The sequence below is a fragment of the Cryptomeria japonica genome, chromosome 4 (genome assembly GCF_030272615.1).
Source record: "Cryptomeria japonica chromosome 4, Sugi_1.0, whole genome shotgun sequence".
Classification (NCBI taxonomy): domain Eukaryota; kingdom Viridiplantae; phylum Streptophyta; class Pinopsida; order Cupressales; family Cupressaceae; genus Cryptomeria; species Cryptomeria japonica.
In genome coordinates, this window is record NC_081408.1 from 765866846 (window position 1) to 765938934 (window position 72089).

The following is a 72089-nucleotide window of genomic DNA, read 5'->3' on the forward strand; positions in this document are numbered from 1 at the left end:
TTGGAAATATGAAAATTCTGGCTTTTAATGGTTGTTGAACTCATTTTCTTGGGACACTCCGTACTGGACACTTTCCTTCCATACTATACTTGCTGGAGATTGATTTAAATGTACATTTAAAGCATTTGATGTAATTGTTTCATTGGTTTTGCATTTGGAAGTTGGTTGTACTAAATAGTTCATCTTTGCTCCTTGACTGCCCTGTCAAGGGTTTTGGCCTCCAAAATGCATCAACTTGTCTAAATCCAGGTTTGGGCTCCCATGGGTGGACTTAGACAAGTTTTATTGCACATGTACAATGTAAATATTCAATATTTTGGCCAGGGTTGTGCAAAGGAAGTGCTCTTGAGCATATGCTAGGCAAGTTGGAGATGGATTTGGCTAGCAATGTGAATAAGACAAAACTTGTTTGTGCTCAATGACCAATTTGAGTGAGAAAAATTGAGGTAGAGGTTTGCACTAGTCTTCGTAGAGTTTTAGTTGCATTTGGAGCTCCAAACAGTGTGTATTTCACCTTGCAAATGTGTTGAGTTGTGGCTGGCAGCAAGTACCCAGTTTTGGGAATTTAATGTCTTTTTGAATCCAAGTTTGCTTTATGAACATATTCATGCTTTGGAATCTTGTGAAAAGTGATAAAAATATTTCTTGGAGGTTAATACATGCATTGGTGAAGTTTTCATGAAGTACTAACCTTGCAAAGTGCAGAAAAATAGTGAATTAGCAGTGATAGTGAATAAAACAGTCATCTTTTTGTTTGCATAGAAAATGTTTGACATAATGTCATGTAGAGAAGAGTTGAAGAATGGTTCCAAATGATGTGAAAGAGGTTATATAATAATTTTGAGGCTTGGTTTATGGTTTATAAGTGACATCCTTTGTTAAATGAGCAAAACCCTCTAAAAACCCTACTTTCTTGCCAAAAAATGTGGGCAGTCATCATACTATCTTCTTAGGGGCTAAAAGCATGAAAATCCTTGAGTTTAGACCTTTTTGACACCTACCAAGTCAGGTTATTTGATTTTAATGGCCATCGTTTCCCTATGCAAGAAAAATCCACCCAATTAGGCCTCCATGGGCTAGTAGCCTTTTTAGCCCTGTTTTACTAAAAAGTGAACCCGGTTGCCTAAATGATGTTAGGACCTTCCAAAATCTTGAAGGGAAATTGGGATACACCTAATGGGCCTAATTAAATAAATAATGATAGTCAAGACACCATTTTGGGGTATGGAACTATGATGGAGGATTTGAGCAACAGTGAGGAATATAAGCTTGAGCAAGGGAGCATAACACACAATGGGGTTATTGTTTGAGAAGAGGTGTGGGTGTTGAAGGTTGTTGTTACAAACACAAATTTAAAACAAAATAAAAATAATATCCTTTGGGTCCACTTGATGGATTAAACCAATTTAGACCTATTGAGCAACTTCTCACTCAATCTCCCTATCACCTAGAGATGAGACTACCAACTGGTAGTCACACTTAGTGAAACCCCGACACCGGTTCACTAAATCTCTTCATACCTCTTCATACTAGTTCACCAACTTCTTTTATACTGGTATACTTGTACTTATTGACATCAATGACAACATACACTATCATCATATCAACATGCCTGTTCATCATATGCCAACAATATCCAACAATATCCCCGTTTGGCATTGATGGCAATACTTAGTGTATCATTGCAACTATAAACATCATAGACCAATGTATCTTCATCATCAGATATCTTCTCCCCCATACATCAGATATCTTCTCCCCCATACATCAAATATCTTCATCCCCTTTGACAATAATGCCAAAGTGGAGGCACAAGCTTCTATACTCCACTATGCTGCTCCCCCTATGGAGTAGCATCCTTCAACACATCAATCCTGAAAGATTTGACATTGTAGTTCTTGATTGATGCGGAGCACACAACTTTTAGTTGACTTCATGAAGGGGCAAAACCCCTAATTCACCTCTCAAATAGGTAAATGTAGTCTTTGGTAAGGGCTTAGTGAATATATCTACTAGTTGCTCCTTACTGGAAACATGTTGTAGTACAACCTCCTTATTCTGAACTTTCTCTCTTAAGAGGTGATATTTAAGCTCAATGTGCTTAGTTCTAGCATGCAATACCAGATTCTTGGAAATATTTATTGCACTTGTGTTGTCACAAAATATATTCACCGGTTCAGATACAGGTACTTTGAAATCTTCCAATACATGTTTCATCCAGATTGCTTGAGTGCAGTTCATAAATGCTGCCACATATTCTGCTTTAGCTGTAGATTGAGAAGTACAACTCTACTTCTTACTGATCCATGATACTAGTCTTCCACTGAGAAAGAACGCTCCACCGGTTATGCTCTTCTGGTCATCCATATTAGCTGCCCAATCAGCATTGGTATATACTTTGAGGTTATAGTCACCATTATATGGATACCACAATCCATATTCAATTGTTCCTTTTAGATATCTAAGAATGCTTTTGACTGCTACTAAGTGGGATTCTCTAGGACATTTCTGAAAATGAGCTACTATGCCCACTATATGAGCAATATCTGGTCTGTTGTGCACCACATAGTGCAGCTTACCAATCATTGACTAGTACTCCTTCTCATTCACCAACACTAAATCATCTTCCTTAGTTAGTTTATAGTCGGTCACCATCGATGTACCAACCAGTTTTCTTTCCTCCACACCAAAAGTCTTCAATACCTCTTTGACATACTTGGACTGGGTAATAAAGATACCTTCTTTCATTTGCTGAATCTGTAAACCAATGAAGAACTTTATCTCTCCAATCAAAGACATCTCAAACTCTTTCTTCATTTCATCTGCAAACACATGACTCATTTTATCATCTCCTCCAAAAATTATGTCATCTACAAACACTTCACAGATCAAAATCTGATCACCTTCTGATTTCAAGTAGATGTTGCGATCTTCACTTGTTCTATGAAATCCAATCTTCACAAGATGAGAGTGTAATCTTTCATACCATGCCCTAGGTGCTTGTTTCAGTCCATACAGGGCTTTGTGTAATCTACACACCATGTCACTGCCTTCTGATAAGGCAAATGCTTCTGGTTGCTCTATATACACTTCCTCTTCTAGGATTCCATTCAAAAATGCAGACTTGACATCCATCTGATAAACCTTAAATCACTTAAATGCTGCAAATGCAAGTAGCATTCGAACACCTTCTAGTCTAGCCATAGGAGCAAAGGTTTCTCCATAGTCTTCTCCCTCGCCCTGAGCATATCCCTTGCATACAAGCCTAGCCTTGTTTCTTACAACTGTGCTTTCTTCATTCAGCTTATTCCTGAAGACCCATTTGGTACCTATGACATTTTTATGTTCTGGTCTAGGCACCAAAGACCAAGTTGCATTCTTTTCTATCTGGTCTAGCTCCTCTTCCATTGCTTTAATCCAGTCTCCATCTGGAAGAGCTTCTCTAGAAGTCTTGGGTTCAAATTCAGAAATCATGCAAGAGTTCTCCTTCACTTTTCTTCTTGTGAGTATCCCTGCATCTTTATCTCCTATTATTTGCTTCGGATCATGATGCAGCTTCACATATCTAGGAATGACTCTAGCCTGATCTACTAGCTTTTCTTCTTCTCCTTCACTTACCTCTTCTTCTTCTCTTACTGCAGCTTCTATAGGTATAGGAACACTGAGATCTTTATAAGTTCTTTCTTAACCGGTTCCCAGAAGGCTATACCCGGTTCATCTTCCACTTCTTCACTGCATGTTTCCTTAGGTTCCTTAGGGGATTCATCAACCTTGACATTGATACTTTCAACAATTTTTTGAGTTCTATTGTTGTAGCACTTGAGAGCTTTTCTCTTGGTGGAATATCCCAGAAATATTCCTTCATCACATTTAGCATCAAACTTGCTCAAATGCTCACCTCTCTTGATATAACACTTACTACCAAACACTTTAAAGTAACTCATAGTGGGAGTCTTTCCGGTCCAGTAATCATAAGGGGTTTTATCTTTGCCTTTCTTGATAAGTACCCGGTTCATTGTATAGACTGTAGCGCTCATCGCTTCTCTCCAAAAAGTGTGAGAAACCCTTCCTTGGATCAACATAGTTCTGGTCGCTTCGACTACAGTCCTATTATTTCTTTCTGCTATGCCATTGTATTGTGGTTTTCTTGGGGCAGACAACTGCCTCTTGATACCGTTATCTTCACAGTACTTGTTGAATTCATCATAAGTGAATTCTCCTCCCTGATTAGTTCTTAGGCACTTTATCCTTTGGCCACTTTCCTTTTCTACTAATGCTCTGAAGGCTTTGAATTTTCCAAATGCTTCAGACTTGTCTTTCAAGAATGTGACCCACATCATTCTTGAGCAGTCATCAGTAAGAATCATAAAATACCTATCTCCCTGAATACTTCTAGTTTTCATAGGACCACACAAATCAGTATGCATAAGATCAAGCAAATTTTCTACTGAGAAGGACTTACCTTTAAAAGTTGAGGAAGACATCTTCCCGAGTTGACATTATCTCCACAAAGGATTCTCAGGTTTGTTCAACAAAGGTAATCCTTTTACCGCCTTGATCTTACCCACTTTAACAATATTGTCAAAGTTCATATGACAGAGTCTCCTATGCCATATCCAACTATCATCAAACTTATCCATTAGACACCAACTTATCTTGGCATTCAACTGAAATAGGTTACCTTTGGTCTGCTTACTGGTGGCAATAAGTTCACCACTCTTTCCAATTATACTGTAGATTCCACCTTTGAATTTTAGAGTGAGTCCTTTGTCATTCAGTTGAGCAACACTTAAAAGGTTATGATTTAGACCTTCTACACAGTAGACATCATCTGCACTTCTCTTTCCATTCAGTGAGATGGATCCTTTACCTTTTACCAAGCACAGTGCATCGTTGCCAAATCTGACAACACCTCCATCATATTCTTCTAGAGACAGAAACTTTCCCCGGTCACCAATCATGTGGTGAGAACAACCACTATCAATAATCCACTCATTGGAGTTGTCAATGCGAGAGACAAGTTCTTTCTTATCAGACACTTCTTCCTTTATAGCTATAAACACTATATCTTCACTCTCTTCATCCTCCGATTCTTCATCAGTAACACCTTCATCTACAGCAACAAGACAATTTCTCCTATTTCCTCCTTTATACTTTCTAAACCTCTCTGGTTTGTCCTTATTATCAATGTTAGGACAATTAATAGCTATATGTCCTATCTTGTTGGAGGAGAAACATTTTAAAGGAAGTTTACCTATATATTTACCAATTCCTTTTGGAAGTCTTTTAGCAAGAAGAGCTTCAAATTCCATCAGAATCTCTTCATCATCCATATCTCTGCATTGTCTGGATTCATAACTGGTACTAGTTTCTTTTCCTTTTCTGGATGGTGCAACAGATACTCTAAAGGCTGACTCAATCTTCTGAACATTGCCATCATAGCTATTCAACTCATATGTAGTCAACTTTGCAATGATAGAGTCTAAGGATACCTTGGTTTTATCAATAGACCTTATTTCATGGATAGCAGCAACTCTAATTGCATAGATCGGTAATAATGATCTCAAGACTTTACTAACAACGATGGCATCCTCAATCATTCCACCAGCACTTTTGATATCTCCAACCACAGTTTTAATCCTAATGCCATATTGCTGAATGGTATCTCCTTCAACCATCCTCATGTCTTCAAATTTTCCTCTAAGGCTCTCTTCCTTAGCTTGCTTTACATGCTCATCTCCACCATAAATGGTTTCCAGTGCATCCCATACATCCTTAGGAGTGTCCTTGTCTTGTGCATCAATAAACTCAATATCTGACAAGCTGTTAATAAGGGCCTCCATGACTTGCCCATTTTCCTGAATCCCTCTCTTCTGATCATCAGTCAGAGTGCCGGTGGGAATCACATAGGCATTCTCAACATAGCTCCAGTGTTGAGCACCCATACTTTTTATGTAAATCTTCATTCTGTCCTTCCATATCTTGAAGTTATCTCTATTGAACTTAGGACCTTCCCTCTTCATCATTATAGCAGGATCTTTTACCTCAAGCGGTTAAGCTTATATCACTGAGGACCTCGAGTTGCTCTGATACCAATTGATGAATAATGATGAACAGTAAATACCCTAACTAGTACTAAGAGGGGGGGGGGTGAATTAGTACAAAAAAAAAATTTCCCAACAACTTATCAAGTTAAAGAAATATCAACTGTTTGTCATCATTACTGAACTTAACCAAGGCAATACCAGTTAAACACAATAAGACTTCAGACAACATATACTGATAAGTCTGAACACTTCAAATACATTCAATAATTGATAATAACTGCATCCTTAAACATATGCATGTGGTATACCAGTAATACCATAATCTATTAACTCTGCATGCATAATCTTTCAAACAAAGAATGCATAATCATCACATGAAAAATGCATAACTCATGACACACAGATTTTTCACGTGGAAACCCAAATGGGAAAAACCACGGTGGAGATGAATACCCACAAGCTTGTTTTGAACTCTTTTGAAGCTCACTCTGTTAGGAGCCTAGTCCGGTTAAAGACTTTACAATAAGGTTCTGCTAGGAACCGATCCTTTTAAAGATCACCCGGTTAAGGGATGGCTATATACCCTGTTAAAGGTTGAAACCCTGTTAGAGGTTACCTCGCTAGAGGATTTGAAGAACTCAATGATCTTGAGTCACCCGTTTAAAGGATTTACAATAAGTCTGTTAACGCTACTCGGTAAAGGGATTCTCCAACTGTTGAAATGATTATAAGACAACAAGTAAAACTCTGATCTGATAAAAAACTACATGCTAAGGCAGATCCTTTTCAGTTCCTCTACTCTGTAATCACACTCCACAATTTTCCTCTTACTAGTCTGGAAAGTATCTCATCACTCAGATACACACACATAACATTTGCCAATAAATTACAACAACAAACATCATCGACCTTATAGACAATAGTTAGGTCAGTAGCATAAACCCTAAACCCTAAGCATCTTAGGTTTACAATACAAGCAGTCAAATCCTGACCGTCCAAACACTTTGCATAAAGAAATACAATCTTAAACAAATCACAAGACAATCTGCATCATTCATTCATCACCGCACATGGGAATTAGTAACTCATCACTCTTTCTTCTCATACCACCAAGAAGAATGTTCATTCCCGAGGTAGACATTTAATGTAGTTGATCTTCTCATGCAAGATCCTCAAAGAAATCCTTCACATGCACAAGGCTGACGTGGCACCTCGATCTCATTCACATCTCTTAGCTAACTCATCATAGAGTTTCATCGGTTGCATCGCATAGGCTGGATTGCCAAACCTTAAACCCTATAGCTGAGACTACCAACCGGTAGTCACACTTAGTGAAACCTCAACATCGGTTCACTGCATCTCTTCATACCTCTTCATACTGGTTCACCAACTTCTTTTATACCGGTATACTTGTACTTATTAACATCAATGACAACATACATTATCATCATATCAACATGCTAGTTCATCATATGCCAACAATATCCAACATGATCAACCACCCATTTTTCACCCACCTCACTTCCACAAATACAAACTTCAACATGGCTAGGACTAGGTCTCAAAGTCAGAGATGACCACAAAATGAAATATGGGAAGAGGAAGATTATGTTAACCCCTTTTCAAGAAGAGGAGACCCACACATTCCTACAAAAGCACAAATAGAAGAAGACACTAGTAATCCCATATTTAATAGACTCTTTGAGGAAATTCTTTGGGGGAATGTTGATGCTCATTTCCTAAGACTTGCTCAAGAAGGAGCCAAACTCCCACTAGATTTTGACGTGTCACAACTTAGGGATGCACCAGAACAAGCCCAACATAGCCATCAACAAGAAAGAAATTGAGACAACAGGAGGACAAGAAATACCCACAACTATGACAATAACTATCAACAAGGGAATGACCTGCCTCCTCCCACAAAAATGTATATGTTGAGACAACAAATACAAGACCTCGCACAACAAGTCAATTCAGGAAGGCAACAAAAATAATACGCTCTCGAAGATATCTATCCCTATCCATTTGATAGGAACATGATCATGCCTCCTTTCCCACACAATTTTGAAATACCAAAATTTGACAAATACAAGGGGAAAGGAGATCCAAGGGACCATGTGAGAGAAATTACTCTGCATTCTTAGAGGTGGCATATGACAAAACATATTTAATGCACCTTTTTCCTCAAAGTTTGGGCGGGTTGGCCATGAAATGGTTTTAATGTTTGCCCGACGAAATACAAATATTTGAGGGCCTAGTACAAAAATTTATCACTCATCATTCACATAACATAGAACGTGATGTCTCCATGGTTGCTCTATGTGATACCAAACAAAATAATGGAGAGTTATTCTCAACATTCTTACAAAGATGGAGACACCTTTCTAGTAGATGTTCCTTTCCCATTCCGGAGGAACAATTAGTGGAAATTTCCATTTCAAACTTAAATGAAGAGATCTAATTCTACTTAGACATCAAATGTTCAGACACTTTCAAAGACATGATAGCCCAAGGGCTTAAGATCGAGAAAACCCTTATCAAAAAGGGACTTGTCAAAATATACAAAGACAATAAGGATGGTCCATGACCAACCTACAATAGTGACAAGCCCAAATTTTGGGCCAAGAACAAAAACATTGTTAACGATGGTGTTGTAGACACAAGAACTATCAAAATCACCTAACCCATAGTCAAAATTGTAGGGCAAGTAGATAATTGTAACAACCCCAATACCAACCAAGGTGATCCCCAAAATAATCAAGGCAATCAAACTCCCAACATGCAACAAGAGGCACCTAAAAATAGGTACCCTACCTACAAACCCAGTCTAACGTACACACTCTTGGGAGAACCTCTTGAAAATATGTTACGACAACTCATATCTTCCGATCTCATCACATTGCTTAAAACATAAAACTACGAACCACATGTTAAACCTTCATGGTGGAGAGATAATAAGTATTTTGAATTTCACAAGGGAAAATGACACAACAAATAGCTGTCATCGGTTAAAAGATCATTCAAGACCTCATTGATTGAGGTGATATAGAAGTGGATGGACATAATGCAAAGACTTCTAATATAGATCATACCATGTTCAAGAATCCACTCCCATCATATGAGAAAGGAGGTCCCTCCCATCAAGGTAAGAACCAAGATAACACAACGAACTGTACACGTGCACCATATACCTATACCATCAATAACCTTTATGATGTGAATGAACAAATTTCAACCATTACAATCAAAGGAAAGGATCCAACATGCAATGTTGTTACACGTCGTAGCAAAATCACCATACAAGGAGCTCCATTGAGAGTGACATACTTGCCCAAACATTATAACCTTGTGGATCAATTGGATAAGATGCCAACACTCATCTCCATACTAGAGATTTTGTGCCTATCACCCTCACATAAAACCATCTTCGACCAATCTCTCCAAGAAGCATCAGTTCCATCCAACCTCAATACAAATCAATTTCAAGCCATGGTTGGAAGTCTCAAATCATCACCATGTCTCACTTTTGCTGAGAATGACGATTTATCCTTTCAACAAACACATAACACCCCTCTCTACATTGAGGGATTCATACATAAACATAGAATCAATTGAGTCTTGATTGACAATGGATCTGACCTTAACATATACACATTATAGTTAATAATAACCTTGGGGTATGCAACATAAGCAACCGATGCCAGAAAGAGGATCACCATCAAATCCTATGATTCAATGCAGAACACTCTTCTAAAGGGTATGTTACTCTACCAGTCAGGGTAGGACATGTGGTGAAGGCTGTGGTTTGTCAAGTCTTAGACCTCCCTCTTCCATATAATCTCCTATTAGGTAGACCATGGATTCATGCCATGCAAGTGGTACCATCCACCTACCATCAATGTATCAAGTTTCCACATAACCGAGTAGATAATACTATCCTTAGTGATGCCAACCCATTTGCCTTTTGCAACAATATAAGGCATCAACAAAATATCATAGTACCCAACAACAAAGAAGCAACTGCCTCATCATCCTACATCCACCCAACAAATCTCACCAATACACTGATCCCTACACCCAAACAAGAGAAGTTGAAAATGAAAGTAAAGGATGAAGGGCCAAGAGAATATAACATTAGCCAACTTTTTTGTGTTGGCCAACTACCCCTTCCACCTAGGACTCATGCAAGCCACAAATGTTACTCAAGCCACCTGTTGCAACCAATACTGATACACTTGATGGATTCATCCCAGGGAGATCACAAGAACAAGAAAATATTGATGAAGACTTGACATGATGGATCTACACAGACCCTTTTGATAAAGGTAAACAACAAATCAAGATCCCTACAGAGAAGTATGGTAAAGGTTTTACCATAATGCAAAAGATGGGCTATGATGGCCATACCACATTAGGATCCCATAGACAAGGCATACAAGAGCCATTACAACCCTTGTTATAACCATGAGATAAAATGGGACTCAGATTCAATCCTAGTTCAAGAGGCTCTTCTGATCTCAAGCTTACAAGCAAACACAAGTAGACAACTTCTAAATTCACCCCTTCCGGAAGCAGGATAATGTCCATTGCGGACAAACCTACAACATCAGAAAATCCAAGTTACACAAGCACTTCTCACTCAAAGTATTGACATGCAACACACCAACAAAAGAGTTATAATGCACAAAGGTCAATTACTTCACATTTGCCACTCTTGTCCATATCAGATACTCAAACAATACCAACAATCCCATCAAATACGACACCTATAGTAGATGCTGACAAACCTTTTTCACCTGTAGACATCCAGATAATATATAGTGACAGAGTTATACAAAGTGATTCAGAAATGGATTCACATGAATATGAATGGGGTTCTTTAGCTTCACATGAATATGAAGAGGAGACTATTGAAACTTGTGAAGACAATGCTGCTGACGAAGATCCATGGATCAAAACTTTTTTGATTCCAGATACTAAAGATACTTTAAGGATAGATAGGTCACCTCCCAAGACTAATTACGAGGAGGACAATATTGATGATGACCTTGATAACTCCATCCTCACCATAACTGACGCATCCTATGAGATTACCCTTATTGAAAAGGTAATGTCAATAATCCACCCCCACCTCATTGACTGGAATCAATAAACTTTCTCGTGCCTTGACACCTCTCAAAATGATGAGGCGATCATAAACTTTCTTTAATTACGATATAACATACCAAGCAGGGCTCACAAAGTTGGGTATGATATTGAACTTAACAACATGACTTACTTTGGAGAGAATGCTAAACCTTCCAACCACAAAAATATTACAATCAAAACAAGATCTTCAAGTGAAAACCACACGATGGCACTTTTTGATCCCAAAATAGTATAAACAAAGGACGTATCTAAGGGCGAAAACCTCTCTAAGTTGCTTGAGGATGGAAGGTTTTACATTCTTCTCTTTATCACAAATCAAGAGAGATCATCCATTCTTATAGAAGAGATAAAGGAAGTCAATCTAGGGGCACTAGAAAATCCACACATAATACATCTAGCCAAATCATTAACTCTAGCAAAAGATCCTAATTTTACTAAATTTTTCCAGAAGTGAAAGATCAATTTTGCATGGTCCTATGTGGACATGCCAGGGCTCGATATAGAGCTAGTAATGCATCATTTGACAGTAGTAGAAGGGGAAAAACCAATAAAACAAAATCTCAGAAAGATGCATCCTCAAATTGCACTATAAGTAAAAGAAAAACTCAAAAAGCTATTAGATGGTTTCATAAGACCCATTGATTATGCATAATGGATCTCCAACATTGTCCCAATGGCCAAACCAAATGGGGGCATCCGTATATGCACAGATTTCAGAGATCTAAAAAAGGCATATCCAAAAGATGATTTCCCTCTACCCAACATTGATATGATCATGGACCTAATAGCAGGACATGCAATGCTATCACTCATGGATGGCTTTTCCGGATACAACCAGATCAAGATCACCCTAGAGGATCAAAACAAAGCAACTTTTACATGCCCATGGGGTACATACTATTGGAATGTGATGCCATTAGGTCTCAAGAATGCAAGAGCTACATATCAAAGGGAAATGACTACCATCTTCCATAACATGATGCATACACTAATGGAAGACTATGTGGATGATTTACTAGCTAAATCATTAACAAGAGAAGATCACCTTGCAGTGCTGGAATTTTTTTTCACTCGACTAGAACAATATAATGTATGTCTCAATCCAAAGAAGTGTGTCTTTGGAGTGACCTTTGGGAAGCTCCTAGGATACATTGTCTCAAATAAAGGAATTGAGGTTGATCTTGCAAAATTAAAAGCAATCATGGAGATTCCACCTCCTTAGAACATCAATCAGTTGAGGACATTACAAGGAAGGTTGTAGTCTATATGATAGTTCATTGCACAATTGGCTGATAAATGTCATCCCTTCACACATCTGCTACATAAGAATTTTGGTTTCAAATGGGAAGAGTGTTAGGACCGAAAGGAAACTAAGAGGGGGGGGTGAATCAGTTGTCTATGAATTTCATCCCAAATATAACTTAATCAAACTTGATACTTAATACTAGTAAGACAATCTTAATGTCAGTTAATAGATTAATAGTTAATATCAATACTGGTGAAACGTAATGCATGAAACAAAAATAGAAACAACATCCACAACACATAACACAAAGATTTTGACGTGGAAACCCTGTAAGGGGAAAAACCATGGTGGGGAACCTTACCCACAATCAGATGATACTACTGCAGATAGTATGTGTACATAAATGGGGTCTGCACATGCAAAAAGGCCAACCGCCTAGAGCACACTGCTCAAATGGGAGTCGCAATGACTACAGTAGGATGGTTAAATCCTATAATAATGCACTGCTCAAATTAGCATCTCCAATGTTGGATTCAGTACCGGTTAAGCTCTAATAATCACCTTCAAACCTTCCTTGAACCTTCGAATGATGTCTGCTTGAATAGATTGGCTTATATTCACATACACCAAATACCACACTCTGTTACAATATCATTCTTTGTTACATTCATCTCAGAAATGATATCTTACATATATACCAAGCCTAAGACCAAATGTGTAGGTTGACTTACTAAGAATATTCAAACCAATTACAAATAAGACAAGATGTGATGCATCATGTCAGCTCAATACATTTACAATAATATTCGATCAATAAGTCATCTCCATAATGTGTTGTGCTGATCTAGAATAGATAATGTGTGCCGGTGCATAACCTAGACCAATTTGCCAGTAACAACAAATATGTCAACCCGATTAGACCAATAACCAAAACACCAAAACCAAATATCCAAACCATGTCTTCGACATAATAAAGTGATCTCCAGATGATAACAAGTCTTTAATAGCATCAGTGAACCATATAACCTATCGGTGAACATATACCAGTGACTGTGCATAAGTCACTGAACTTGCCGGTGAACACAATGTGCCGGTAACAAAACCATAGCTCTCCAGAAGGATAAGTTTTGACATCAATGACAAAACTAATGCAACACATCCATAATACAAACAAAGAGAACTATCAACAAGCATTCTAGTAGCTTAAGGACTACCTGTTGACCCCACCATTTCTATCACCACCATCTCCAGACAGGCCATTATTACTGTGCATAAGTCACTGAACTTGCCGGTGAACACAATGTGCCGGTAACAAAACCATAGCTCTCCAGAAGGATAAGTTTTGACATCAATGACAAAACTAATGCAACACATCCATAATACAAACAAAGAGAACTATCAACAAGCATTCTAGTAGCTTAAGGACTACCTGTTGACCCCACCATTTCTATCACCACCATCTCCAGACAGGCCATTATTACTGTGCATAAGTCACTGAACTTGCCGATGAACACAATGTGTCGGTAACAAAACCATAGCTCTCCAGAAGGATAAGTTTTGACATCAATGACAAAACTAATGCAACACATCCATAATACAAACAAAGAGAACTATCAACAAGCATTCTAGTAGCTTAAGGACTACCTGTTGACCCCACCATTTCTATCACCACCATCTCCAGACAGGCCATTTCTATCACAACCATCTCCAGCTACAACTATGTTCTTAGGCATATTACTAGCAAAACATAATACAAAAGGAAAATAATGTATTGTATACTGCATCTCCAGGACACTAGTAGGGTAAGAACTCAGTTATACCACTATTGAATGATCTTGTCTTGTAGTAAGTTTAGCCACAACCAAAATTAGGCACTACATGCTGACACACAAGATACAACTCATGGGGAAAACTTTAAGAACCCCCCCCTTGGACAAGGTGTAAAAACCTAGCAAAAGCTGTATAATTCCCGAGGAAAATTTTAATATTACTGGCGAATTTTTCCGGTTTACGGAGAAAAAATAATAATCTCCATTGGCGGATTAGCTATGATCGCTCAAAGTTTGTGAAAAATCCTGGCGAATTGTAATGTTTTTAAAACCAAAAAAATATTTGCATGGGCAAATTGTAATGTTTTTAAAGCCAAAAAAATATTTGCATGGGTGAATTGTAATTTTTTTAAAACCAGAAAAATATTTGCATTGGCGATTTCAACCTATTTTCAAACCATTAAAAAACAATATTGGCGATTTCAACCTATTTTCAAACCATAAAAATAAAATATTGGCGATTTCAAGCTATTTTCAAACCATAAAAAAAAAATATTGGCGATTTCAAGATATTAAGTCATTAAAAGACGTGGCACACAGTCGTCAACTCTCTACCTGAAAGACTGCCCATTAGAAAATCTCGTGACCTAGCGACAAGCCCTTACGACTCTATCTCCAACTCACAAGCTCAAGATACTAAGCCTTTATAACCTCGAGATCTAGCGACTGAGGGAAACTGAACTGCCACTCGTCAATTCTTGACCACAAAATGTTAAGTCCTCGTCACCGCAGTGACTTGGAGATAGTGGTAGCTTTAACCCTTGTCACGTACTTGCCAACATAAAACTGTTTATCTCTTAACCGCTAGCACTTCATACATTTAACTTCGCAAGTTGGCGATAACCATAAAACTTAACCACAAATTGTCTAGTCGCTAGCTCGCGACCTAAAAATGGTAACATTATACACACATGAGAGCTAGTGATAACTGTATGAAATGAGTTACTCGCTAACTCTCGCGGCTATAATGTATGACATAAGACCAAATCGAGACCTCGCAACCAAAGCAATTTCATTAACAATCTCCAGCTCGGTAACACAAAACACTAACACCCAAAAAGCTAGAGACCTCATAATGTAAACCCAAACCACCTTGCCTCCAGCTCATGGCTTGATCACGTCTCCAAACATTTTACCTCGTGAGCTGGCAATAACCATAAAACTTAACCACAAACTATCTGGTTGCTAGCTTGCAACCTAAAAATGCTAACATTAAACAAACATGAGAGCTAGCGACAATTGTGGTGGCAAGCTAATATGTACAAGGAATTTTTAAGGCTTGGATGTCGACTCATTCCTGGGGACTAGTTTGAAGGTTTCTCCTGAGTCGAGGTTGATTAGACAAGCGAAGATGATGGTTTCAGAGGCATAAAAGGATTGGATAGCTTCTGAGTTAGAGATGGGAGATCACAAATTTCTCTAAGAAATCAAAGCTCAGGTTGCTTGTTGTCAGGGATTCTGAAGCAAAATTTGTCTAATCAAGGAGGAATAAAATCAGAACAAAATCCTTCACAATAGATGAGCCTTAGCAGGATGCAGTGGATTTGATAGGCATGACTTCTAGAGTCTACAGTCATGTTGAAAAACACCAAAATGATGATTTTTCATGTGAATGAACATCACCAAATGAAGTGTTAAAAGGTTATAAATACAATGGAGTGGTGACTTAATTGGTACAAGAGAAAAGAAACCTTTTTCATTTTCTGAGAGTGGTTTTTTTCCTCAGAAAGGAAGATGATGTTTGAGCAGGATCGTGCATGGAGTTGTTGTGTGCTCTGTGATATTGGATGGGTGTTTTTTTGTTTTCTCCTATGTGAGTGTTTTATTGTCAGAGGGGTTGTGAAAGTGAGAAGGATTGCCAAAGGGGGTGTGAAAGCCTTTTCTTATCAAGAAAGGCCAAGCATGGCACATCCTCTACTTGTACTCCGCCACAAGATGGCAGGGTGTTTGAAGAAGGAGCCCGTAGAGGAATGAAAGAAGGATTTGTTTGGGTGGGGAGTGGCAACTAGTCATCTTTGTGATGAGATGGAAGCTACAACCCCTCCCAAACATATTACATTTACCCTAAAGCTCCTCTTTCCACTTTCCCTAATCGTGGGCATGAAGGCTCGAAATTCTCTTTCCATTTTCTCTGTTCCTGGGCATGAAGGCTTCCTCCTCTATTTGGAAATGATCTATTGGACAGAACGTAACATCTCACATTCCATCCAAAGGCATCAGGGTGATAATGGCATGGCTCAAGCAGTTTTGCAAGTTGTATAGTCATTGGGGTTCCTTTTCTGGTTCCAGTAGTGAGTCTAGATTCTAGGTGAAGGGAGCAAGTTGTATAGTCATTTACAGAGTAAATGAAAAGCATTTAGTATCAAGCTTTGTGAAGGTTCTTGAAGGAGTTATATATAAATTTATTTTGTGACGGTTGACAGAAGTAGTAATTTTATTCAATAGAAGTTAAATTCTGATCTATCTCTCTCCGGTGTATAATTCTATCTCTTTCAAATGATCAGAATCATGAGTTTAAACTTTTTTCATTTGTTGCATTGTTATGGTGTATGTAATTCTTCATTTAATGCTTCCTATTGATGTCATGGAAATGGGGACAAGGCAACAACAAAGTTCAATGTTAATAAGTTAGTTTCAACCATAAAAACAAAACAAAGAACTAAAAACCATTCCAAACATATCAAAAGAGATTTCAAAAAGCATGAAAGAAGTTTAACAAAATCAAAGAAAGGAGAAGAGCCTCCCTAAGATGCTTCCATGATGCCTTTCGATGCTTCTCCCTTGTTTCTCCACTCTCCAAGTCCCAAATGAGTGTAGCTCTCAGCTTTTAGCACTATCCATGGATGCCATATGGAGATTCAAGATGGTTGAATATGATAAGAAAATGCTATGCAAGTGTAGATAGTGATGCTATAAAAAAGCTCTATGCTAATACCAGTATAACAACAATACTCTAATGCTTCTTTTTTGCTTGAGGAGAAGGGTTCTATTTATAGAAGAAATGGGGAAATGAAAGGTTAAGATTGAGTAATCTTAACAAGGGTTAGGATTGAAAGATGTTCAATCCATGTGAGACTTTCAACCCAATCCCATGTTGACAAGTGTCACCATGAGGAGGCTTGAGAGGAGAGATAAGGAGCATTAAATGCTTGAGGGGACATGATGGTTACCCTAGTCAAAGAAATAAATGCTTTGAAGAGACACATGGGTTACATGAGGGTTAAGTTAGGGGTCAAAGTCCTTAACCATGGGTGCAAGTGGAATTAACCATTAATGGTCATGTAAGAGCCATAAGTGGTTTGGAAGACTTTAGAGGTTAATTTGTTAAACACACAAAGCATTAATTGCTTTTCAAAGACTTTGGAGTCTTTGAGAAGTGACTCCAATTTGCTTAGGAATGTGACAATATTTAGGGGATGGATTAGGTTAATTAGGAAGGGTTTAGAAGAATCTAGAAGGGGTTTAGGCATGCAAGTGGATTTTGTAGGAAAATGCAAGTGGGAAGAATTTTGGTATTTTCAATTAAAATAAAATCATTTATTTCAATTAAATGGTGTAATTTGCATTTGGGTAAATATTCAAATAAATATTTATTTATTTAAATGAGAAAAAGGAAGATAAAGCATTAAAATGCTTGAAGACTTTGAGGGAAACCATTAAAGGCTTGAAGACTTTAAGGGAAGCAATTAAAGTCTTCAGAAGACTATAGAAGGAAGCCATCAAGTTTGAAGACTTTAACGGAAACCATTAAAGGTTTGAGAAGACTCTAGAAGGAAGCCATTAAATTTGAAGACTTTAAGGGAAACCATTTGTGTATGGTGAAAATGGATAACAATAATAACAAGATTGAAAGGCTAAATGAATTCAACCACAAAACCCTAGCCTAACAACAACAAAGATCCACCATAACATATGAAGATTACCTAAAACAATGCAAATCACATGAAATCACAAAGATTATACCATCACATGTCCAATAGGGTTTTGATCTCCATTCTTCCTATCTCCATTGATCTTGCTTGATATATTTGCTCTCAGATTTTATATGCACAAGAGCTCAACAAAGAACGAAATATGGTTGCAAGTAGGATCGTAGTGTAGTCAAGTCCTTCAAATTGTCGATTAGGGTATTCAGTCATTAGAATGCTTGATTAGGGTTGATAATGAAGGAAGCATCTCCTTATATAGAAGACACTATATGAAATGGAGGGATAAGATTGAGAGGTGTAAAAAGAGGTCGGCTATGATTAGAGGGTAGGTAAAAGAAATAATAAAATAATGAAAGGGGTAGGTAGTGTATGAATTAAGAGATGAATGACATGTGTCATGTGTAGAAAAGGTTAATGAATTAATTAAATAAATAAAGATTTATTTAATTAATAGTAGAAGTGGGATAATTAAATAAATAAAATATTTATTTAATTTAGGAAAAGGATAATTTAAATAAATAAATGTATTTATTTAAATGAGAAATAAGGCTAGAAGAGGATAAATGAATTAATTAAATAAATAAAGATTTATTTAATTAATAGAAGAATTAGGCTTAGATAATTAAATAAATAAGATTTATTTAATTAGACATGACAATTTTAGGTGTCTACATTTTGCCCCTCTTTGAGACAATGCGGCTTGTCGCGTTGTTTCAAAGAAGATAAGATGAACTGATACAGGGTTGCCCCAGGATGGGAATGATATGCCCCCTCGAGAGATTGGATGAAAAAGTCTGGAAAGATTGCAGACAATCTCTCGATAAGAAAGAAAGGCTAGAATGGAATGGTTGGATAAAGTGACAAAGTCACGGGATAACGAAGACTGACTCGGGAAATGAAGGCGAGGGCTAGGGTAGGCTATAAGATAGACCACGGGGGAAAATACATCCTCATTGTCATCTACACATCCGCGAGAGATTAGAGTGCAGAGAGAGAAAAGAGCAACAGCAGTCAGCAATGATTGCTTTTGTTCATAGATTCGACCGTGTTCGCCGATTCTAGAGGCCAGCGGAGGCAGGAGAGCCGGTGAGTACCACAAAACCTCCTCGTACTTTCATGCATTTATTGTTGTCATTAATGCATACTAGATAATGTAATAAATGCGCATTTATGTCAGGAAAGCACGTTTGCATTTGAAAAGTATGAATTTGCATCTTCTAGGTCAAATCGGCAGTTCTGTGATGAACATACGCTGTTGATTGGATAAGCTGCTGAGAGGATACACTCAAGCAGGTCCTCTAGGAAGACTAGGATAGATCAAGGCACTTTGTGATGAACAGTGAGTACCAAGATAAAGTACTTTGTGATGAACAGGGAGTACTGAAATATGAGCAGCACTTTGTGATGAACAGGGAGTGCAAATGTGAGTAACACTTTGTGATGAACAGGGAGTGTCACACACGTAGTACTTTGTGATGAACAGTGAGTACCACTAGGATAGAAGCAACACTTTGTGATGAACAGTGAGTGTCACTAGGACTGAGATGATTGATTTGTTTGACTGCAGGAGTACTTGCCGATGTTGGAGTCATGGGAGAGATTCCTGTCGACGCAGAGATTGCGACCTGAGCTGACCTTCGAGGACCGAGCGGCTATTGAGGCTATGGGTCTGAGACATGTGCTGTATGTACCTGAGTTTCGGGCAAACATGGGTTTACTAACTGCACTGGCTGAGAGATGGCACTCTGAGATGTGCACATTCCATTTGCCTATGGGTGAGATGACAGTCACCCTGGAGGATGTATACAGGATTATGCGGATACCAATTGATGGGGAGCTAATTTTGTACGATCGAGACGGAGACAGGGATGCCCTTAGACGAGTGTTCTAGGATCCAAGACTGGAGATGAGGGTGGGACACGTGGCATGGGATACCATGACATGGATAGGATTAGCACTACCAATAGTGTTGGCAGGAGTGATCAGTGAGTTCCTCTGTATCAGTTTTGTACCATTTTGTATAATGATGTAGACACCTGCGGGTGATTGTAGCCATATGATTTTGACATCATTGTATCATGACACTTTATATATATATATGAGATGATTCATCTTTGCGGCAGCTGTATGCATGTGTACCTATGTGATGAGATGTTCTTATGTGATGCTTATGATATGGATGCAAATATGTATATGATACCATGCAATATATTTTTGTTCTTTTATGTTTTATATGTGTATGCATGATGCAAATGTGAATGTATGTAATGCAGATGAATATGATAATGCAAATGTAAATTGTGCTAACAGGTGTTGTGTGCAGGATGTGATGCAGTTGTGATATCTATATGTATGTATGAAATGCTTATATGTGGTAATGCAGGTGCAACTACATGAAATGCAAATGTTTTTGGTGTGTCATTATACTCAGTCATGTGATAGTAGGCTACGCAGACTCGAGAAGGATGATGGAAGTCAATCAAGAAAGGGGGATGGAAGACAGAAGATATGAAAGTGAAAGAGCTTCTTGTGCGTTATCATCATTGAGCTTTATTATGGCAAGTAGGTTATGACAATCGAGGCATTTGTTCGACCCAGAAAGTCATTGTACCCGTTTGCATGGAGATAAGACAGTCACAAACAAGGAATGCCCCAGTTCATACTAGACTCACAATGTCCTCATATCTTTGGACAAGTCATAGCATTACTAAAAGACAATCCACAGACAGCAAAGAAAATTCCATCCTCGCCTTTCTAGTCAAAGACATCCTGGAGATATAATCTCTAGTCAAAGACATCCCGGAAAAGCTAAAAGACATGTCACCAAAAAAGATGAAATCAAAAGAAAACCAAGAATCGACACCAACATCCACTGTAGTCCTCAAGTTTAGTGTCTCTTGTCACTTGTATAAGTCTTATTTGATTGTGGTCACAATGTTTACTTTCACAAAAAGGATAGATAGCACTAAACCATACTGCTGTCTGAGTCTGTTGAAAGATTTGATTTGTTGAAGCCCATTGTTGCTGCTATGTCTCATCTGAAACTGACTGAATCCATGAAACTGATACTTTATTGCGGAGAAGATGAAACTTTATTGCGGATCTGTGATGCAAATGCTGCTTTATTGCGGATTGTGCGCGAATAGACTAGAGAAAGCTGGAAGAAACTTTACTCCTCGAAACATGTGATGTTCTCAGTTCCACACCCATTACTAGACGTAGGATTTGCCTTAGCCACAGATAGGATCTGATTTATTATGGATGGAAAGGGAGTGAAAAAGGGGGGTTTATTGTGAATGGCTAACCAATCTTAGGTAGATCAATAACAAGCCATGATGGGAATGGGTAAGTTTATTGTGAGTGAATAGGTTGTGAGTGTGTGCAAAGTGAAATGATGAAAGAGAATCCTGAAGGAGGGAGGAGCAAAGTCTCTACACATGGCGCTGGTGACCCAGTTTTCACCATGGTACTTGCCCAGGGCGCCACTGAAGTGGTTTTCACCGTTGGACGAAATTATTTCTCTTTACTTTTTGATTTTTCAATGTTTTTTTGTGTCACAAGGCGCCTGTTTGTCAGGTTTTCACCAAGTAACGATTTTTTTTGTTTTATAATTTTTTTGTATTTTTGAATTTTTTTTTATTTTATTTTTTATTTTTGAATTAGGATATTCCGACGAGCTATGTGTAGAACCTGCGAAGGTGCATGCTATTGATAGGATCCTCCAAAGGTTCACCTTCTGTAGTTGAGAGCTGATATGCCCCAGAGCCATATACTGCTGTGATGATGTAAGGACCAAGCCAGTTTGGTTCGAACTTGCCCTTCTTCTCTCTGTCTTGCTGATTCTTGGGGTTTTCTCTAAGAACCAAGTCACCTACCTCAAATGTGTGAGGCTTGACTTTGTGATTGTAGCTGCATTGTTCCTTGACTGAATGGTGTGTAGCTTGAGTGTCTATCTTCCTTGATGAAGGAACTGTGATAGAATTATTAGTGTGTGGACTACATAGTCCCGTATGCGTGTCCCCTAAAGAAGTTTGGGCATCCCTGATAACAAATTTCTTCGAGGAAGCTCCATTAAAGGTCCATGATGTATCACCAGAAGGGAAAGCATGTGTGGAACAAGTGGATGAGTTATGAAGGCTTATGCTTGCGAAAAGAAGTGAAAGTAGGATAGCATGATGGAGACTTAGGATCAACAAGTATGCTTTTTGATTTAGAATTGTAGAGCTTTTGCCCCCAGTTATTTTGATATTAGGGGAGATCAACTCTTTCTCTTCTTGCTTCATAGGATTTTTATCCTTGACTTTGATCTTTGCAGAGTCCAATAACTTTTGATTTTGATATGGACTAAAGGACTTTTCTTTATTTTTGACTTTTAGATTTTTCTTTTCAAAGCTTGATTTTTTATCCCCAATTAGTAAGGGCTTTTGTAATTCTTGTTGATCCAAGTCTAGAAGTGGAGTGGAGATGGAATGAGTGGATGATATGGTAAGGCTATGTGAGTTATCAAGAGGGCTGGCGATATGCTTAATAGATTCTTTGTTGGAACCACTCTTAGGACTATTGATATCAAGAGTTGCTTGCACCGCTAGAGGAGATTTGCATTCAGACTTAGTAGCCACAACACTAGGTGGTTCACACCCAATTCCTTGGTCTTGCATATTGCTTGTAGATTGTTCTTGTCGATTGAATGGCTTAGGAGACAACAGGAGTTGATCAACATGAAAGATATACTCACAACATCCCATGTCTTTAATCTTGAATTTTTCTTTTATCTCTGCTTGTTTTGATGTAGAAGCTTTCAAGGATTCTGGATCCACATATGCTGAAGATGGAACAACTTCTTGATTTACTGGGATTGTTATTTCTGATCTAGGTCGCAGATTATTGCAATAAATAAATGGATTTGGATCCGCTTTGACGGTCACTTCAACTCCATTGTGTGGAAACTTGATACATTGATGATATGTAGAAGGGACTGCGCTCATCTCATGAATCCATGGACGTCCCAAGAGTATGTTGTATGTGAGATCCAGGTCTAGGACTTGACAAACCACATCCTTTGTAATTGGCCGAACTCTGAGAGGTAAGGTGACTGTACCCTTGGATGAACGTTCTTCATCATCATATGCTTTGATAGTAATTTTGTTTGTAGAATTCACAGCTTTGTCAGAATATCCCAATTGCTTAATAGTGTTCAATGTACAAATGTTTAGACCTGCTCCTCCATCTATCAGGACTCGTTTGATTCTATGTTTGTGTATGAAGGCTTCGATGTGTAAAGGTGCATTATGTGGCTGACTTACGGAGGCATCATCGGCTTCTGTGAATGTAAGTGAATGTGGAACGGAAAGGTATCCCACCATGGCTTGAAACTGGTCCACGTTCAGATCAGTAGGAACAACAGTATCTCTCAAGATTTTGTCAAGAATGGCTTTATGTGCGGGAGATATGCGTAATAGCTCAAGGATTGAAATGAGCGCGGGTGTCTTCCCTAACTGTTCTACAAGGTCATACTCAGGTTTGGTTGATGAAGAAGCGGTGTTTTTAGTTGGAGCACCTTGCAAAGTTATTTTACCTCGACGGGTTGTAACATGACACTCAGAGGTAGGCTCGGAAGAAGATCCAACACCTTTTAGGACAATCTTGGGTCTTTGAGTAGAATTCTCAGATGCTTTGTCCTTGATGATAATAGTAGAGACGTAATTGTCCATCGAGATGTTATTGATAGTTGAATCATAGTTGTAAGGTGCTCTAGTATAGTTGGCTTGATCATCTGTGACTTGGGCTTTTTCTTTGTCATGCTTTGGGAATGGTTCCTTAAACATCTCATTTTCTTGATTAGACGAATGTCCCTCAATCTCAATGTCACCTCTATCAATGAGATCTTGCACGATATTCTTCAGTCGATGGCAATTTCCTGTCTTATGACCCTTGCTCTTATGAAACTCACAATACTCATCATCATTCCACCAATTTGGTTTGACCTTTGGTTCATATGGAGGAAAATCTGGAACTGTGATCACTTTGTTTGCCACTAGCTTTTTGAAGACTGATTCAAGTGGTTCTCCCAATGGGGTGTACTTCCTTCGTGATCTAGAAGTTGTTTGAGTATTCACTTGATTGTTTGTAGAACTTGATCCTGAAAAGATGAACTTGGGTCTCACTGTATTGGCATCAACAACACCATCATTGACTGTATTCTTGTTTTTATTCCAAAATCTTGGCTTGTCTTTTCCTTTAAAGTCATCTTTGTTTTCCTTGAATATCTTAATGACTCCTTATTCAATTAGGACCTTTTCTGTTGCTAAGCCCTTTTCAATGACATCCTTGAAGGTGGACAAACAAGCTTTTCTTAGATCATAACCAATGTCTTTGTTAACATTTTGTGTGAACATCTCTATCATTTATTTTTGTGGAATTTCACAAGAACATCTGCTGGCTAGATTTCTCCATCTTTGTAAAAATGATGCAAAAGATTCTCCCTCTTTTTGCTTAGTGTTGCACAAAGTAGTGACTGATATGTCTGTCTCTATGTTATAGGAGAAATGTTGAATAAATGCCTCTGCTAAGTCACCCCATGACTTAATTCCAGGTGGAAGTTGGGAGAACCATTCCATAGCTTGATCGCCTAAGCTTTGTGGGAATAATCTCATCAAATATGTCTCTTCTGAAGCTACTTCAATGCAAGCTGTGAAAAATTGTCTTATGTGTGCCTTAGGATCCCCTTTTCCTCTATACTTGTCAAATTTAGGCGTCACAAAGTGTGTAGGAAATGGAGGCATTGGAATGCTCTTGTCAAATGGATAAGGACATATGTCTCTGATTGTGTATGTTGGCTTTGGTGCATTTATGTCCTCCATTTTCTTTTGTAAGTCCCTGATTTGTTGTTCCAAACTGCTCTTAGGTGGAGATCAACTTCTTGTAGCATACCCCATGTTTGGGACACCAATTTGAGGAGGAGCTTGTTGCATGTATGGATGATATTGATCATAGACATGTTCATATGGAGGAGGTTTATATTGATGCGGCATATAGGGAGCACTTGGTATAGCTTCATGTTGAGGAACCCCATATCTATTTTGTGCATATATACCATATTCTATAGGCACGTCATGTTCTATTGTGTTGCCCCCAAATTTGACATGAGGTTTCCTTATGTCCAAATTTTGAGCATGCCTTTGAATGTCCACTTGTTTTGATTGATCCATAGCTTGAGCATGTGATTGAGCATATCTATCTGCATAAGGCTTCCATAATGGTCTTCGAAGGTAAGTATCATATGTTTGACCATGTGTATGTGGGACTTCTGGTTTTTGAAGCAAAGCTGATGGTGATTCAGGTACCATATGCGGTCCTCTATTTCCTCCACTATTGGGTCTCCTTTGATCCATGTTGGAGTGAGTTTGTTGCGAGGGTCGGTTTTCCATAAGTTGAGACATGTCAAAGTCATGAGGTATTTTAGCTCCACTTTGTGCCATCATGTGTAAGAAGTATTGTCTATCCCTCTTCATTATCTCTTCAACCAATCTATTGAAATGAGGATTCATTATGGATTCTTCTATATCTGCTGATTGTATTGAGAAGTTGTCCACATTGTCATTGTGTGTAGCCTTGTTGTTTGTAGTGTCTGTGTTTTCCACATTTGGAATGTGTCTATAAACATTCGTGTCAGGCAATGTAGTGTGCTCAGGATTGAAAAATAAATCATTGTCATACTCATAAGAACTCATGTTGGTGGACTCTTGAGCTTCTTTATCTTTTCTCCTAGATTTTTGAAGGTGGGTTTCAACCATGAACTAGGTGTTTGACCAAGATGTGTAAGACTAGATGAAAAATGGAAAGAGTATGGAAGACCAAGAGTTGTATGGAGTGTAAATGAATCTTGAGGTGTACTTGCAATGTCCAAAGTGTAAGACCAAGTATGTAAGTAGTAGAGTAGGTGTGACTTCCAAAGAGAGGATAGTTTCTCTTGATGAGGTAAGCTGACCTTGACCCTAAGTAAGACCAAATGAGACCCAAAGGTAAGAAACCTTGATGAGGGACCACTTAGCAAAGTGTTGTTGTATGTAGTGTGTTGACAAAGTATGATGAGGACAAGCAAGTGACATTTTGACTCAAGTTTAGACAAGTATGAATGTAAAATGAGATGTGAAGCAATGATGGACTGTATGAGACCCACAGACAGGTTGAATGCTAGATGAAACCTGAAGAAACAACCTAGGAAGCTCAAGTATTCCGAAACTGATTTCTCTTGTTTGCTGGACTGTAAAAATTTTCAATCTTGGACACAGACGCTTCTGTATACTTCACAGACGCGATTTCTAGACACAGACGTGTCTCTGTTCGACACAGACGCTTCTAAACACACAGACGCTATTATGCCCTTCACAGACGCGCTTAGATGACTTAGACACGGTTAAAACAGACACAGACGCATTTCTGTAAACTTCGTGCAATTTTTCCAATCTATGAAGTTGTTTTTGCTGTGACCAAATCCGACTGTGTGACTGTTTTTCGTGACAAGAGGACACAATGTTGATGAGGACTCAATGTTTGCAAATGTTTAGACTCCAAAAGTGTGTTGTTTGATGTAAAATGTTTTTGCATACACTTGAAGACACAAAAGACACAATGTTTTGCTGTTTGGTCTTGAATGTTTTGAATGTTTAACATAAGTCAAGCACAATTCTTATGGCTGGCCAAGACAATAGTTGTTGATCTCACATAGGGTTTTACCCCCGAGGCTACGCTATTCAGAGTGGATACTTAGATGCTTGACCTCACTGGCTCCACCCTCGGCACTCGCTTCTCGGGTCAGCCAAGCATCAGTCCCCATGAAAACTCCCCATGGCGAACTTTGTATCTCTACTAAGAACCGTATGTGTGTGGGCCGCTACCAGAGGTCCGACCTCCTGCCCCAACAACTAGAAGGATTTGGGCCTCTAAAACAAAATGGTGCTAGTAAGGGCATCTGCTCGTGTGGCCATACATGCGGCACTTTTAGCTCTGTAAATACAGAAGGCTCCCAGCCGGTAGGGGTTACGCCCTACAAATGATCAAATAAATTTGATCAAACGGGTTTATGGGGAGACATAGTATCGGTATGAACTAATCAACACACGTTATTCATTGTTTTCACCATGAATACATTTGATTATAGTGGTTCGGATGAGGTGGGTTTTCCTCGCTACCACTTGGGTCGTCCTCTTCTCACTAGTAGTCCTAATGACCACACGGGAAGACAGGCCCTCTAAAGATTAAACAAAAAGAGCCTATTGCTCAAGACACAAAAGACAATGATTCAATTTTAGTGCACCAATGGAAGTGTTTGCTAATCTATGAAAACAAGGCACACCACAAAATTTCAAAACCCTAGCCAAGGACCTGCAACAAAATTTGTTATTAGTTTGGGTTGTTTCAAATGATCACCCCTTCCTGCAAGCACACAAGTTAGGCAAATTTTAGAAACCCAAAAGACTTTGTGAAAGAGGGGCCTTCAACCAAAACGTTTTAGCTTCCAAGGTGAGCTGCACAAACTTAGTTAGCTAGATCTGAAAGGGTTAGTCCAAAAATAAACCAGATCTGAAACCCTAAGTACGAAATCCGAAAACCGAATCAATGAAAATTTGAAAATTCTGAAACATTCAAAACACAGACGCTGTTACCTACAACGCAGACGCGTCTATATGACACAGACGCGGTTCTGTGACTCACAGACGCGGTCAAAAATCACAAACGCCCTTATCGGACACAGACACGATCAAAAACAACACAGACGCGCTTATAAAACACAGACACTCCTGTCTGAGACCTGCAAAATAAAACTTGTAAAAAACACAGACGCGACTCCAGTATCCGCAGACGCTCCTGAAAATCAGAGACGCGATCTGAAAGTTCGCAGACGCGGAAAAACCTAAAATGTCGTCGAAAAATGTCCGATCTGCAACTTCAAAAATGCAAAATCTGCAACAAAAAAGGTTAAATGCAAAGGGACAAGAGTCCCACCGGGCGTGCCAATGGAGTGAATATGAAGAAACAACAAGCCAACGAGTACCCTGAGGTCATGCAAGAGATACATAGCAGATGTAGTGTGGGGTTTGGATTGATGCTATACAATTGATCAACATTGGTTGGACAATCTGGTGCAATCAGTTTAATTGCCCCGGTCAAGTCAAAGCGTGATAGTTGATGTCAATTGGTCACTTGGACAAGATAAAGTTTGAGTAAGTGAATCAAAGTGACCTGATGTGACTTAGACAATTAATGTAATTGCCTGATGAAGTCAAGGTATATGAAGCAAAATACTTGTTGAGACGTAGACAATTGATGTAATTGTCCGTTCGATTGTGTTTGATTGGTTGATCAATTGATAGTGTGTGCGTGTGATGGATGGTTGTGTGGAATCATGGTAGCCCTGTTGAGACTAGGTCATTATGATAAATGCTTGATGTAGTCTAGGATTACCATGATCGATTACCTGTTGAGACCCGAAGATACTTGATCAGAGTATCTGTTGATAGTCTAGGTGTGTGGGAGTCGATGTATCTGTGTAGATAGAGTAATTAGCTTAATTTTGTGGATGAGTGAGGATGGGAAGCGATGAAGGGATTAGGATGATGTTGATGATCAAGATAGGGAGGGTGAGGGGGGATTCGATGTTAGATAGAAGATATGGAGGACTAGGACTGAGTCCTATGGAAGAAGATAAGTAAAATAGAGTATGGATTATTATGACTATGTATGCATGATATGCAGCTATTATGAATGTATGGATGGGTGGAATGCAACGAAATGCAATATATACAGATGAGATGAGATGATGATCCATAGTGCTCTATTTTCATCATTGACTTTTAAAATGTTGTAAGAAAATACAAGCAACTTGACATAAAGATTCAAGATGACCAGAGTATTTCTTACATGGATTTGATATAGCAAGTTAATACAAGCAACTTGATATAATGGATCAAGTTGACCTGAGTATTGCTTGCGGAACAGACAAGGATTATCTCCTTTCATGAATGACTTGGATCGTCCTCCTTGATCTTAGGCTGATCATATCCTAAGACAAGTGCATACCGTAATAAGAGATAAAACCTTTATCCAGTTTGGATGAGGTAGGAGGAATCAAAGAAAGAGCATTGTACCTGCAAACAAACAGTATATACATAAAGAATAAAGAATATGGATCCTTGGTAATGGTTCATGCTCATATGGTCGAGGTATACACTGTAGTCAGCAAGCCGTAGTGATCTATGACTGTATTTTTGCCTATGATCACATAGCTTAGTGAACTTCCCACGTAGACACCATTAGTACATGCCCCAGAACTTCATCGGAAATAATGCGTCGAAGATACACAAACAATGCCGTAGGAACCTGATATAAATTACTAGACCATAAATCAACCAAGTATTTGATAGCGTAAACAGAATTTTCTTGTCAAAGAAAATGTCATCTTGTCTTTGTTTTGGTAAGGAAGGATGCATCCTTGTTGAAGATAGTTTTGAGTGTTGATGTTGATTGTGTGGTCGATTGATAAGTGGTCATTTTGTGGAGTATATCACAATGTTTGTTTGGTATCTGTGCGGATGAGTATGTACAATGTGTTGCCATGTTTTTGTTTGATTTTTGATGGTTTTTCGTTGTTTTTTGGATTTTGTATTGTTTTTGAATTTTTTGGTTTTTGAAGTGTTTTGAATGTTTTTGGTTTTTTGAAGTGTTTTGGATGTTTTTGGATTTTGAATTTGTTTTGAATGGTTTTGGATTTGGTGAGATAGTTTTAAATGAAGAACTTTAATGAATCACAAGACAATGTAGAATCCACTTCCATCAATAGGTTAAAGGCATTGCCCCCAGTTTAGACATGACTATAAAAAAGTGGGATGCAGGATGCATGTAGTACTTTCTTGGATTTGTAGATTTATAACAAGCCATGATTGATGGATGGATGGATGTATGTATGAAGTAGATGTGATCGCAACAAGTTTGAAAGACAATGGAGCCATAGGCTTTTACGAGTGGCGCCTGTTTGCCAGGTTTTCACCATCGCACTTACCCAAGGTGCCACCAGAGTGGTTGTTCACCGTTTGGATGCATGATTTTTTTTTTGATGTTTTTGTATTTTCTTCAGGTCATTTATTTGGATGTTTTTGGTATTTTTGCCAGTATATATGGGAGCCTGATGCTTTGTATAGCTTAGGTATAAAACCGTTTGAGGTGCATCCTGTTGATTGGATCTGTGAGCAGTTCTCCTTCTGATGTAGCCAACTGATATGCCCCGGACCCGAATATAGCAGTGACAACATATGGGCCCAACCAGTTTGATTCAAACTTTCCCTGATGTTCTCTGTTTGGTTGGTTGCGAGGATTCTCTCGAAGAACAAGATCACCTACTTCAAAGGTACGAGGCTTAACTCGATGATTGTAGCTTCGGCTCATGCGCTGTTGATAGGTTTTGAGGTGGTTGTATGCAGCTTGTCGCTTCTCATCAAGTAGCTCTAAGTCCTAAAGGTGTGAGACTCTGTAAGCTTCATCATCTATCAGATTATGCAAGGAAACCCGTAGTGATGGTATCTCGACCTCAATAGGTAGAATAGCTTCGGCACCATAGACCAATGAGTAGGGAGTTGCACCTGTAGGGGTTCGAATGCTAGTTCGATATGCCCATAGTGCTAGATTTAGTTGAACATGCCAATCACGGCCAGCATCATTGACTGTCTTTTTTAGGATCCTCAATATGTTTTTGTTTGATGCTTCAGCTTGACCATTGCCTTGTGGGTAATAGGGAGTGGAAAAGCGGTGTTGGATGTGAAATTTCTCACAGAGTTCACGGACATCCTGATTTTTGAAAGGAAGACCGTTATCTGTGATGATGGACATGGGCACACCATACCGACAGATGATATAGTTGAGGATGAATGAGGCGATCTGCTTGCCGTTGACTTGGGTAAGTGGAACAACTTCAATCCACTTTGTGAAATATTCGGTGGCGGTAATAATGAATTTATGGTCATTGGATGAAGATAGATGGATTTTACCCACAAGGTCAAGACCCCATTGACAAAAAGGCCATGGTGTTGTGATTGGTTGTAGTTCCTGTGCTGGTGCATGTATCAGGTCACCATGAACTTGGCATTTCTTGCACTTCCTGACAAAGTAGTAGGAGTCTTTTTCCATAGATGGCCAATAGTATCCATTGCGCAGGAGTTTCTTGGCTAGTGATGGACCACTTGCATGGGTTCCACAAATTCCTTCACGGACTTCTTCAAAAGCCTTTGTTATCTCACCTTGTTCTAGACATCGAAGGAGAGTACCATCAAGATTGCGTCGATATAGGGTCTCGGAAATAATGGTATATCGAGCAGTTTGGTGAATGAAGGTTTTACGTTGGTTATTTGATTGGTTGGGAGGAAGGGTGTGACCGCAGAGATAGGTGTAGAACTCACCGTACCATGGGGATTCAGAACCGACAAGGCGACATCTCATTTCGGATTCAAGGATATCATAAGCGGGAATCCAAAGCTATTCTACCAAGAACTCGTAGCGTGTTGAATTATGTGGAAGATCTAGGAGAGCTGCAATGGTAGCCATAGCGTCAGCAGCTCGATTATGATCTCTTGGTATTTGCTCAAAAGTGATAGTAGTAAATGATGTCTTTAGATTGTCCACCATTTGCTTATATGGCATGAGTTTATCATCCTTGGTCTGATACTCATCAGTTGCTTGTCGAATGACCAGTTGTGAGTCACCATATACTTGTAGTTCTTGTAATTTCCATTGTACGGCTAGCCTGAGTCCTGTGATCAAGGCCTCATACTCTGCTATGTTGTTAGTGCATGGAAATGTGAGCCTGTAAGACTTCGGGATGCTGTCACCTTGAGGTGTGATAAACAGAATGCCTGCCCCTGAGCCATGCCTAGTGTATGAACCATCAAAGTATAGTTTCCATGGTTGTGCTGTTGTGATCATGAATATCTCTTCATCTGGAAAATTGGAAATGAGAGGATTCTCACCTATGAGTGGTGCATCAGCCAACTGATCTGCAATAACTTGTCCTTTGATAGCTTTATGGTCTACATACTCGATGTCAAATTCACTTAGAATCATCACCCATTTGGCCAAGCAGCCTGTCAATGCTGCTTTGCTAAGTAAATACTTGAGTGGATCGATATTTGCAATGAGTTGTACTTTGTGTGTTAATAGATAGTGCCTCAGTTTAGTGGCTACTAAGATTACTGCTAGGCAAGCTCGCTCAATAGGCGTGTAATTGAGTTCATAGCCCACCAGTGTGCGAGAGATGTAGTAAACAACACACTCTTTTCCTTCTGCATTATGTTGTGCCAGTAGTACACCCAAGGCTGTACTTGTTGCTGAGATATAGAGTAACAACGGTCTACTTGGATCTGGTGGCATCAACAATGGCATATTCATGAGATAGTCTTTAAGCGTCTGAAATGCTTGTTGGCACCGGGCATCCCATTGAAAGCGGATGTTCTTGTGTAGTAGGTGTGTGAATGGGTGACACTTATCAGCCAGTTGTGCGATGAATCTATGGATAGATTGGAGTCGTCCTTGTAGTGTCCTTAGCTGACTGATATTCTTTGGAGGTGGCATGTCCATGATTGCCTTAACCTTTGTTGGATTGACTTCAATGCCTTTGCTTGAGACAATGTATCCTAGAAGTTTCTCGGAGGTTACTTTAAAGACACATTTATTTGGGTTGAGTCGAACATGGTATTGTTCCAATCTATCAAAGATTTTATCTAAGATGTGGAGATGCCCTTCTCTGGTGAGTGATTTTGCTAGTAAGTCATCCACATAATCTTCCATCATAGTATGCATCATGTCATGGAAGATGGTGGTCATTGCTCTTTGATAGGTTGCTCCTACATTCTTGAGACCGAAAGGCATCACATTCCAGCAATATGTGCCCCATGGACAGGTGAAGGCTATCTTATGTTGATCTTCTGGTGCGATCTTTATCTGATTGTATCCTGGAAAGCCATCCATGAGTGAAAGCATGGCATGTCCGGCTGTCAGATCCACTATGATGTCGATATTTGGTAGGGGGAAGTCATCCTTAGGACAGGCCTTATTCAGATCTTTGAAGTTAGTACAAATGCGGATGTCCCCTTTTGGTTTGCCGACAGGCACAATATTGGAGATCCATTCTGCATAATCAATTGGTCTAATGAAACCAACATCTAGGAGTTTCTTGAGTTCTATTTTGACTAGTACTGCAATTTGAGGATGCATCTTATGAAGCTTCTGCTTGACAGGTTTGGCTCCTTCTGTGACGGTGAGGTGATGCATGACTAAATAAGGATCAAGCTTAGGCATGTCTGCATATGACCATGCAAAGTTGATTTGACGCTTCTGGAAGAACTCTATAAACTTAGGCTGTTCCTCTGGAGTGAGAAGAGATGCTAGATGTATGAGATGAGGATTTTCAGGAGTCCCCACATTGTATTCTTTGGTTTCCTCAATGAGAATCGTTGATCATTCCTGTTGTGCATTAGCAGGGAGAATGTCAAACCCTTCATCCTCAGGCGCCTCAGAGAGGTTTTCACCATTGGATACGCTCTTTCTTTTTACTTTTGTTGGATCAAACAGTGCCACAGTGTGGTTTTCACTGGAAAATCCATGTTTTATTGTTATATTTTTGCAGCTGAAAGGTTTGGCATCCGCCCCAAAGTATATTGCGCTATTTAGTTCTATGGCGAATCCAACTTTGTGATCCCTGCTTGGCAGGTTATCCCTTAATTCCAAAAAGTCAATGATGGCCTTATCATTTTGGAAGAGGTCAAGACATGGGGGATTAGGTTGGTTCCATTCGATGAGTTCAGGGTGGATAATGGGCATTACTTCATCGATTAGGTTAAGTGCGCTAGATGTATCAATGAGGGTTAAGACGTTATGGTGAAGGTCGTTGATGGTACTCTCCCTGTCAGAATTAGGTGTAGGATGAGACGTAGGGTAGGTGTAGGATGAGACATAGGTTTTGTGGAAGATGTTTCCAGCTCAGGAACCGAAGAGGTCTTTATCTGTGCTTCTCCGTAAACAAGGACATCTTTGCATGGTGGAGGTAGTGATGTGTCTTCCTCATCTGAAGTGTTAAGCTGTATAGAATCAAATTCCCACTCATGTGAGTCGGTCTCTGAGTCACTTTCTAGCATCCGATTACTATACCATACTAGGATGTCCTTTGAGTTAAATACTGCAGGTGTGATTGGTTGATGTACCTTTGTAGATGAAATGATCGGTGCTATAGGAAGGTCGATGGAGATTAAGGAATCCAATACGGGGAGTATCGGTAGTGTTGACTCAGTTGCTTCTGCTGGAACTGTTGGTGCCATAGATACTGTTGCGGGCTTTGATACAGTTGCTGCTACTAATGGTACTATGGATGTAATGGCTGCTGCGGATGGGATTACTGGTTTGATTGGTGGGATGATTAGTATTGTAGACGGTGGTGTTGGGATTTTGAGCTTCGGTGGGGCAGTTGTGATGGTGCTTGATGCTGCTTTGATAATGAAAGGTGTCCTTTTTGCAGTAGGCTAACATAATGGTTTGCCGGGTTTTCCTTTGAATTTGAGTTTAGGAAAGATCTCTTTTTCAAAGCCTAGGCCTGTATTACCTTTGGGCTTGAATTCCGGCAGTAGAGGTTCATGTCATCCTTGTTTGCAATATCCCAAAGCACTTTGACCATCATACCCCATTCTTTGCATAATGAGGAGACTTTTGCCATATTGATCCCTAGGAAGCTTAACTTGTGGTATATCAGTGGTGATGGGATCTTTATAGATCATTTGACAACATCACACGCTCATCAAATCCTTGAGCAAGGGCTTCGTTTGTTTCTCCCTATTCTTCATTCTACCCTGCTTCTCTGAGATGTGTCCTTATTTGATGAAAGTAGTGTCCTTGTTCTATAACAATTGCTATAGCAGGGTCTCTCCTCACAATTGTACCATCCTCTTTGGTTTTTTGTTTCTTTGCAACTGGCACTCGGGTAGATTGAACTTCATCCCCACTCTCTACATCATTAGCATACACACTAAGTGGCCTCTTGCCATGTGAAGAATGTCCATCTTCGGGGTCTTGCTGCTAAGAAACCACTTCTGGAATTTGAGGCATTTGTTCCATCAGAGTTTCATATAAACTCAACATTTTATTAATCCTCTCCAGGTATAGGTTATCAGGGAAAAAACCTGAGAAACTAGGGTCAACAGCCTTCAATTTTGCTTCAACTCTCATCAAATTTTTCCATTTTCTTCTCCTTTCTTGTACTTCCTCTTTTTCAACAAATTTATAACCACGTCTTCATCATCCAATGGTTTGTGGTCCTTTATTGTGGCCCAAGGTGTCATTTTTGGCAATGCACGTTTTATAAATTATTTAGGATCATAGAATCTAAACACAGCATTAACCAACCTATACTGTTTAAGGAAATTGTTTACTTCATCAAAGGAACTCCTACCAATGGTAAAATCAGATGCAACCCAAAGCCTAGGAAGAAGAGAACCCTTCCTGCGTCTGTCAAGGTATTCTTTTTCAACTAGGGTCAATTGCCAAATAAACTCCATAAAAGAAATTCTAATTGGAACAAATTTCAGTAAAATATGGGGAGGCTGAGGACACCCATAGACTTTGATCATAGTAAAGTTATCAAAAAAGAAAAAGTCCCCCCAGTTATGTGAAATAGACCAGTTTGGAACATACTGGTAAGGTCTCAAAACTCTCCTAACATTAATTGACAATCGTTCCCTATTTATTCCTAGCATTTCCATAATTTGCAAAACAATCTAATTTTCAAAGAAAAGGAAAGAAGAATGGGGAGAACTACTATCCCAAATCTGGGTCCATCTTTGTATTGGCATTAAGACACCCAATTCTTCTCTAAAAAGCTCCAATTCTTTATCCATGAACTCAACATTATCGAACAAGATTAAATGCATCAACAATGAATAATGCTTGAATGTAGGGCTGGGTGCACCACTCTGAATTTCAACTAGAGAATTATGAATGTGTTGAACCACATAGCCCACATAATTGCAATCTTTGTTAACATCTGGGTGTTGAATGTCCATAGCCATCATCAGTAATTCAACTGACACTGTTGAATCTCCATCAAAACCCAACACTCTGCATAATCCATAGATTGTACAATGCATATAATGGTGGAAAGGTGTGATGTCAAATGGTGGTTGGATACTATCTAGAATTATAACCGGTTTCCTATTCACCTTAGGCATGTATCTGGGCATTGCATGGTTCTTGATAACAACTTTGTATTTGTCATAATCCTCTGCAATCCGCTCCAAATCTATATCTGTACATGTAGTACCAGTAATCTGGAAAGCTTCAACAATGCTATCTCTGTTAATTGAAACTAGGGTAGACTAGTTCTTTCTTTTGATTACCCTAGATACTGGGCAATAGCATTTGGCCAACTCTTTGATCAAATCCACATCAACATACACATCTGGCACAATTAACTTTGTCATATTTAAATCCCAAGGGTTTGACATCGGGACACCCTTAACCCTATTATTCCAAAAATAATGAAACAGAGCAGAACCGGTCATATGAAGCGTGGTCGGGTTTCTGCATTGGCTCCATAAATATTTCCATGCCAAATCATTTGTATTCAAAGCAACGAAAGTCCCTGGTAGCAAATCTACAAATTCTTCTTTGTATTTATTAACCGTCTTTTTCTCAGTGGCCTTGGGCTTGGAACCTCCAAGTCCTCCACTTGTCGTGGCCTTGGGCTTGGAGCCTCTAGTTCCACTTGTCGCCTTGCTCATTTTAGCTGCAGGAGAAAAACAACCAATTTTCTGAAATTTTCCCACACCCAACACTTTGAATTCTCCAACGTTGTTGCAGAGCTCAATTCATTGGATTACCTCGAAGATAGAATACATTAATGCAATTATTTTTAAAATCTTGGCTCGATCATGAAATTTATGGTATTTGGGTGCCGTCACTTCTCTCAAGTCTCATTAATTACCACACTTGCAATGTGCATGAACTAGCTACTGTGGCATTAATTCAAATCTAAAGTACTCGAGTGAAATTTGAATTCATTCCCTTCTATTTGATTGGCGATTGCCATTCAAAACTTTTATAGAACCCGGAAAATAAGTCCACATGTCAATCACCATCTTTAATCGCACACTCGCAACCGGTTATAATAATTTGGAAAGTAACCAGTGAGTTAGCGACAATACTACCAAATCCTCTTAATTGCAAGCTCGCAACCCCTTTTACGAATCCTCAAAGAATCTCGCTAGTGAGCGACAACCATTGATCTTCATCAAGCCTTCAGTCGCAACCTCTCAACAACATTTATAATATTCTTTCTTTACCTGCGAGTTGGCGACCACTGTGAATCTAACAAAACAACTTATTTCATCACAAGCTTACAACTCGCAACTTAACTTGGCTTAAACGGTTAAACCCTTGCGATCCCGTGACAACAAGACACTTAACCGTCATCGCATGCTCGCAACACTTTCTGACTTAAGACTTACAAACCCACGAGCATGCGATGACCACAAAATCAGACCAAAACTTACCTATCGCCAGATCACAACATAAAATGCTAAACAACTTCAAAACCTGGGAGCAAGCGACGAAACCAACTAAGCTACAATACCAACCACATCGCATGATTGCAAATTAAAATGGCTTAACCACGAACTCCTCACGACCTTGTGATAACATAAAATCATACCAAGTCGCAACCTCGCAACAAAAAATCATCAAGTGCAAAACATCTTGCGAGGTAGTGACAACTAAAATCTCCCAGTACTCGCAAGCTCGCGACTTAATCTGACTTGATGATAAAGGACCTACGAGCTAGTGATAACCATAAAATCTGAAAAAAATTTATCTCTTGACCGCAGCGACCTAGCGAGTACCAACAAAAATCGATGTTTTATGTTAATTACCATCATAAACAGGTGCGAGCAGTAGCACACAGACCATTAATGACTTACTCACTAACTCTCGCGGCTATAATGCATGGCATCAAACCAATTTGAGACCTTGCGACCAAAGCAATTTTATTAACAATCTCCAGCTCACTAACATAAAATGCTAACACTCAAAAAACTAGAGACCTCGCGATTTAAACCCAAACCAACACTCGCTAACTCGCCACTTAAATTGTTAAACATGAAATTTATCTTCGAGTTAGAGATGAAACATTAAACATGTCTCATTTTCTGACCAACCGTTTGACCACACTTGACGTTGACATGGACAAATAAAGAGAGGACAACTCAAATTTTCAACGCACGACAACTTTAGTTTACTAGCCAACTAAGAGAAAAAACAAACACAAAACCCTAATTGCCATGAACATCATGTTAAGCATTTAATGCAGAACAGTAGAAATGTTCTAACATTTGTGCAATATGATTCATTTTATGGATCTTGTGACACAAATTATTGCATTTCATGTTCAACATAATGTGGAACCAATTTACTAATAATTCAATTGTTTACTAATAATTCAGAAAATAAATTCTAATTGTTTACTAATAATTCAAATTCACATTTAAAAATATGAAATAAGTATCCATTCTGATTGACAAATTCAAGGAATACAATATCAAAAATCATCAATGACAACTATAGTATTGCAAATTGAAATTGTAATATGACTCAAGAACTGTAGTTTGTAGTATAATTATAAATACCTATAAACTGACTGCTAATTCACTTCAGTGACTCAATCCGACTGTCCGAGGCTTCTATATCCCAAATGGACTCAAGATCTGGAAACTGACTAGTACTAACAGGTTCATCTTCATTCTGAGTCGGGTATTCAAAAATTTCTTCGTCTTCATCTTGACTCCGATTCTGCGATCCATCATTTGTCTTAGCACTAGCACTAGCAGGAGCACCACCAGCTTTTAAAGTGTTGCACAACCCTTGTCTTTCACACATGGAATTTCAAATTGTCAGTGACCTATCATATGGAATCTCTAACATTATACTGAGTTACAAACAACCTCAAGCAAGTTTCCAAATTTTTGTCTAATTTGTTTCTGATCTTTGATTTCAAAAGCCCTAATGCACTGAAAACTCTATCATCTTCCACCGACCCCAATATCATTGTTTGACATAAATCAACAAGTTTCAAATATTCTGGTATTGCAGTACGCAATGCTTCCCTTTGATCTATCCTTTTCCAAAGCCTTGTGATTGATCCAGGTTCAAATGGATTCTCCAAGTTAACCAACTGCTATTTCATAAACAATGCAAAGTGTTTATATTGTTTTTGAAGATGATCTGAATTTAAAATTCCTTCTATTGGTTGTCCATTGCAATATGCATCTTTTGCAAATGTCAATATCAATTCCCCTAGGTTTTTATGAAACATCTTTGCGTCATTTGGATTATCTCCAATTGAATGCAAAAATTGAGGATACACACAACCCATGGCTTCAAGTATTTCTTCTCGAGGGAATCTTTCAAGAATCTCAGTTGAAAGTTCATATGCAATAGACTTCAAATTATCATTAATAGATTTAACAATCCTATCAAAATCTTCCTTTTTAATTGGTAGTGCTGTGCCTCGTTTGCCCATCTTAGATTGGTGCATTGGTATCTGAAATCCTTTTACAAAGACACATAACTCATTTTTTGTATTGAAATGTAAAAATTTTCAGCATGATTCAAATCTGTAATTTTCTGCCACCTAAAATAATTTGGGCTTCGTCCTGTTAGATTTGAGTATAGATCATCCAACCTCAAGCATGTCATTTTACGTAGAGTGCTATACTCATTGACATACATAGTTCTGTCTTGGGCTTTCTTAACAAGTTTGTTCATTGAATCCAGCATGGGGAGAAGACTAGCTAAAGTTAACATAGTCTCTATATCACATAACTTATGTAAGAGATCAAGAGCTTTGTCTACTATGAGGCGTTGCTCATACATTAGTCCGATCAAAGATTGATATTCTGTTAGAACTTGTTCTGCTGGTCCATGCAAGGAGATCCATCTGGTCTCAACATACCTAAGAAGATTGTTTCCTGCTGCTACTCCCTCAGCAAAAATCTGAAATTCTGCAAAACGTTTAGGACTTCGGTAGAAGTATGTGTTGGCATTATGTGAACCGGTATGAGGACATAATGACATTGTATGTCGTTGTTGATGTCAATATGTTGCAGAGGTGTGAACTAGCATATGTGAGAACCGGTATAACACTGTGAACCGACATTTGTGTCAAAGTGAAGCGGTGTGCCTGTTCAAAGGTGAACCGGCATATGGTTATGGGAACCAGCACATGGAAGCATTGAATGACTACCGGTTCATAGTCTCAACTTTAGGGTTTCCGGTTGAAGTGCTTCAAGCCTGTGTGGCTCAACCGGTGACTGTGTGCGATGAGTTAGCATGATAACAAAGAACAAGATCATGTTGCCATGTAAGCCTTGTGTGCATGAAGGATCATGCATGGAGAAGATCTTGCCTATCTACCTCGGGAATATGAGAAGACTGCAAAACGAAGATAACATGTGATGGGTTATCAGCTGCCATGAAAATGACGGAAAACGAACGATGGAGATTAATGCAGTATGCTCAATGGTCAGGATTGAACTGTTTGAATTCCTTAACCTATTAGGTTTAGGGTTTAGGATTTATGCTACCGACCTAACTGTTTTCTATAAGGTCGATGTTGTGACTCTTTCTAGGGTTGTTGGCAAAAGTTGTGTGTGAGGATCCAAGAGAAGGGATACGTGATTCTTGCCAGACCAAAAGAAAAGAAGTGATACCTGCAAAGTGTAAGTGTAGAAGGAAAAGAGGAGCTTAAGTGGATCTGCATTGGTATTGAGTGTTGTTACCAGATCATTGTAATACCTATTGATCTCTAACCACCTCAATAGTTGGAAAATCCCTTAACAAGGTAGCTTTAACCGGCTTGCTGAAAATCCTTTAACAGGGTAACTCTAAGCTACTGAGTTCGAAGTCCTTTAGCTATTGAGTTCTTGAAATCCTCTAACAAGGTAACCTTTAACAGGGTTTAACCCTTAATCAGGTATTATAGCCAACCCTTAACTGGGTGATCTCTAACAGGATCGGTTCCTAGCAGAACCTATTGTAATGTCTCTAACCGGACAAGGCTCCTAACAGAGCGGACTTTCAAAGAGTTCAAAAATAGCTTGTGGATATTCATCCCCACTGTGGTTTTTCCCAGTTGGGTTTCCACGTGAAAAATATGTGTGTCATGTGTGATGCATTTATTTTGTGATGCTTTTCTATTGTTTGTTAAGCATATGATGGTTATGTGTTTTATGGCTGTCAATAAAACATGTTGAACTAGCTATTATTATGATATGATGATAGATCACCTGTTTATGTATAAGGATGAAATGGTAGTGTAGTATCAAGTTGGGTGAAAGGCTAAGTGAGTAACCAGTTAATGCTTGTCTTAGACATTCTTAGCTTTGCCGGTTGCACTCTGTTTCAAACCGGTATCTCTATCTGCCAGTCTTTTGAAGTGTTTACTGTCAAACTGGTTTAAGACTGTTATTTTTTGCTTGTAATGATTCACCCCCCCTCTCAGTACCGGTTTGGTACTATCTGCTCATCATTGAGTTATCAACTGGTATCAGAGCGTCCTCCAGGTCGTCTGTTTTATAAGCTTAATCGCTTGAGGTAAAGATCCCAGTCAAATGATGAAGAAGGAAGGTCCAAAGTTTAACAGGGAAAATTTTAGTATTTGGAAAGACAGGATGAAGATATTCATCAGAAGCATGGGTGTTCAGCACTGAAGCTATGTTGAGAATGTCTATGTTTCCCCTACCGGTACTCTCACCGATGACCAAAAGAGAGAGATACAAGAAAATGGGCAAGTCATGGAAGCCCTAATTAGTAGTTTATCTGACATTGAGTTTATTGATGTTCAGGACAAGGTAAATCGCAAAGAGGTATGGGATGCTCTTGAAAATATCTATGGTGGTGATGAACATGTAAAATAGGCTAAGGAAGATAGCTTGAGAGGGAAGTTTGAAGATATGCGGATGGTTGAAGGTGAGACCATTCAGCAGTATGGAATAAGAATCAAAACAATCAGAGATATCAAGAGTGCAGGTGGTAAAATAGAAGATTCCACTGTGGTAAGCGAAGTTCTGAGATCCCTATTGCTGGTCTATGTAATAAGGGTTGCTGCTATTTAGGAGTTGAGATCAATAGACAAGACTAAGGTATCCTTGGACTCCATCATAGCAAAGTTGACAGCCAATGAGCTAAATAGTTTTGATGAATGTGTTCAAAAGACTGAATCAACTTTTAAAGCCTCTGCTATACCATCCAGAAAAGGAAAAGAAGCTAGCACTAGTGGTGAACCAAGACAAAGTAGAGAAATGGATGATGAGGAGATTTTGATGGCATTTGAAGCTCTCCTTGCTAGGAAACTTCCTAAAGGAACCGGCAAATACAAAGGTAAGCTTCCTTTGAAATGCTTTTCTTGCAACTGAATAGGACATATTGTTGTAAACTATCCTAATGGCGATAACAAGGACAAACCGGAAAGGTTCAAGAAATTCAAAGGAGGAAACCGGAGAAACTGTTTTGTGGCAGTTGATGAAGGTGTCACAGACGAAGAGTCAGATGATGAAGAAAATGAAGATATTGTGTTTGTTGTTGTCAAAGAAGATGTGTCAAACAAGAAGGCTCTTGTCTCCTGGTTTAATAATTCCAATGAGTGGATCATTGACAGTGGCTGCTCTCACCATATGACTGGTGACCGGAGCAAGTTTCTATCCTTGGAGGAGTATGATGGTGGTGTGGTTCGCTTCAACAATGATGCACCATGCATGGTCAAAGGCAGAGGGTCCATCTCTCTGAAAGGAAAGAGTAGTGCTGACAATGTGTACTGGGTTGATGGTCTGAGACACAACCTTCTGAGTGTTGCCCAGTTGAATGATAGTGGCCTTACTCTGGAATTCAAGAATGGAGTTTGCAGAATCAAAGGAAAAGATGTGAATTGGTGGCCACCGACATGTAGACCAAATGTAACCTATTTCATCTTAATGCAAATATAAGTACATGTCTTATGGCTAAATTTGATGATAGCTGGATATGGCATAGGAGACTCTGCCATGTAAACTTTGATAACATTGTAAAGGCTAGTAAGATCAAGGTAGTTAGAGGGTTGTCGGTATTAAGCAAACCGGATAATACCTTGTGCAGAGAGTGTCAATTGGGGAAAATGTCTTCCTCAACCTTTAAAGGTAAATCTTTCACTGCTGACAACTTGCTTGATCTTGTGCATACTGATTTGTGTGGTCCTATGAAAACTAGAAGTGTGCAGGGTGATAGGTACTTCATGATTCTCACTGATGACTGCTCAAGAATGATGTGGGTCACATTCTTGAAAGACAAGTCTGAAGCCTTTGTAAAGTTTAAAGCTTTCAGAGCATTAGTGGATAAGGAAAGCGGTAAAAGGATTAAGTGCCTGAGAACTGATCAAGGAGGGGAATTCACTTTCGGTGAATTCAACAAGTACTGTGAAGAACATGGCATCAAGAGGCAATTGTCTACCCCCCGGACTCCACATCAGAATGGCCTAGTAGAGAGGAATAACCGGATTGTGGTTGAAGCAGCAAGAACCATGTTGATTCAAGGAAAGGTAGCTCACACCTTTTGGAGAGAAGCGGTGAGCACTGTAGTCTACACAATGAACCGGATACTCATCAAGAAAGGTAAGGATAAAACTCCTTATGAGTATTGGACTGGTAAGACACTTGTGGTTAGCTACTTTAGAACATTTGGTAGAAAATTTTACATCAAGAGAAGTGAACACCAGAGAAAATTTGATGCGAAATGTGATGAGGGAATATTCCTAGGATATTCCACCAAGCGAAAAGCTCTTAAGTGTTTCAACAACAAGACTCAGAGAATTGTGGAAAGCATCAATGCAAGAATTGATGAAACCTTTGAGAAAACTGAGGAAACTGGTATTAAGCAAGTGGTAAGTGAACCAGTTGCAACCTTCTGGGAATTGATTGTCAGTCAACCGAATACCAGTAACAATGTTCCTACACCGACAGATGTAGATGCTGATACTGATGGAGATGAGGATGAATAAGAAAGGCAAGAGGAATCTATCAAGACCATTCCTCGGTATGTCAAGCTGAATCATGATCCTAAGCAGATCATAGGAGATAAGGATGCAGAAATCCTTACAAGAAGAAAAGTCAGAGAAAACTCATGCGTGATCTCTGAACTCGAGCCTAAAACATTCAAAGAGGCACATAAGGATGAAGACTGGATCAAGGCAATTGAAGAGGAACTTGACCAGATAGAGAAAAATGGTACATGGTCTTTGGTACCCAGACCAGAGCATAAAAATGTCATTGGTACCAAATGGGTCTTTAGAAATAAGCTGAATGAGGATGGATCAGTGATTAGAAACAAAGCCAGACTGGTGTGCAAAGGATATGCTCAAGAAGAAGGAGAAGACTATGGTGAAACCTTTGCTCCTGTAGCCAGACTAGAAGGAGTTTGTATGCTTCTAGCATATGCAGCTTTTAAAGGCTTCAAAGTATATCAAATGGATGTAAAATCTGCATTCCTAAATGGTGTACTTGAAGAGGAAGTGTATATAGAGCAACCAGATGGGTTTTCCCTATCTGAAGATAGTGACATGGTGTGTAGGCTACATAAAGCCTTATATGGTCTAAAACAGGAACCTAGAGCATGGTATGAATGCCTGCATTCCCATCTTGTGAAGATTGGATTTGAGAGAACAAGTGAAGATAACAAGATGAGTCACTCATAGGGGAGATTAAGTTCTTCATTGGACTGCAGATCCAACAGATGAGAGATGGAATCTTTATCACTCAGTCCAAGTATGTCAAAGAGGTGTTGAAGACCTTTGTCATGGAAGAAAACAAACTGGTTGGTACACCGATGGTGACCAGTTGTAAACTATCCAAAGAGGATGACTCAGCATTGGTTGATGAGAAGGAATACTGATCAATGATTGGTAAATTGCATTATGTAGTGCATAGCAGACTGGATATTGCACATGCAGTTGGCATTACTGCAAGGTTCCAGAAAAGTCCAAGAGAATCTCACTTGGTTGCAGTCAAGCAGATTCTTAGGTATCTAAAGGGAATTATTGACTATGGATTGTGGTATCCATATAGCAAGGATTTCAACTTGAAAGTGTTCATAGATGCTGATTGGGCTGGTAATGTAGATGACCAAAAGAGCACAACTGGTGGTGCATTCTTCCTTGGTGGTAGACTGGTCTCCTGAATGAGTAAAAAGCAGAGTTGTATCTCTCAGTCTACAGCGGAAGCAGAATATGTTGCGGCTTTCATGAACTGCACTCAGACAATTTGGATGAAGCATGTATTGAATGGCTTCAAAGTCCCTATATCTGAACCGGTAAGTATATTATGTGACAATACTAGTGCAATTAATTATGTGAACCGGTATAAGGACATAATGACATTGTATGTTGTCATTGATGTCAATATGTTACAGAGGTGTGAACCGGCATATGTGAGAACCAGTATAACACTGTGAATCAACATTTGTGTCAAAGTGAAGCGGTGTACTTGTTCAAAGGTGAACCAGCATATGGTTATGGGAACCGGCACATGGAAGCGTTGAATGACTACCGGTTCGTAGTCTCAACTTTAGGGTTTCCGGTTGAAGTGCTTCAAGCCTGTGTGGCTCAACCGGTGACTGTGTGCGATGAGTTAGCATGATAACAAAGAACAAGATCATGTTGCCACATAAGCCTTGTGTGCATGAAGGATCGTGCATGGAGAAGATCTTGGCTATCTACCTCAGGAATATGAGAAGACTGTAAAACAAAGATAACATGTGATGGGTTATCAGCCACCATGAAAACGATGGAAAACAAACGATAGAGATTAATGCAGTATGCTCAATAGTCAGGATTGAACCGTTTGAATTCCTTAACCTATTAGGTTTAGGGTTTAGGGTTTATGCTACCGACCTAACTATTTTCTATAAGGTCAATGTTGTGACTCTTTCTAGGGTTGTTGACAAAAGTTGTGTGTGAGGATCCAAGAGAAGGGATACGTGATTCTTGCCAGACCAAAAGAAGAGAAGTGATCCCGCAGAGTGTAAGTGCAGAAGGAAAAGAGGAGCTTAAGTGGATCTGCATTGGCATTGAGTGTTGTTACCAGATCATTGTAATACCTATTGATCTCTAACTACCTCAACAGTTGGAAAATCCCTTAACAGGGTAGCTTTAACCGGCTTGCTGAAAATCCTTTAACAGGGTAACTCTAAGCTACTGAGTTCGAAGTCCTTTAGCTATTGAGTTCTTGAAATCCTCTAACAAGGTAACCTTTAACAGAGTTTAACCCTTAATTGGGTATTGTAGCCAACCCTTAACCAGGTGATCTCTAACAGGATCGGTTCCTAGCAGAACCTATTGTAATGTCTCTAACCGGACAAGGCTCCTAACAGAGCGGACTTTCAAAGAGTTGAAAAACAACTTGTGGGTATTCATCCCCACCGTGGTTTTTCCCAGTTGGGTTTCCATGTGAAAAATATGTGTGTCATGTGTGATGCTTTTATTTTGTGACGCTTTGCTATTGTTTGTTAAGCATATGATGGTTTTGTGTTTTATGTCTGTCAATAAAACATGTTGAACTAGCTGTTATTATGATATGATGATAGATCACATGTTTATGCATAAGGATGAAATGGTAGTGTAGTATCAAGTTGGGTGAAAGGCTAAGTGAGTAACTGGTTAATAATTGTCTTAGACATTCTTAGCTTTACCGGTTGAACTTTGTTTCAAACTGGTATCTCTGTCTGCCAGTCTTTTGAAGTGTTTATTGTCAAACCGGTTTAAGACTGTTGTTTTTTGCCTGTACTGATTCACACCCCCCTCTCAGTACCGGTTTGGTACTATCTTCTCATCATTGAGTTATCATTATGAGTGGAGCTTGTGGACTAGATCTTCAACTTTTGACACTGTAGGGAAATTGCTTACAATTCTATATGCTAAATTAATTTGATGGGCCATGTAGTGAATGCCAACCATGTATGGTGCAATACTAGTTTGTAATCTTGCGCAAAGACCAGTCCTTTGACCTTGCATTACTGCAACTCCATTAGCTCCAACACACACCAACTTCTTGGCAATTGTCAAGTCTTCCATACCAGCAATTTCATTCAAAGCTTTCTTAACTTTCAAATATAAATTTTTTGTTGTTGAATTGCCCCTTATTTTACAAACACAGAGTAGATGAGCTGGACGGACGTGTTCTTTTACGGTGTACACATGCATACAAACCCAAGCAGTGTTATCTACCACAGTAACTTCATCTATGGATAATAAAATGAAATTTGACTCTTTTATATTCTCTTAGAAATTTGGCTTTTCCACCTCAGCGAGACAGTTTTCCATTTCCCATCCAGCGTTTATTGACCAATGTGACATAGGATAGTGAGGAACATTCAAAAAAGATAATAAATTACTAAATTCTAGGAAATCTTTCATAGGATGCCCTCTTGACAGAATATGAAAAATAACACTCATCTGAACAATCTTTGCTAGGTTTGCATCTTTTGCTGCATGTTCAAGCCCAACCTTGATTGTATTTCCAAATCCACTATTACCAATCAGTGTCATTTTTTGGTTATTCTCTTCAAATTTTGTTACATACTTAACATGAAGACATTCTTCCTTTGATTTCCTTCTTACTACTGGTGTTTCCTTTCCATCTATGATCTGTTTTTGATAAACCTAACCAATATGCTTTTCTATGGTGTCAAGCTTTAGCTGCATCTTCTTCTCTCTTTTAGTTTTCCAACTTCAAATCTTACACCTGCATTCTGTTGGTTTTTCATCATTATTTGGGACTGGTTCAATGAATGGGTACTTTGCTACCCAATCAATCTTAAAACTCCTTATCATCTCCCACTCTCACCCCAGTTTTACTTTTCTTTTTCTTTTCTTCCTACCAACATCATCTTCAGTACTAGCATTTGCATCCGAGGATATTATCTCATTGTGTGTATCCATTAGAACATCTTCTGTCATGTCGGTATTGTCATCCTCATTTGATGCATTTAACTTAATGACAATCCCACCTTGTGGTGGTGGTGAGCTACTGTGAATGGCTTCTACAATTGCAGATGTTGATGGGCCAGAAACTTTGCCAATCCTGAAGAAAGACTTTATGGTAGTATCTTTAAGTTTAAGTTTTGGGCATTTTGATGGCCTCCCAATCCCTTCAGTTTCACCGCCGTGAGGAGTCTTACCCTTGTCTGACATCCCAATCCCTTCACCACCCTGAGGAGTCTTAGTCTCACCCTTGTCTGACATCTTAATCCCTTCACCACCCTAAGGAGTCTCACCCATGTCTGACTGTGACATCTTGAGGCTTGACCTCTCACTACAAATTAAAAGTTAAAACTAATACTATCAAGTATGAAGAAATGATTACTCACCTTTATGCCTTCTCAATTCTCTCACTCTAAATTAGGAATCAGGAATGCTTGGGCCTATGTTGCAGGATTCTAACTCTAGCCCTCCGTCCTACAATGAACTTCGACGTTCCAACTCAAATTGCGGAATGTGAATCGAGAGCTCCCAAATTTACTAATCAGACATGAACAAAGTGTAAGAAAGTCAAAGAGTCTATTTATATCAATCCATGATTGCATTTTTGGCGAATTGCGTAGGTGTGCAATGAAAATTTAATTTAAGCAGGGCGAAATGGGTCCTCGAATGCTTATAATGTTTTAATTGATATTGGTGAATTTGGCCGATGCGTGCAATGAACATTTAATTTAAGCGGGGCGAAATGGGTCCTCGAATGCTTATAATATTTTAATTGATATTGGCGAATTTGGCCGACGCGTGCAATGAACATGTAATTTAGCGTTGGCAAATTAGGTCCTGGGTACGTGGTCGTTTTACTATTGCTGGCGAATAACAGAGGTGATCTAATACCCATGTCCGAGTGATTCCAGGTGAATGGTATGGGCATACACATCGAACGGTGTGTGGTCAATGGCAAAGCTAGAATATAGTGTACCGTTAACCCCAAAATTCCAGGCAATTTGACCATGATGTTGCCCCAAACTATTCACCATTTCCTAAAACAAAACTACGAAAAAATATGCGAAATTTGCCAATTGGCAAAGATTCGCCACTAAAAAACTCATTAATCCACTCAAGTATTTACTCAGTAAAGAAGCACTAACAGGACACTTGTAAAAGTGGGTTATTCTCCTCAACGAGTTTGAAATAGAGTATGTGGAATGAAAATAAATCAAAGGGAAGGTCATTGCAGATCAGTTGGCTGAAGAGCCACTGATAGGAGACCATCCTCTCATTTAAAAATTTCTAGATGAAGAGATCTTCACAATCATTCCATCACATAAATGGAAGCTATATTTTCATAGGTCCTACGCTAGACATAGTTCAGGAGATGGAATTCTTTTTATCACACCTCAAGGTGATAGCATTCCAAAATCATACAGGCTCACATTCCCATGCATAAACAACATAGCAAAAATGGTGACATATCTCTTCAAGATAAGAAGATTTTGTTTGGCTGATAAGAATTTGGTTAGATTAGTGCTTTTTATATTAGGTTCCTATGATACTTCAGGATATCCACAAGTTATTAGAGTGGCCAGAATGGTTCATGATATCTTTTTCTTTGTTTTCTGTCTGCGGATTGTTCCAATGAATCTTTGGGGAAAATACTAATGGTCTCTACATGGGAAGCTCACTAAGATACAAGATCCTATGCAAAAATACAAAGTCATGGATCACTATGGCTTATTGACTACAACGTATACCTCGACCATGTGTATATGAACCGGAATAGAGGGGAACTTTCCTTGTCTGCACTGTTTGTTTACAAGTACAACAATCAACCTTGGTTTCTAATACCTTGATCAAGATCAGTACTACCATGCTCAATGAGGAAATAAATCATTATGAAGAGACCATGGATCATCATTTCATATCATCTATTTATATTGCATTCCCTTGCATGTCACTCATTCATTTGTTCATACACACATTGTACATATATTTTGTAAAGCATGCATATGAAATTGAATAGGGTTGCTATGATAAAGCTAAGACAAATTCCGATGGAATAGTCTGATACACATCACTCATCTTACATTGTTGTTTAGGCTCATGTTTGTATTCTCATTCATCTATCATTTAGGATGGTTACTTTTATCCTATTTCATCTTATCATTAGATTCATTTATCCTTATTATATGATTTTTGTTGGTTAACGGATTGGATTTCTTAAAATTTATAAATAAATACTCCTGTTGCCCAAATAGAAAACCAATGAGAACCAACAGTTGGGTAAATAATTATTGTTTTTACCCTCTGCTGGTTCTCATTGGTTTTCTATTTGGGCAACAGGAGTATTTATTTATAAATTTTAAGAAATCCAATCCGTTAGCCAACAGATTTTTGGCGACTCTACTGGGGAGTCGAATAATAAAATTAGTTTTACAGCCATAAGTTATTTTGAATTAAGGTGTGAGCACACTGGAGACCAAAAGATATACTAGATCCCAAAGGCGAGAAGGGTTAGTTGATTCAGTTTTTGAAGATTTACAAAATCTAAATTCCTTCCCTTCCCTTACACCTCAAAGAAGGGCAAGAAGTAGGCCCCCAAGATCTCCTTCTATTCCTTCCCAATCTTCTATTTGTCATTCCTTGACTTTACATGGTGTTGTCTTTCCCACTGTGATTAATCCTACCCCTCTAAATATTATCCTTCCTATGGCTGCAAATAATCCCTGGGGTCCAGCAGTAGGACCACTTGCCCTTGGAGAAAATTTGAATTCTTTACCTAAAGGGGCTAGAGAACATTTACCTAAGTTTAATGGTGATGGGAAATTTACAGTTGATGAGCATTTTAATGCTTTTAATGTTGCATGCGGCATGTTGGCAGTTCAACATGAAGATGTAGCAATAAGGTTGTTTATTCAGACATTGACTGGAATAGCAGCCGACTGGTTTTACCATTTGCCAAATGGTGTAATAACAAACTGGCAAGATTTGAAAACTAGGTTCGAGGATAGGTTTAAAGTGGCAGAAGATGACCATTCTCTCTTAGCCCAATTAGCTCAACTGAAGAAGGAAATACTTGAATCCATGAGGGACTTTGTGGCAAGGTTTGACAAGATTGTTCATAAGATTTTGGTTAATCAGAGACCTTCTGATGATAATTTGAAATGCTTTTTCATTAATACAATGCTTGTAGAAATAAGTTTCTTTATTCGTAGGCAAAGGGTCCAGGATTTAGCCACTGCCAAAACCACTGCAGTAGAATTAGAAGATGATTTGATCAATGCAGGAAAATGGAGAAGAGAAGTTCAAGTTGCTAATTCACAGCCATCAACTTCCACAACTCCCTCTGATCTCGTAATCCAAAGGTTGGTTAATGATGTGATCACTCTCAAGAGACAACTCCCCAAGGCTAATACATCATATCCTCAACCTTATCAAGACATTCCAAGATGGCCTAATAATCAGCCTGCTAGAACAGGAAATAAAGTTTTACAATTGCCCCCAACTCAGCAAAGACTGGCCATTGAAGCACCCCCTCCCAGGAGAAATATGTGCATCTTTCATTTAACAGATGATCATGATGGTAACTCTTGTCCAGAAATGGTAAGACATGCACAGATGCTTAGCACAGGAGAAGTTTTAAATGAACCTGGCTCAATAGAGGAAATTCATGGACAACCTGGCGACTCTGGAATACACTTCCTTGAATATGAATTTGAAATAGATAGAGGAGGAGATATATTGGTAACCCTTGAAGATCCCTCTTGTGTCATTTTCACTAGAAACCAGAATCAATTTAAAAATACAAGCACTCCATCACCCTATGAAAATTCAACCAAGGGTAAGGAACCTATGAACCGAAATTCAGAAGTAGGTTCAAAGGTTCAAGAGGTTCAAATATTGAAGCGACCTGAGTCTGATATCCCTTTTAATATTGTTGAGTTTTGTAAAACATAAAAAATTCAAATCTCTCTTGCTGAATACCTCAGGCTGAATCCCAAAGAACTGGAAAAGTTGATTAAATATGTATGGAAGGAAAACTCTCAGTTGCAGCCCTCTGATTTATTGACAAACTTTGAGTCTTTACCATTCAATACTAAAGCCCAGTTAATAGAACAAGCCAATGCTTTTACATCAAAAGTGTCAGTTAACGAACCTGTAGTACCATCACATATGCTTGACCAGAAACCTAAGCCTTTCTATGTCTCCTTATTTATCAATGGTTATAAACTTAATAACTGTATTATTGATTCGGGAGCTTCAGATAATATAATGCCTTCCACGGTGGCCAAAGCATTAGGTCTCACACTCACTAAAACCTTCACCAAATGCTTCTCAATGGATTCTAAACAAATTCCTTTACTCGGTCAGATTAAAGATGCTCAAGTTGCTTTAGCAGTTCATCCCAATAAAAGAGTAAAGCTCACAATATTGGTTGCTGATATTCCAGCAAGTTATGGAATGTTGTTGAGTAGGACTTTTTGTAAGGACCTAGGTGGTGAGATTAAAATGGATTGGTCTGAGGCAACAATTCCTATAGGAAGGCAGAAGATTACTCTCATACCAGAACCAAAATCCAAATTTACAGTGTTTCCTTCAGAGGATCCAAAATCACAAATATTGTACCAGGAATGTGAATTTGGTAACTATTTGCTTTTCTCTGATGACACTAAAAATATGTCAAAAGATGTGGTTGATCACACTGCAGGGTTGAGGACAATGGAATTTGATGGAAGTTGTGCATCTGCTGGATCTGGCGCTGGAGTGGTACTTATTTCTCCACAGGGTGAGAATTTTCCTTTTTCATTTAAGTTGGAGTTCAAGAATACAAATAATACCGCAGAATATGAGGCATTGTTGCTAGGAATTGAACAAGCCAAGAAGAGAGGGATTAAATTGTTGTGTGCTAAAGGTGATGCATAATTGATTGTTAATCAGGTATGCAATCATTATTCTGTGAAAAATGAGAGGCTCAAGCATTATAGAAATAGAATTTGGGATGAAATTGAGTATTTTGATGCATTTTCAATAGAAGCTATTCTCAGAAGTCAAAATTCTGACGCAGATTCCCTAGCGATATCAACATCATTACTACTTCCACATCTAGATTTTGGTATAGATGTTTACAGAATTGAAGTAGTTTATCGCCCAAATGTCCCTGATAATTCAGATTTTTGGCAAGTGTTTGAAGATGATAAGCATATTGATAAGTTCTTACAAAATGCTGCTATGTTTGCTTCTTTGTATTTTGAAGGTTCAGAAAACCAATGTAATGAATTTTTTCCAGATGAGAAGGGAAGCTTCAGAGAAGGAGTAGTTCAGCTTAAGGGAAATCGAATTCCAAAAGGATTAGTGACTTTAGAGAGCCTGTTCAATCGTAATGACAAGTCTGTAAGAAGAACTGATTCCCGCAATGCTTATACATCAGGTGAATATGAGAAGATTAATATTGGTGAGGAAAAGAATCCAAAAATGGTTAATCTGGGTAAATGTTGCACTCCGAAAGAAAGGCATTTGTTTATTGAACTGTTGAGAAGGTTTCTTGATGTTTTTGCCTGGTCCTATGAAGATTTGAAAGATTTCAGAGATGGTCAATTTCAACATCATATTCCCCTGAAACCAGAAGCGACTCCTTTCAGGCAGAAATTAAGGAATTATAACCCAAAAGTTGCAGATGCAATTTTCAGAGAAAAAGATAAAATGCTTCAGGCAAGGATAATTTATCCAATTCATCATTCAACATGGGTGGCTAACATTGTTCCGGTTCGCAAGAAAAATAGAGAGATAAGAATTTGTGTGGATTTCCGAAATCTGAATCAGGCTAGCTTAAAAGATAATTATACTTTACCTACAATGGATCACATTCTCCAAATTGTTGCCGGATCTAAAATGATGTCGATGCTTGATGGTTTCTCTGGATATAATTAGATAAGTGTGGTAAAAGAAGATCAACACAAAACCGCCTTCACAACACCATGGGGAACTTTTGCCTATAATCGCATGCCTTTCAGTCTAATAAATGCTGGAGCTACTTTCCAAAGAGCAATGAACCTTTCATTTGGTCATCTGATTGGTAAGACCATTGTTGTGTATCTAGATGATTTGATAGTTTTCTCCAAGAAAAGGGAGGATCATTTTAAGGATTTAGAAGCTGTGTTGCAAAGGTTCCGAGATCATGGTATTTCTCTTAACCCAAAAAAATTAGTTTTTTGTGTCATTGAAGGAAAGCTTTTAGGTCATATAGTTTCACAAGATGGTATCAAGATTGATCTAGATCGTGTTAAAGCTATTCAATAGTTAAGTTTGCCATCATACAGGAATGGTGTCAAATCATTCTTTGGTCAGGTAAGCTTTCTTAGGAGATTTGTGCCAGATTTTGCCGAGATCACTAAGCATATTGTAGGAATGATGAGTGAGAAACAGATCTTTAAATGGAAAGAGGATGCAAAGAAAGCTTTTGAAGAAGTTAAAAAGGCCATCGCTCATGCTCCAACATTAATTAATCCTGATTTCAAGAAAAGTTTCATTATTTATTGTAATGCTTCAGAACACACAATGTCCGGTATTCTCTTGTAGAAGAATGAACTTGGTGAAGAGGTCCCCATTGCGTTTATGAGCATTCCGCTTAAAAAGCATGAATTAAACTATTCATTGAATGAGAAGCAGGCTTTCGCAGTTGTAAAAGCTGTTAAACATTTTAGGTATTACATATTACATTCTCATTCAATTGTTTTTGTGCCAAATTCCGCTGTTAAAAGTATCTTGACTCAGAAAGAGGTGGGAATGAATAATAGAGCAACTTGGGTTTCAAAGGTTCAATAATTTGACTTGGATATTAGGCCAACGGAATTAGTTCATGGATAGGGATTATGTCACCTAATGGCAGAAAATAAAGAAGAAGAAGAAAGTTTGCCTTTAGCTCTTTTTGTTAGCCTGCAGGATGAATGGTTCACTGATGTAGCCTTTTTCTTGACATATGGAGAATGTCCTACACATTTGTCCCCCAAAGAAAAGAGAAACCTGAAATTAAAAGCAGCTAAATATGTTATTTTTGGTGACATATTATATAAGAATGGTCTGGATGGAACCTTCATGAGGTGTGTGGATAAAGCGCAGCGTGAGTCCTTGCTGAAGTCATTTCATGATGATGCTTGTGGAGGTCATTTCTCTTCTACAGTCACCGCATACAAAATATTAAGAAATTTCTATTATTGGCCCAGTATGTTTAAAGATGCTTATGTCTGGGTTGCAAAGTGTGATAAATGTAAATTCTTTATAGGGAAACCACAACTAGCCGCTTTACCTCTCAGGCCAGTGGTTGTGGAAGAACCTTTCAAGCAATGGGGACTAGATTTCATTGGTCCGCTAACACCCTCTTCCAGGGCTGGACATACACATATTCTCACAGCTACATATTACTTTACTAAGTGGCTAGAAGCAGTGCCTGTTAGGAGAACAACCTCATAAATAATATGTGAGTTCTTAAAGGAAAATATTCTGGTTCGTTTTGGGGTACTATTGAAGATAGTGATTGACAATGCTGCAAGTTTTTCTTCTACAGGAATATCCATGTTTTGTTATGATCACAGTATTTCCTTTGTGCATTCCTCTGACTATTATCCACAAGGTAACGGTTAGGCAGAATCTAGCAACAAAAATCTGATAAATATCATGAAGAAATTGGTCAATGAAAATGCTAGGGATTGGCATAAAAGGTTATATGAGGCCCTGTGGGCAGACAGGACATCGCCAAAATGAGCAATTGGTATGTCACCTTTTGAACTAGTGTATGGTGTTGGGGCTTAGCTCTCACTTCCTCTTGAATTGGCAGCTTCCAAATTACAGATAGTTATTGAAGATTCACATTTTCAAAATGCACTGGAAAGGAGGATTATGCATCTAGCTAGAATAGAAGAGGAAAGGGAAAAATTGGTTGACCACATTATGGAACATCAGCAGTGGATTAAACAGATTTTTGACCGTAAAGCTAGGCCGAGGAAATTTATGCAGGGAGATCAAGTTCTACTCTCGGACAAAAGAAGGGAGCCGAGGGGAGCACATGGAAAATTTGAGTCCTTGTGGAAAGGTCCGTTTCTAATTCATGAGGTGAAGGGACCGAATTATTTCAAGCTCGCGTATATGGATGGTACTGTTCTTCCCCTATCTTATAATGGACAGGATCTCAAGCTCTACAAATTGTAAGCAAGTGTTCCTTGCATTCTTTGTACATAGCTCTGTTTTGTTTTCTCAATTTTGTTGTGTCAAGCTGAACCTATTTTGCATTCTCGTCCTTGTTTTAGTGCGAAACCAGAGATTCTAAGTTCCTTCCTAGTCCTTCACAGTCTTGTTCCCCAGTCAGAGCCAATTGTTGCCCCCTCTTTATTTTTCGCTTATAGCCCATCAAAAAATAGGGGTCATTATTTTCGTATCTTCATCAAATGAGTTTTGTACTCATTCGTTGAACCTTTTATAAAGTTCAAAATTTGAGTTCAAGAGAAATGCGATCCATTAAGTTCTAAGTCTTCATTAGCATAGTCGTTGAACTTGAACTTTGAACCTTTCTGGTTCAAGGTTCAAGGTTCAATCGGTCTTTGGTCTTGTGTTTTGCGGTTGTCTCTTTAGTACTAGTCTTGTGGTCACTTTGAACTTGAGCCATTGAACTTCTTTAAAAAAAATGGTTCAAGGTTCAAGGTTCATTCCTATGTCATTGAATGTTCCTTTTGTCTCTTTTTGCTTGTTCGCAAATGTGACTTGTTGTCATTAAACTTTGAACCAATGAACTTCTTTTAAAATAAGTTCAAGGTTCAAAGCGGTGTTTTCAAATGAGCCCGATGGTGTCTTAGAAGAAAAGGCGGCGCAATCAAAACAGAATTTTCCTTGGTTTTCGTGTTTTCAAATTGCAATTATGGAAACAATCATGAGAAGGCATGTCGACTGTGTGGAGTTGATTTCTAATTAGTAAGCATGTCAGAATTATATCAAATCACAAGTGGTTTTACATGGATGAATGAGCTGGGACGAAGCGTGTGTTGGTTCTTTTCAGTCTTTTCCATCTTTAAATATGGGGCATCTCAAGTAAGACAATTATTGTTGCCATTGGCGAAGAGTGGAGACGCAGAAGGTAATTTAGCTTAGTTCTTCCAAGGGTTTCACAGTTTGATGTTGAAGACAGGTGAGTTCAATTGCTTATTTTCCCCTGCTTTATTTTAGTTCTGAAATTGGAAAAGTGTAATTCTTTGCCTCGGAGTTGAATGCTGTCTGATTCACGCAATTTAAAGCAAAAATGAGACCGACTCTTCCCAAATTGGGTCGAACATCATGCTTGGTTAGTACCCTCCCAGAGTTAGATGATACAACCTTCATTCAGGATGAGTTAGATAATTTTCTAGAGAGGGCCAAGAACCCAACAGCCAATTCCACTATGGAAACGATAGTTCACAGTGGTCTTGTTGAGGCCACTGCATTCCCAATTGCTGCTCCTTGCCCAGAATTAGTATATGCATGCATGAACAGATATGATGCTAGTAATAGGTGTATTAGAGCCAATAATGGAGACATGCTAGTGCGGATTGATAGAGAAACAGTAATGGCTGCAATTGGAATTCCTCACAAAGAGCCGTATGAAGATTGGTCCATAGGAACCTCATACGCATTTTTCTCTGAGAAGATAAGTGTTTATCGGAGTGTCATTGCTAGAAACTGGCTCCTTAAAATATAGAAGGGAGGTTCTAGGTTGCCTAAACCCTTGACAAGAGATCATTTCATCACAGAAGTTAGGGACATCGTGATTCTTTTGAATAGGCTTAAGGGGAATTCACATGCCTTCTATTGGGAAGACTGGATGTATTTTTACATTCAGGTACTATTAGCTGGTGAAAAATACCTTGACTGGGCGCAAGTAATTGCTGAGAGATTGCATGAAGGGTTGAGTAATTTTGTTGGAACAGCTAATTTTCATATGACTTCATACTTGTTCTATATTTTAGCCTGTATCAGAGAATGGCCAGGATTACATCAAGAACCTTGGGTTAATGGAATGAAGGTCTACGAGTGCTAGCCATATTTGCAAATACAGAGGTACACAGAAAACTTCTTGAGATGGAATGATGTCTTTGTGGGAAGATTAACTTTTGAACTACAAGGAAATTTGAATAATAGAATGTCACCTGAGGCATTAAAGTTGGTCAGCATATATGCGAGTTGTTTTATTCAATTTTCTAGATTTACTTATATTAGAATTGGTGGCTTTGAAGATGAACCTTTCAGATTGCCCAGATATGCTCTTGATAGTTATGTACTTTTAGAAGTTTGCAGACAGTTAGCTCATGTGGATAACAGATTAGGGATGAAAAGTGAGTCTGAAGCAATTTTCCCAGTTGAGCTTGGATGTTATAGTTGCCAAACTGTTTCTGATGCATTGAACTTAGAATTGGAGCTCAAGAAGATGAATTTGCCGCCATTTGTTGCTCGGCAGGGGTTTGATAGCAAAGAATATGCAGTGAAGCACCCGAATGTTGATGTGAACTTTTTACATATACCCCAGTTAGAAGACTACTGGGAAGATTACTGTGATGAATTTGAAGTCCGGAGAAGATTATGGTCAAGGTTCACTTTATGGCAAATCATTACCTTGAAATTGCCAATGAACATTGCAGGAATACAAGAAGAGGAAGGTGAAGATGTATTGGACCCAGAGTTCAATGAAAGAGTTCATGAGCAACCTATTCCTGAAATTGATTGGGATAGGAGAGAAGAAGAAAATACTCAATCTAAAACCTTTAATGTAATAAGGAGAATGGAGAAATGGTTAAGAGATCGTAGGTCTGGAAGAAGACTGACCGCTACCTCAGCCAAGAAATCAGTTGAGCAATCTCATGCTGCTGTACCAATTTCTTCTTCTAACATTATTGTTGATATTGCAGGTGTCACTGGTACTCAAGGTGAGAAGGTTCAAACTAGAAGACTTAAAGAACCATTGTTTGGCCCCTCAATGGTTCGAGTCACCCATTCAAGAAGTAAAAAGAAAGGTGCAAACATTACAGGAAAAGAAACTATCATAGTTCTTGATACTGAAGAGGCGCAAGTGATTATGGGTGAACCGGAAGCAAATATCCCTGTAGCTCAAGATGTAGGTAAAGAAAGGAGCAACCTAAGGAAAGCCCCAATCAAGTGACTACTTTGGCTACCATGGATTCATCTGAATATCAAACGCCACCAGCAAAAATATCCTCAAATGTTTCAAGGTGGTTGGGAGCATCAATTAGTAAGAAATGCAATGTAGTCCCTATCAGTGTACACATGGAGGATATGGTGAGTAAATGCCTCAGGAAAACACCTAAGTCTAAAAAGCTAAAAGCAGAAGCTATGGTGGAGGTGGATGAGAATATAGGGCACTGGGTAGCTGAAGTGGCTAGGCCAATTTTAGACAAAGATCCAGAGAATGCAACTAAGCAGGATTTTGTTGTTGAAAAGGTTGATTTAGGAACTACTTCAAGGGTTGCTGATGCAAAACACCTAGAGTCCTCCGCTAAATGAATGTTTTCCAGAACATGGAAGGATGATAAGGACAAACGGGAGTTGAAATAGACCATTAAGCAGATGGCAGAGTACATTAATGCCATACATCATCCCAGTCCACAACCCCTGTCACAGGTTCCTCAGAGTTTTGATCCTAAATCTCCCATGAACCAAAATTTGTTGGATAAGGTTTAGAGAAATCATGTGCTGGCAGAAACCTTCGAGGAGTGGCTTGAATTCATAATTCGGCAAGGAACAAAGTATATTGCTAATCTAGTCAAGGTGTATGAGGATGTTGTAACTGTAACTCAAGAGCTTGAGACAGAGGTGTCGGCGTGGGAAAAGGAAAGGAAAAAATGGGCTGTAGTACTGATTCAAATGAAAGATGTACAGAAGTATGGTGTCATGAACTTCCTTACAGAAAAGGTAGTAAATGATTTGGATGACAAGGTACTACATGTGGCCAAGGAAAACATTGAATGGAGAAATTAAATCATAAAACAAGGTCACGAAGAGTCCATTAAGTTGTTAAAAGAATTGAAAGAACTCATCGCCGTGATGCAGAAAGACTTGAAGTGCATTGATGTACAACTTTTGAAGGAAGATGGACAGACTATTGAGTAGGTAGTAGATATGGTGCAGAGTTTCAAAGGGAAAATAAACTCTGTTAAAGAATCAAAATCTTTCACCCGAGATGACTTCATTAGGGTAGCTCACATTGAATCTATTTTGGTTGTCTGTTCAGATCACTTAGAAGTGCACAAAATTAAAGTCACACAAGTGGGTATGGATAAAGAAGTTTGGAAGCAGCGCATCTTGCACATTGGGCTCCCACATTACCAGGTTGTTCATAACTTCTCCATGGCTCATATGGAGTGGCGAAATATACGTGGCACCACGCACACCCCAGAGACAATTTAGGCCATTTTCTGTGCTTATCGTTATGGCTCTATTAACAGCTTGTAGCCATTTAGTTAATTTCAGTTACGGGCGGTTGTTTCTTGAATTTGATAGTTTCATTTTGTTTTAAAAAAAGACAATTAAGCCTGGCGGCTATATATATTAGGGATGATGTTTTTGCACGATATAAAATTTTTTGGTAAAAATTGGGAGGAACAGACTGATCTCACTTGTAATTTCAGTGAAATACCCATCTTTGAATGGAATGGAATATATGATACAACTTTAGAAACCTGTGTGTTTTGAATGTGTAAAAATTTCTGTTGGAATGATTATGTGTTCATGTATCTGATTCCTTTCTCTGATTTTTCATTTGAAGTCTGCGAATCAATTTGATAAATGAAATTAGCGGAAAGCATTTGAATTTTCTGATTCCCCTTGTCCTGTGAGTCATGAGTGAGTATCAATCAAAATTCAAATATTTTTTTGATCATCCTGTGAGTTAATTTCCATTTGAGATCAAATGTCTTATTATGAATTTCATTATCCATCATTAAGCATTCATGTTGTGTTGACTAGTGAATGTTGAAGCCTTTTGTTTGCTTTCCGGTTAAAAGTGAATCACATAATAAAAAAGATTATTCAAAATTCATTGAATATCATATAGGGAGTTGTACCTTAATGTAAAGCGGAAAATCACGATCGAACCCTAGTTGTTCTCCCCTCTTCCAACTCCGAGGAGAGAGAAGGGAGGTTTGCTAGGATTCGATGGTTTTCACTTAGGGGAGAGACTTTACATTCAAAAGAGGGGTTGAAACTCATAAGATCCAATCCCACACAATGTAAGATTGGATGCTAAATGAATTTCAAGGGTTAGGAAAGCAAGGCTACCCTCTTTTGTAAAGAATGTTGTTAAGGAAATTAAGCTAAGAATACATAGAAAGTCATAAAGATTCGCTTATAAACTGAGTTCGGGTTATAGGATGAAGCTGCGGACCTGGAATTAGCAGTAGAATGTCGATACGGCGCTGTCCTGCAAATTTGAGCAAAAGTTGTCGGGACGATGGCGCCCGGCACCACGGTCCTCCGAAAAATCCGCGAAACGAAGGGGGATCTGTTCGTCTCTGCACAAGGATTCCAGATCTTCAATTTCAGCCACGTACCTGCAACCTTGTTCTAAGGATGTTTGTATCCTTATGTGCGAAGGTATAGATGTTGTATGTTGTATGTTGTAGCATGTAGTATGTGATCTCCTCTTCAATGGTTGAATCCTTGACTTGAATGCAACACTTAGCCTTGAATGGAGACTTGAAATGATCAATTGCTTGAAGGAATGCTTGAATGCTTGAATGCTTGAATGTTTGAGTATAGTTTCCACGCTTTTTCCCTCATGTATCTCTTCTCTCCAAATGAGAGAGAAAAATGTAGTTTATATACTTGTCATTTAGGGCTGATAGACTGATTTTCCCGACCTTAGGCCGACCAGGAAATGTAATTTCCAAATTGCAAACAAAAAGACCCGAGCCCCTTAGGAGACCAGGCCCAAAATAGGACCCAGGGACCAGGGCGCTGGGCGCCTTGGTCCTGAAGGACCAAGGCGCTGGGCGCTCTGGTCCCACCTCCCGGGACAGCAGGGTGCAAGGAGGTTCAGGCCAGGGTGCTTGAAAAATGCAGTTTTCAGTGTCGCGAGCAAGTTTTGGGGTCTCCATTCAGGTTGCGTGTTGCGTCGCCATCGTGAAGACCAAAATGCAGTCCAAATTGCAAGTGTCACAATTTTAGGATGCTACATTTAGCCCCCACTTTAGCGGGAGTATGTATGCTCATACTTCCGGTAAAGTACAAGGAAACAACATTGAAAGACTTTCACCACGTCAAGGAGGCAAGATACAGCAAGCCGCCAGTGGACTAAGGATCTTACGACTTCGATTGACAAAGTAAAAGGGAAGATCACGAGGGAGAACCATGACTGTCAGTAGTAAGATTCCCTCACTATGAGTCATGCAAGAAAGATATCAAAAAATTTCAACGCAAGGTTAAATTTACCAAGAAATTTTCAAGTATCTTGAAAAGATATGAACGGGATGTATGCCCCCCTACGTTAAAGCGATCGCACACGCCTCACCGGGGGTGATTGTTTTAACGTAGTGATACACATAAGAAATGAGAAAGGAGCACGTTATCGCAAGGATTTAGCCCCCAAGTGTGAGATAAACCCAAGGATAATAGACACAAAACATAAAGCACGAGGTGACTTCACTTTCCTCGGGGTCAGTATGCTGTATGATAATTCATGTATATATATTATATGTATGTATGCATAATTGTTCTTCATTCCCCAATCAAGGAAGGTCACCTAGAAGAAGGGAACACATGTGTCTTTTGAGTCAACATGAGAGAGACCGAGAGATCTCAATGCTTTGCATCGTCCTCAAGTAGACAACACCAAGGACAACAAATAGAAGAATGAGAATAACATATAGAAGAAGTAACAAAAGAGAGGGGGAGAGAATCTGCTATGCTAATGTAACTAGTCTAGCACGTCATCTACCCCCCCATCTTGCTGATCAATGTTTCGGGAAGGCAGGGAACACGCTAGAGGAGGAACATCCAACACAGCAGATGGAGCTATCACAAGATCCAAACAAGGGCTATGTTCATGTTCCGAGCCACATTGTTCTTGTCTAGGAGCTAGGATAAGTGCTTTAGAAAATTCATTAGATAAATGGTTATCAACATCAACAAGTTCATATTCACTATCAGAAGCAAGAGGAGTAACATTTTCATCATGAATAACATTTTCATCCATATCATCATCAAGATTTATAAAAATAGGATCTTTAACTCTCACCAGATCAAGACCATCATGCATCTTATGTTTAGGAGATTTAGGCTCAATGTCCGGCTGAGGAGAAAATGGAATAATGCTTGTTGAAGGTGTTTTTGGAGATTGCAAAGTTTGAGAAGCAGCTGCTTGAGCTCTAAGACGACGCTTTCGTCGGCGTTCACGTGCAGAATGATTTCGTCTAGTCTTAGTAGGAAGTGGAGAAGATTGAGGAGGAGGAATGTTCTCATCCTTAGCACTTGGGTGTTTAGGTTGTGGTCTCTTAGGCTGGATAATAGGAGAAGAAGAAGGTCTCTTCTCTCTATAAAAAGAAGGAGGAGGAACTGCTCCATATAAGGGAAGAATATCTGGTTTAGGGAGAAGACCAAGTCCATCATGACGAGGAGGTATAGGTCTACTCTTAGGAAGTTTATTAGGCATAGACATAGTCACATCCATAGGGATGGGTTGGGAATCTTCTTGAGGAAAGACATTAGTTTTATCTTTCAAAGGAAGAACTTCCTTCTCAAGAATGATAGGAATGTCAAGTTTAGGTGTTCTAGGTTCACTTAGAGATAAGATCATATCTGTTTTCCACTTTTGATAAGATTTGAAAAGATGATCACTTCGCGGAGGAAGAGATTGGAATTGTTTAGGCCAAAAGTAGTCTATAGGAACACTAGAAGTTCTTTCAGCTGGTTTAAAGAGACTATGATTGACAGTAACGACTTCACCATTATGGGGAAATTTCAAACACTTGTGAATAGGAGAAGCAATAGCTTTCATGGAAGATAGCCAAGGATAGCCAAGCTTCACACGAAATTGTTCGGAAGATGGAATAATAGCAAAGTTCACATCAAGGGATTTGTTATGGACTTCAATAGGCAATGCAATAGAAACAATTGCGGGAGAAGAAAATGCATCAAATAATTTCACAATCACATCTGTTTTGTCATAGATCACTTGATTCAATTGCAAAGTAAAAAGAAATTCTTCAGTAATAACATTAACCATGCACGAAGGATCAATAAGCACTCCACGGCAAGGTGTATTCTTAACTTTTGCAACTATGTATAAAGGACCATCAGGTGTCCTAATGGTTTCACTGGAATCAAATGTGATGGAAGGTTCTTCAGGGATTTCTTGCTGCTCTACAAAGTTAATCACATTCGGGGTCATAGACACAAGACCATCAGATGAAAGAGAGGAATCATTAGCCTCAATTGCATTAGAGGTATGAGAAGGCAATGGATCAGTGAAAATATGAAGATTTTGGTTAGGAGGAGCTACAGATGTGTTGCCTTTATCATTCACTCCAGAAATAGAAATAGTATTATTATCAATCAAATCCTGAATTTTACCCTTTAAAGAAAAACATTTTTCAGTATCATGACCAGGCTGACGATGAAATTGACAACAAGCTTTGTTATCAAAATAAGGTGAAGTAATCTTTGCAGGATCAATTTGCCTTATAGGAGGAAGAGTAAGCACATTTTGTTCCAATAACTTATTCATAATACTATGCAATGATTCATTCAAAGGAGTATACTTTCTTTCTCTCTTGAAAAATTTAGAAATAGGAGGCACACCTGATGCTGCATTCACATTGTTGTTGATGATGTTTTCATTGAATTTGATGGAATCTCTGTTCGGTTTAAACTTCCCAAATGGTTGTTGACTGCTATCACCCTTATCACTCGGAGCCATAGGATGTGATTGTTCCATTTGACTCACAGTCAGTTGATAATTGTGAAGAGTTGCACACAACTGTTGGAAAGAAGTAAACTCAGAAAACATAAGTTTGTATCGAATATATTTTTGTAAATTAGAAATAAAGATTCTTTGAATATCATTGTCAGGCACTGGAAAAGAAATTTGAGCATACAAATGCTTATATCTACCAATGAAATCAGTCACTTTTTCTTTAACACCTTGTTTACAATGCATTAAATCAATCAAAGTAACTTTAGGACTTATATTGTTTTGAAATTGTTGAATGAAAGCATTTGCAAGTTGTTCGAAAGAAGTAATAGAATAGGAAGGCAACGAGCAATACCATTGTAGGGCTTTGTCTCTTAATGTTCTAGTAAACAGTTTTGCAAGCAACCTTTGGTCATAAGCAAAATCAGTACAAATTGTTTGAAAAGTCTTAACATGTGTTAGAGGATCTCCTTTACCATTATAAAGCTCCAAATGCGGGATTTCAACATGTTTAGGAGGGATAGCTCGAACAATGTCAAGAGAAAGTGGGCTCGCAACGTCAAATGTGGGCACACTGAACTTAGATTGATTCATAGAGGCAATTTGTTGCTGTAAAGAAGAGACAATTTGTGCTAGATTGTTAATGGTCGCTTCAGTCGAAGAATTCATATTGGATGTGTTAGATTGAGATGGAGGTGTTATGTTATTGAAAGAAGGTAAAGAGTAAGGTGGTGGGACTCTATGATAATTAGTCATAGGAGATGATTGGACAAGAGGAACACTACAAGGAGGAATGGAATGGTTAAATGAATTGCCCCCTTGCGTCATGTTCATTTGTGAAGATGTAATAGGAACACTCATTGGAGTAATGAATGAAGAAGTCGGATTGAATGAAGGAAGAGGGTTAATTGAAGAAGAAGGGTTGCCCCCATGATTAGTAATCACGGGAGGAATGTTTTGTGTTGAAGTAGTCATTATGTTTGATGTAAAAGTAGGTATACTAGCAATAGGAGTCGTCAAAGGAATAGAATGATTGTCTTGGGTAGGAGGTTGTGTATAACCTAAGGTTTCGGCACAACTCTTCATAGGCATCACATTTGAATCCACAATGTGTGCAATACCACGCAAAATATCAATTCTATTCTTATCACTTTGAAGCATACGTTTTAGACCCTCAATTAAAGGAAGAGCTTGACTATCAGGGTATTCTTGAGACATCCATTGTCGAAAATCGTCAAATTGGTTATCCAATTTCGAAAGTTGTTCTACAGAAACCTCATGGAGAGCTTCTTCATCATTAGGAGGATTAGAGGAATTACCCATGTCCTCGTTAAAAAGGCTATTCAAATTAGGTTCCATCTCCTCAGTAGTTAAACCTCAGAAAGACTTAATTCTACGGCTTCGTCTAACAGGAATAGTGTAAGTAGGGCTTATTGTTGTAAAACTCATGCACTAGAAAGAGAGAGAAGATTTTGAATTTAGAGGTAGCAATTTTCAGTAAAATCAGCCAATCTTCTGGATTTAAGCTGTTAAATGCAATCACAACAGTCTCCCGAAATTTCGGAAAAAATGTCTGGGACCGTGGCGCCCGGAGTGCAACACGGTCCTTGCAACTTTTTTCGAAATTTGCAGGGATGAAAGGTATGATGATTTTAGAGCTAATCTAAAAAAATTGAGTGATTTTACGATCTGTAGATAGGCCAAATTAAAGTTGCAATCTCAAAATTGAACCCTATCAAGATTGTCGAAAAATGCAAAATTTGAATTTTGAAAAAGAGAGGGAAACTAAAATTTTGAATTTTATGATTTTAGAGGGAATGTCAAGAGCAATGCAAATTTTGAAATTTGAAAATTGACTCAATTTCACGCAAAATTCAATTTTGAAAGCAGAAATCGAAGTTGTTGTAATTAAACACTTAATTTCAAAAGTCACAAAATGCAAGAATTTGAATAAAGCACTGAAATTTCGAATGAATGCAAACACAATTTTCAGATTTATGATAATAAAAACGCAATTTTGACACAAAATTTTAATTTCAATGATTTTTGAATGATTAGAAGCCTTAGACCAAGCAATCGCAAGACCAACTTTGACTGTAATTTTGAAAGTGTTATAATTGACAAAATCAGCCAAAATTCTGGATTTTAGCAGGAAAATACAGCAAGATCTCGCTCCCGAAATTTTGGAAAAAATGTCGGGGACGATGGCGCTCGGAGTGCAACACAGTCCTCGCAACTTTTTTCCAAATTTTCAGGGATGAAAGATATTGTGATTTTATTGCAGAATCCAAAGTTACAGTTGATTTGGAGATGTTTTGATTGGTCAAATTGTCGGACAATGGTTGAATTAAGAGGGTTTCAAAAATTAGGGTTTTGACATTTAACCACTTAATTTTCAGAATTAAAGCACAAATATGAATTGAAAATTTGTAATAGAAGGGCAGATCTGAAACAGGCATTAACATTTAGACATTTCGCAAGTTCAATTATTAAAAAGAAAATTTAGGGTTTTTATGCAATCACCTCTAAAATTTTGCAAAAGATCAAACATGGAAATGTAATCAATTTTTTCAGATCTAAGCATGAAAAATCAGAAAGGATGTTCACGTCGGGTTCACCAAAATGTAAAGCGGAAAATCGCGATCGAACCCTAGTTGTTCTCCCCTCTTCCAACTCCGAGGAGAGAGAAGGGAGGTTTGCTAGGATTCGATGGTTTTCACTTAGGGGAGAGACTTTACATTCAAAAGAGGGGTTGAAACTCATAAGATCCAATCCCACACAATGTAAGATTGGATGCTAAATGAATTTCAAGGGTTAGGAAAGCAAGGCTACCCTCTTTTGTAAAGAATGTTGTTAAGGAAATTAAGCTAAGAATACATAGAAAGTCATAAAGATTCGCTTATAAACTGAGTTCGGGTTATAGGATGAAGCTGCGGACCTGGAATTAGCAGTAGAATGTCGATACAGCGCTGTCCTGCAAATTTGAGCAAAAGTTGTCGGGACGATGGCGCCCGGCACAACGGTCCTCCGAAAAATCCGCGAAATGAAGGGGGATCTGTTCGTCTCTGCACAAGGATTCCAGATCTTCAATTTCAGCCGCGTACCTGCAACCTTGTTCTAAGGATGTTTGTATCCTTATGTGCGAAGGTATAGATGTTGTATGTTGTATGTTGTAGCATGTAGTATGTGATTTCCTCTTCAATGGTTGAATCCTTGACTTGAATGCAACACTTAGCCTTGAATGGAGACTTGAAATGATCAATTGCTTGAAGGAATGCTTGAATGCTTGAATGCTTGAATGTTTGAGTATAGTTTCCACGCTTTTTCCCTCATGTATCTCTTCTCTCCAAATGAGAGAGAAAAATGTAGTTTATATACTTGTCATTTAGGGCTGATAGACTGATTTTCCCGACCTTAGGCCGACCAGGAAATGTAATTTCCAAATTGCAAACAAAAAGACCCGAGCCCCTTAGGAGACCGGGCCCAAAATAATCCCCCAGGGACCAGGGCGCTGGGTGCCCTGGTCCTGAAGGACCAGGGCGCTGGGCGCTCTGGTCCCACCTCCCGGGACAGCAGGGTGCAAGGAGGTTCAGGCCAGGGTGCTTGAAAAATGCAGTTTTCAGTGTCGCGAGCAAGTTTTGGGGTCTCCATTCAGGTTGCGTGTTGCGTCGCCATCGTGAAGACCGAAATGCAGTTGAAATTGCAAGTGTCACAATTTTAGGATGCTACACTTAATTATTTACCCAACTGCTGGTTCTCATTGGTTTTCTATTTGGGCAACAGGAGTATTTATTTATAAATTTTAAGAAATCCAATTTGTTAGCCAACAATTTTCATCTTAAACATCATTATTATCATTTTCATATCATTTATCATCACATCATTTTCATATTATTATCATTTCACATATCATTTTCATATCATTTATCATCACATCATTTTTATATTATTATCATTTCACATATCATTTTCATTTTATTTCTCATCACATCATTATCATATCATTTACCATCACATCATTTTCATTTAAATCTATCCACATATCATTTATCCTTTTCATTTCATTTATCACACAACATTATTATCATTTTTATTTCATTACCATACATCATTATTATCCTTTTCATTTCATTATCAAACATCATTATTATCCTTTTCATTTCATTATCATACATCATTATTATCCTTTTCATTTCATTTATCACATCACATCATTTTTATTTTCATATCATCAAACAAATTATTATATTTCATTAATATCTTTTATATCATTAAAACACATCATTTTCATTTAAAATATATCATCACATCATTATCATTTTTCATCATTTTACATATCATAAAAAAAAAAGTCATTACATTTTCATAACATCATTTATCATTAAATGCATCATTACCATTTAACATATCATTAATATCATGCATACATAAAGAAATCATTTGCAACATAAAATCAATACATGTGCATTCATCCACAATCATACAATATATCATAACCATTTGCATACATATACATCATCATATATAAAGTCATCATCATCACAAAGCATAAAAAAAACATATAAAATCCATCACATATCATGCATATCACATCAACAAAATCACATACATCCAATCATCATAAAAACATCGCATATCACCGTCGCCAACAAGGAGATCTCGTCATATATATATATATATCTCTCATCAAAGAAAATTACATATGAATCAGTGTACAATGATGTCATAACCATGTTGCTTTCGGTGTGGTACTCTTGCTGCATAAGTTGGTTTATTCTCTTTGAGGGTTTTACCGGTTATGGCTCTTTGATGTGATATATATATCTCGACACCTTCTCCTCCTTCGCCCATCTCGGTACTTCCTCCTCATCCTCCACCCATCTCAACACCTCTTGCACCTGCATCTCCTCCCATACCTGTTAGGATTCCCAAAGATACTAAGAGGGGGGTGAATCAGTATCTTACCGGCTAGTAAATTACTTGATTTAAAACATGTAAAGCATATCAATACAATGTACCGGTAAACTAGAAATAATGCAATAAATGAGAGTAACAATATCAACATGAAAAACACACCATAACACAGTTGTTTAACGAGGAAACCCAATGTGGGAAAAACCTCGGTGGGATTTGCGACCCACAATATTTGCTTACTAGCCAATAAGTGAATATTACTCTTACAATAGGGGCCTGCACATGTAGGAAGGCCAAGTGCCTAGAGCTCACTGCTCAATTACAAAATGGGAAGTCACACTGACTTACAAAATGGATTATGTAAATCCAATGTCTTGTACTGCTTCAAAATAGCATCTGTTATGCTAGATCCAATACCGGTTTTAGCTCTGCTTCATACATAAACCCTTAACCTATAATTCACATATTAGGTCTGCCTTATTTCACCTATCATATTGTTTTTAAAATGTTCTACAATGATCTCATACATATATGAGTCATTTTAGAACTCGCCATGTCGTCTTACAATGATTTTACAATTAATTACAAGATATATTATAAACAAAATTCCTGTCGGTCTGGGTGCCAGTATTCTTCCTTTTATTGTCGGTGTTCTATATGCCGGTGTAGAGTCTGTTGTTGTCGGTGCTGGTGTATTTGTCTTGCCGGTATCATATGATTGTCAGGTTGCCATGAATGACAAAACCTTCAATCACCTACAATCTCTCATTGGAGTGTGCATTTGCCAACAATCTCCCCCTTTGGCATTGATGGCAACACTCATGAAAAAAATCCAAAAAGTGTCATCCAAAAAGAATTTGCCAAAATTGTCTTACCCAAAACTATGTGCCAAAAATAATATGTGCTCCCCCTGAGTAGATGAGCCATTTTCTGATTATTTTTCTCATTACCACTACTCCCCCTTTGGCATCAATGACAAAGGTTGTCAAAGTGTCAACTGAGTGTGGTTTCCAACTTCATCCCTTCAACCGGTTAGTTACAATCTGAAAAAGGTCTGCCAATACCAGATTCAGGCTCTCAGTGAACCGTTCACTGTCCTTTAATGCAGCCTCTGTCCTCTGAATTGTACTGGTGAGGTGTTGCATTTGTTGTTCTGGTGTCTTCTGTCCTCGAACTAATGCCTCGGATATCTCTTTTCTCAAGGAGGCGAGGTAGTCCAATTTTGGACTAAGTCTCCATTTCAGTTCTCTTGCCTTTCCTTTTATTCTTTCCTTCTCTCTTTCCAATTTCTGATGTTCCTCCTCAAAACTTGTTATTTTCTGCTCAAAAACTGATAATGGTTCAAATGAATTAATGAAATTGTCAGCCAATTTATTTATTTCTTCCTGTACCATACTGATCTTCTTCTCTATATCCACTGTCAAAAAGTTTGTTTTACATGTATCTCTGTACAATATTTTAAATTCCTTTAGTGTATTACATAGTGTCGGTAAAAGAGTGTCAAATTATCTCATACACTTCTTTATTTCCTCTTCAAAGAATTTATGTTTTTCTTTCTCAATTTTCTCTTTGAATGCTTCCTCATTTATTTGTTCAACTGTCACAATGTTGTTAGTAATATACTTAGACAATGTGTCAAGTTGATTTAAAGAATCTTTATTATCCACATTACACTTGGGTGCTATCATTTTCAAAATTGGGATTGTATCGTCAATATCTTTGTATGCTTGTGCACTGCACTCTATTATTTTCTTGATTGAATCCTGTCGCATTTGTTGGTCTGAATTCTGCCATGGAAGAACCAACAATCTGTATTCTGCCGGTGTGAGTAACTTCTTTGCTTGTAGTGACCTCAGTTTATGTTTGCATTTCTCTAAGAAAAGGCTTAGTTTTCTCAGCTGTTGCCGGTGGCACTGTCTCTGCATGAACCAGTTCCTGTGAGGGAGCCTGTTGCTCTGCCT